Source organism: Glycine soja, chromosome 19 (genome assembly GCF_004193775.1).
Source record: "Glycine soja cultivar W05 chromosome 19, ASM419377v2, whole genome shotgun sequence".
NCBI lineage: Eukaryota > Viridiplantae > Streptophyta > Magnoliopsida > Fabales > Fabaceae > Glycine > Glycine soja.
In genome coordinates this window covers 28,061,012-28,133,100 of record NC_041020.1, presented here as the reverse complement: position 1 = coordinate 28,133,100, position 72,089 = coordinate 28,061,012, and the positions used below count along the sequence as shown (strand labels likewise).

The 72,089-nt window shown below is 32.8% G+C and overlaps 2 protein-coding genes across 5 annotated transcripts; both read left to right on the top strand.

Annotated features, from left to right (window-relative positions):
• Positions 1 to 32,123: 32,123 nt before the first annotated feature.
• On the top strand, positions 32,124 to 38,611 carry LOC114399282 (E3 ubiquitin-protein ligase RGLG2-like). 4 transcript variants are annotated; one of them, XM_028361439.1, is made up of 12 exons: positions 32,124 to 32,805; positions 33,192 to 33,442; positions 34,289 to 34,373; positions 34,467 to 34,607; positions 34,694 to 34,807; positions 34,903 to 35,000; positions 35,912 to 35,991; positions 36,080 to 36,185; positions 36,273 to 36,400; positions 36,734 to 36,890; positions 38,115 to 38,171; positions 38,295 to 38,611. In XM_028361439.1, the coding sequence occupies exons 2-12, from the start codon at positions 33,203 to 33,205 to the stop codon at positions 38,373 to 38,375; spliced, it is 1,287 nt and encodes a 428-aa protein (XP_028217240.1). In that variant the 5' UTR covers positions 32,124 to 32,805; positions 33,192 to 33,202; the 3' UTR covers positions 38,376 to 38,611. The 4 variants fall into 4 exon arrangements, with proteins under 4 accessions (XP_028217240.1, XP_028217239.1, XP_028217238.1 ...); XM_028361438.1 differs by having other exon boundaries at positions 33,056 to 33,442; XM_028361437.1 differs by having other exon boundaries at positions 33,049 to 33,442.
• A 10,091-nt stretch (positions 38,612 to 48,702) lies between these two features.
• On the top strand, positions 48,703 to 59,487 carry LOC114398277 (probable pectinesterase/pectinesterase inhibitor 36). Its single transcript, XM_028360462.1, has 3 exons — positions 48,703 to 49,131; positions 58,294 to 58,623; positions 58,715 to 59,487. Exons 1-3 carry the CDS (start codon positions 48,708 to 48,710, stop codon positions 59,404 to 59,406), a joined length of 1,446 nt encoding a protein of 481 aa, XP_028216263.1. The 5' UTR covers positions 48,703 to 48,707; the 3' UTR covers positions 59,407 to 59,487.
• Positions 59,488 to 72,089: the final 12,602 nt, after the last annotated feature.

Below are 72,089 nucleotides of genomic sequence, written 5' to 3'. Positions count from 1 at the left end.
AATTTAATTGGATTGGGCTTCTCCCAATTCAATTAAATTTATTTCCCAACACACACATCAAATATTCACTTAATGCATGTGAAAATACAAAACTACCTCTAATACAAAAACTAGTCTAGGTGCCCTAAAATACAAGGGCTGAAAAATCGTACATTTCTAGGGTACCCTACCTACATTATGGAGCCCTAAATACAAGACCCAAAAATAATTAAATCTTAATCTAATATGTACAAAGATAAGTGGGCTCATACTTAGCCCATGGGTCCGAAATCTACCCTAAGGCTCATGAGAACCCTAGGGTCTTCTCTTGCATCTCTAGCCTAATCTTCTTGGAGTCTTCTATCCAATGCCCTTGGGGAATAGGATTGCATCAATGTCTATGGACGAGGAGGATCTCCCTATGGAGCAAGAGATCATAGAGGAGGATTCCACACAGGATTCGTCTGAGGAGTCCTACTAGGAGGCCTTCCTGCATCCGACTTTGACTGATTCTTTTTGTAGATATGACTGACATTGGGGTTGGGTATAGATGACTACAGTGAGTTTTTAGGTTTTACCCTTATATGTATTTTGGGGATGGGTAGACCTAGGCTTAGACTTTTTGTAATTATCAGTCATTACTATTTACATTATTATTTTTGGTTGTATTTGTTGCTCTCTGATTCATTTAAGACATACGTATTTGGTTAACTCTTCTGGCATATGATACTTAATTATTATATTTGTTGACCATGGAGGTTCACCTATTTATCTTTATCTATTACTCCTCTAAGCATGTATGATTTATTTTCATTCCTGTTTTACTCGTCAACTCAAGTTTTAATGCGCCAACCGGTTATTACATTTTAATTTGCATGATTTAAAAATCAAATAATTTTTGAAATTGATTTGTAAAGTTTTTATTTTCGACAAAAATTTCCGCTACCTTTTCTAACAGTTGAGTTAACATTAGTAAGAACTGAGTTTATCTTTTGTTTAAGTACAATTAATGGGTTATTTGAAAGATTATATTTAAGGGTGTTACATTTATGATGGAAGTGATAATGTTGTTCACCACAACATCACTCAAGTGTTACGACTAGTCAAGAAGTATCACTTTGATGACCCTTGTGAATGTTTCACAAAGGATGTTGACAACTATTCATTCATCCAATGCCTTCTATGTCTTCCTACTATTTGATATGAAGGAACTTGTAATCCTTTCAAGATAAGTGAAAAGGGGATGGTAGATTATGTGACTAAGCTTCATGATGCTCAAAAAGAGAAGAAGGCTTGAGAAGAAGAGTTTGTCGTTGCTGCCACTGAGAAGGCCGAAGCTATTTCCTTACAAGTTGAAGCCCCTGCTAATGTTGTGGACGACATCATTGTACGTAAGGTCCCTATTTATCTTATAGACACTGGTGTCATGGACAAGACCCTAGAGGTGTCCCATGCAGCTCCAGCTGATGAGGTTGTCCCTCAAGACAAAGAACCTGCGTCCAAGCAGTTCATAACGTCACATGAAGCTACATCAAGAGAGAAAGGTGAACCTGATGCTATTATTGTCTACTCCACAAGCTTAGGACTAACCCCCTTAAACTATCCACTAGCCACTATTATGACCAGAGATCAAGTGCAAGAAAATGATCGGTCAAGCCATGGAATCTTTTGTTGAATGTCAAAGGTAAAAAAATGAGCAATTCAGGATCTCCATGCAAAATTCCATCACCACTCAATTTTCCAACCTCGGTGTTGTTCTTCTTCAGAATCTTCAACAAGCTCAGATGATCATGCTAGGAGTTGTTGCACCTACACCTGTGCCTACACAAGAACCCACAACACTTAAGCCTACACCACTGTCCATTGAAGCAACACCACCTACTCAACCATCACCACCACCTCAAGTTCAAGACTGACTATAATTGTCATCATTATTTCTCTCTTTGAACCCATCTTTTTTTTGTTCATGACAAAAGGGGGAGAACAAGAAATTTTGATTGTAAGAAGCATACTAGATAAATAAAAAAAGTGGTTTAGAGAGCATTTTTTGTGTTTGATTCCATTGTTGCCATACATATATGCTAGCATGTCTTAGTATTTTTTTCATATTTGTTGGACAAGTGGCCTCAGATATCTTAAGAAGGGGGGGTTGAATTAAGATGTCACAAACTATTACCCAATTAAAAATTATACTTTTAATTTAACCCAACAACCCAAGATTCCTTTTAAACAAGAACTCCTAGATAATAATGCAAATTAATATTACTAAATAAAAATAATAAGCAATAAACAATAAAGGAGTTTAAGGGAAGATAAAATGCAAACTCAGATTTATACTGGTTCGGCCACACCCTTGTGCCTACGTCCAGTCCCCAAGCAACCCGCTTGAGAGTTCTACTATCTTGCAAAATCCCTTTACAAGATCTGAACCACACAAGGGCAACCCTTCCTTTGTGTTCAGATTTCTTTACAACAAGAGACCCTCGGTCTCTTAATCCCTTTTTAGAAATAGAAAGAAGAGAAGAAGAAATCTCTCTTGAAAGAGATAGATTGAACAATTTGAGCACTCAATTAATTCCTTATTGAATTTCAAGTGTATTGGCCAAGGAATTCTTAAGAGGATAAAATGATTTTGCTTTTTGAGAGGATAAGACCTTTTGTTCTGAAAAACTCTAAGCAAATTCGTGTTCCAAGTCACATATAAATAGACCTTTGATGGCCATGTAAAAACCATTTGAAAAGATGTGACCCTTGGAAATAATTTTCTGAAAATGTCCTCTGGTAATCGATTACAAGACTTGTGTAATCGATTACAGGCTTTAAAATTTGAATCAAAACGTTCAGTAACTGCTGGTAATCGATTACCATCCATGTGTAATCGATTACACAGTGTAAAATTTGAATTCAAATTTCTAATAGTTGTTATAATTCATTTTGGCCACTGGTAATCGATTACATCCTTTGGTAATCGATTACCAGAGAGTAAATCTCTTGAAAAAGACATTTTTGCTTAAATTTCTTGGCCAAACCTTTTGCAGTTTCAATTTGGAATTCCCTTCCTAAAACACTAGAGATCTTCTTGATATTGTATCTTGTATTCTTGGATTTTTGTCTTGAATTAAACATGAGAAGCGCATTTTCATAAGTCATCAAAACATCACGAACATATGGCATCATCAAAACATCAAAGGCAAAGTCTTTGCTTCTACAATATCATCATCATGCAATAAAGCTACTGAACTCAGGGGGAGTTTTAATGCTTTACATATCTCATAATCATGCTTCTCTACCTTCTTATCATCTTGAGTAAGTTTTATTAGTCAAAATTTATATTGTTTGTCATAAAAAAATGATGATTATTAGGTTTGGATGATTATTCACACCTTAAATTTTGATGTTTACAAAAAGTATTAATTTTTTATGATCTAATGAGTTGATATTAAGTAAACATGACCAACTTTGTTAAAGTACCTAATCGTTATCTACATATCTAGTTCATACTTCAAGTGGAAAATGTTTTGTTAAGATATAACCAACGTCAAATGCACTACAAAACCAATAATGCTCGTTATGATAACCAGTGTTATACACTAAGTGTGTTCAACACTCTATCGAATTTGTATATGTCTATTACACACTCTTATGATGTCCAACGTAGTACGAAAAGGTTATGCTAGCCGAAAAGGGAGGTACACGTATTCTCGCTCATAAAAATTAATTTTTCCATTCTTTATTTGAATTGCTAACATTTGAATTTAAGGAAATGACAAAATAGAAGAGAAAAGAAGGTCTATATAGTATATTCCTCAAGGGTCGTTTTCGTCGAGGACAAGGAGCACATGTTGTTGTTTGTACCTTTATTCTTTTCCTCTTCAATCAAAGCTTGTCACATCGCCTCGCCTCCCAGTATAAGACAACAATCATCTCAAAGACTCAACACTAACCCCATAATGGATCATTCATTGAAGTCTATAAAAGGCAGTCTCTACCTAAAAAGCGAAGGAGGAAAATATATCAAAAGAAAATGAGAATATCTCTAAAGAAAAACTTTGCAGAAATCATTGGATGATACATTTAATGTTTCATTGTTTATTCTTTGCTAAGAAAAGTTACTTTGTACTTGAGCTTTATTGTTTATCCACTCCTTGAGTGATCTTTGAATTCATTCAAACTATTATTTGTGAAAGCAGAGAGTAGCTTAGTGTTAAAAAATACTTGAGTTTTCTTAGATTCAGGGGGAGTCTAAGTTAGTTCCAGAAGTGGTTGTAAGAATACTTGTATAGCTAGGAGTGGTAGGATAGAATACTCATTTTGTAATCAAAGTTTTTGATTAATGGAACCCTTTACTATTGTGTAAAGGAGAACTGTACATAGCTTTGTTTGAGTAAACCTCTATAAACCAAGTGTTTCTACATCTCTCCTTAATGGTTTTATTAAGCATTCTCTTAGCTTTTTCTATCATCTTTTTCATGCCAAGTGTTGACTTGAAAATTATCATAAAACTATATTTCATATATTTACTAGATGATAAAACTCAACTTTACCAAAACTCCTTTCTTATCAGTGAACGACAACAATTTACACACACACACACACACACACATATGATTCTAATACTGAGGTAAATTTTGTTATATAAATTTATTATCTTTTATTAACACAATATTGAAATCTCCCCCTTTCTAGTGTGATTATTGTTATTTCTGTAACAGTTTAAGTTTTCCTACAAAATCACTACAAAATCCATTATGTCCTAAATTTCTCTATAGAACTTTGTTTTAAGCGAATTTTAGATCAATCCCTAGGTTTTGGCATGCACATAATTCATTTTTGACATTATTTTAGCAAGAAAAATAGTGCATCATATAGATCACAACATGGCAAAAACTACGAATTTCTAGCATTCAAAAACAACTCCTATAGAAGCTAGCTTCCAATCAATACTAGGTTAGGGTTTAAGAATTGGAAAGACCCCCCTCCTTTACCTTTCAATAAGCTAACTCAAAATGTCCAAGCTTAGCCCAAGATGAACACTCTTTGTGACTCAAGTTTCAATGCTTCAAAGGCAACACAACACATGAGCAAGAAGAAAAGATGAAAAAGAAAGAACAAAAGAACACTTGTAGACTCTTGGAAGAAGAATCAAAATAAGCCCTCTTTTATCTCAATATGTCTCAAGCAAAATGGGAGGAAATGGCCAAGTTTTGGCTTTTAAAAACTATTCTAAGATAAGGTTGTGGCTTTGGACCAAAAGAAAATTGAATGTGGAGATCTTATCTCTTTGTTAAGTGTAATTTGGAATGACTAATTGACATAAAATTGACTAGAGATCAGACAATTTCCAACATAACCAGCCATACCCTTTTAGGGTAAGTTTTACTTTTGAAATTTTAGCCAGATATGGCTAAAGTAGGTTTAAACCAAAAAATGGAAATTTCTATTTTTTCTAAAATTGATAAATCCTATCCTAATCCCCTAGATGAACGTGTTGACCTTCATTGGATTATGTGTAATCAAAGCGGACCTTGCACAGAGCACACTCTCACAGAGCTAAATTATATTGTCACTCTGTGCCCAACATAATTCTTTTACAGATGGAATTTTAGCTCAGATAGTTTTCTTATCTCTACCAAGCTATGTCAAACAAAACACATACACATATTTATACATCTTTGTATATCACGAAATTCAAGGCTTAAAATTACATAATCAATAAATTAAATCCTTACATTCGCAGAGTAAATTTACAGTGTGAACTTACATTGTGTAGTCTTTCACAATGCAACTTTACAGAGTGTATGAAATAAATTAAGATGAAATTTCAAGGTGTTACGCAGGTCACAGTTAGGGTCACACTTCTTGATAACTTGATAACTTTATATGGTGTAAAATAATGATGGTTAATGTTAGATAGTAAAATTATGAAAAGTTAGTTGTGTTTGTTGTTATTATGACAATGGTTAAGGTGATAACTAGTGTAAAATTATGTAAAACTAGTTGTGTGTTTATTATTATAATAGTGGTTAAAATTATTATATGTAAAAATAGAAAATATTTTTAAGAAATTATTATTTATTAGAAGTTGGATATTTAAAAAATTATAAAGGAAGAAAACAAATTGCAACCGCCCCTCTAATAAATTTTTGGATTTGTCCCTAGTTTTATAGGTAGGTCATGGCTAAGGTTAAGTTCCTCTTGTTTTGTTTGTTTCATTTCAAGACGATCCTATAAGTCAATTTGTATCATTTGGCATCAAAGTTTTGGCTCTTGAAATCAGGTGTTATCTATCCTTTGTTTTTCATGTTCAATCTTAAAAAAAATTGATTTTGTTGTTGCTTTTCTTATTTATTCTATTGGGTCATCTATCTTTGTTCTATTTCCTTGAGTTTGTTCATATTCCTTTGATCTATTTCTTTGAGTTCGTTCATCTTCCTTTGTTTCTTTTTCTTTGAGTCATTTAATCTTCCTTTGTCATCTCTTTTTGATTCTTTAGTTTGGTCCAATTAGAAAAAAAATTGAAAAAAAGTTGCCAAAAAAATTCCTAACAAAAAAATTTATTTGAGTGAAAACACGAGTGGCTAAAACATTATTTGAGTGTAAACAAGTGAGAATGATTGTGTGGGGATTTTATTTTTCTAACCCAATTATGCAACACCTTTAATCATGAGTGGAGGAGAAGGAGTAAGAGAGTTGAGCTCAAGTTATTCATAAAGGTTGTCCAAGATCAAATGAAAAAAATTAATGATTTACAATCTAAATACAGATCTAGGACCCCTCATTGGCAAAATGATGAGGAGGAGGACAAAGAAGAGCATTAAGATTGGAGAAGAACAAATGAGCTAAGAGTTGACAATTACTTGGTTAATATTAAGACGGCAATCCCTGCTTTCCAAGGAAAGAATAATCTTGCATTGTACTTGGAGTGGGAGAGAAAGATTGGACATGTATTTGATTGTCATGACTCATAACTACTCGACCCTTGGTTGAATGAACGACATGCGATACCATGCCCAAGACTGTAACAACATTGTACATCCTCCTACTTTCTGGATGTAGGATAAATGACCCTGCACATTTCTCTGTACAAATGTGCTAAACATGTCGAACCTCAGTTGTACCAGCCAGCCCAATCAAGATCAGTTAATAATGGTAGATATATCAAGTGAACTTTGTTCCCTAACTTGTTTGGCATCAACACCCCACCAATCAGCCTTAAAATGTATGCCTTACAATGTGCAACAAATTGTTGTGGTGTGGGTTCTGCTGGGAGAGTCAACATGTTTTCTTTGAACCATTTTAGTTTAAGTGTTGATCCCATCAGTGCATTCTCTGAGGGAACAACACTTATATATTTTATGCACATTTATTCTCAACCATAATATGTTGGGTCAGTAACTGGTCTTCCATCAATGTGTAAACCCAGTTGAAGAGCAACATCTTCCAAGGTGATTGTGCATTCATTAACAAGAAGATGAAAGGTGTTTGACTCAGGTCTCCACCTTCCAACCAAAGCAATCACTAAACCATTGTCAATTTTAACTTGTCTAAGCTTTACAACATCTGAAAACCCAACTTGCACCAACAAAGGTTCAATTCTAGGATCTAGAGAAGACATAGCCTGAGCATATGACTGGATTACATCACCTATTTTATAAATTAATATATATAAATTAGTAAAATAACAAAATTCAAACAAAAAATAGTTAATTTAAAAAATGTAAGAAAAAATAGAAAACAAATTAGAAAAATTAAAAGAAAAAAAGTTCTCATTCTGAACTGAGTTTTTTTTTTATAAAAAAAATCACCTTATGAAATCGGTTCCTAGAGGGGGACTGATTTCTCATAAATAGTATTTTGTATCATTGGTGTAAATATTTTTTGGGTTGTATTATTGGTGCGAAAAAGTTGAAATGTAAATGCATTGGAACCAAAAATGAAATAAATAGGAAGATTTAATTATATATAAATATAATCAATAGTATATATAAAATTGTCTAGTCACCAAATCAAACAAAGAAAATATAAATTACATATTGTTAATTTTTAAATTACAAAAATATTCGACTTTTGGGCCGGAAAGAATGATTGCATTGGATATTCCGACTCATCTCTCTTTATATATACTAGATTATTTACCTAATGCATGGGATAAACATAGGGTTTAAGTGTTTTTATTTAGATTTTTATTATTATTTTATTTAAAAATGAACATAGATGTTTAACTAAAAAATGTAGTATTTAACCTGTGTATAAATATAAATAATAAAACTGAATTTTTTATTTAACTTGTGTTATTTAATCAAGGTGATTATCCTAAGTGCGAAAATAAGCATAAATAGTTGTCAAAGAAAGTGATAAATTTTACTTGAATTTTATTTTATTTTTCCAATTAATGTTACAATTTTATCTTAAATGTAATTGTCTTTATTTAATTAAATGAACTATTGAGTAATATTTACTAAGAATGAATTTGAAATATGCAAAATCATAACATAAATAATATATCATGCATAACATTTAACTCTGTTATTCACCCAATGTATTTAAATATACTTGTCTTATAATTACTCTTACAACTACTACTTTTATAAAAAAAAATTACTTTTACTTTTTAAAAAAAACTTTTTAGGCTTGTGAATTTTAGTCAATAAATTTTTAGGGAACTTTTTTTTTATACACATGGATATAATGGAATACTCTATTGACTTCCAAAAATTTATGATTAAAAATTGGAATGATTACCCATACCGACTAGCCCTTGTACAACTACCATGCAATGCATGGATATAAATATGGATTAACACAGTATAAATAGAATCTATAATAGTTTAAAAAAGTATTACTTTTTAATCCTATGGATGATTTTAGCTTGTAAATTTTTAGGGTACTTTTTTTTATACATGGATATAATGAAATACTCTCTTACACTTCCAGGTATTAATGATTATAAAACAAAATGATTACCCAAATTGATTAGTCCTAGTATAGTTATCGCGCAACCAACAAATATAAATATGGATTAGCACAATATAAAAAAATTTATAATAGTTAAAAAAATATAAAATTTTATACTTTTCAATTAAAAAAATAAGAATGTTTAAAGAGAAATTTAAACATGATTCATATAAATTTTCTATATATTAAATTTAAATATAAATATTTAAGAGTTTGTTGACATAAAAAGAATCCAATGATTATTAAAAAAACACCCAAATAGATTTGTCTTAGCATGGATACCCTCTCACGGATGAATATAAATATCGATTATCACAACATAGATAATATATATATATATATATATATATATATATATATATATATATATATATATATATATATATATATATAGTTTTAAAAAATAATTTTTATACTTTCAAATTGAAGAAATGATGAACATTTTGGCATAAAAAGAAATTTACACATCATTCATATAAAAGTTATATACATTAAATATAAATATAAACATCTAAGAATCCCTTGACATCGGAAAACCAATGATTATAAAAAATATCACCAAATATAAATGTCCTAGTGTGACTAACCATGCAATAGATGAATATAAATATGGATTAATATAATATAAATACAACATATAATAGTTTTAAAATTTAAATTTTTATGCTTTCAAATTTGTATATAGTAAATTTAAATATAAATATCTAAATGTCTCTTGAAATTAGAATATAAATTATTATTTAAAAAAATACCCAAATGGATTCATCCTAATATGGATATCAGTGCGCTAGATGAATAAAAATATGAATTAGCACAACATAAATAGAATATGTAGTAGTTTAAAAATATAATTTTATAATTTCAAATAAAAAATGAAGGATATTTATATATAAAAAAATTAAACATCATTCATAATAAAGTTGTATACAGTAAATTTAAATATAAATATCTAAGAGTCTTTTAATATAAAAAATTAATAATTATAAAAAAAATCTCAATTAATTGTCCTACTATAATGACCCGCATGATAGATGAATATAAATATTGATGACACAAAATATAGAAAATACAATTGTTTAAAAAAAATTACACTTTCAAAATTAAAAAAGAAATTTAATGGTGATGCACTAACAATGTAAAATAATTTTACATTGTCATTCAATCGTAAATCACTGTTAATATGACTTTTAAGATTACTTTATAAAAGTTAACAAACCTATCATATATGACAGTTTATGGTTAGTTGATGATATAAAATTATTTTACACTATCAATGCATAATTTTTTTCTCATTCAAAAATTGAAGAATATTTTGATATACAAATAAATTTAAACATCATTCATATAAAATGTGTTACCCTAAAATTAAATATAAACATCCAATGGTCTCTTAACATCAAAAAAAGAATGATCCTAAAAAAAGTCACCTAAATGAATTTGCCCTAGTATGGATACCTATGTGATTATGAAGATAAATATGAATTAGCACAACACAGATAAAATATAATATTTTAATATAAAAAATTAAACATTATTCATAAAATAGTTATATACATTAAATTTAAACTAGTTTGTTTAGCCGTGGGATGCACGGATTGCTCTTGTTAATATTTGTTTTGATATAACACTAAATTATATAAAATATTTATCATAATGAGTTTTTAAAAATTCAATATGTAAGTAGTTAGAACTATTTTTTACAACATATTAAAAGATGGTACCATAATTTGAACCTAATCTCCAAATGCACTTATATATACATGTAAAAAAATAGAGTTTTTTACCCAAAAAATATAAAAAGAATAAATATTTATTCAAATAATACAACCCGAAAAATATTTATCCCAATGATACAAAGTGTTGTAACAAGTGAGAAATGGGTTTTGTAGTTTGAGAACACTTTATATTAATTTTTTTATTTCTTTTAATTTTATTTTTAATTATTGAAATCCTTTTTAAAAGGAGAACAATTTGTAATTTGAGAACCTGCTAAGTTTGCCATAACAACATGAAAGAGAAACATTTTGCATATGGGTGGATCTTTAACCTTGTGTTTCCAAAGTAAAGTAAAACATGAATGAAATAAAATAAAATATTTAACATGACACAATGAGATGGTAAACTATAACAATTTTTTATAAATATTAGGAACACTTACACAGTTCTTTCTTTTAAAAAAAATATTTTCTATTTCTATTTCTTAGTTTAAATAGAGTTTTTTTTATTTCTTTGTGTTTTCATTTTATTTGATTGTTAAAATACATATTTGAAATTAAAAACAAAAATATGTAACCAACAAATTGAATTGAACTAAAATATTTAAATTACAAAATATATATAAAATTACCAAAGGATCATGATCATTCGAATTATGTTGTTACCCAAGCTTTTTTTTCTTCTTCAGTCATGCAAAATAGCATTGCATCCGAACAAAATTTTAGATGAAAAAAATAAAACTATTAATACTATACAATTTTTTCCATTTTTCTTTTCATTTCCATTTTTTTTAAATATTGTAATCTTTCTATAGAAAATTAAAATTTATTTGTTGTTAATAAAATTTGTATTTAATCGACAATTTATATTTAGGGACTACACTAACATTTGATCGATAAAACATCGTAAATACAAATAATTTTTTATTTATCTAAGTTACATATTCTAGATAAACTTTCTCTATTTATCTTAGTCTTTTTTTTAGGTCTACTTCAATATAGATAAACTTGGTTTCATTTAAGGATTAATTTATTTTAAAAAAAATACTATTCTAGATAAATTATATTTTTATAAATTAATATATAAAAATTAATAAAATAAAAAATTAACAAAAATTTTAAAAAAATCAAAATATTCTATAGTTTTTATGCGAATAATTTCTATGGGTTTTCAGTCACTATTGTGAGTTACTATTATGTTTTTGGTAAATTAGTAAAAAAATAAAGATATAAGGAATAAAAGCATGCTTATTTTTGTATTCTTATTTTTTTTCAAATCAGCGATATTTCATCGCTCACTTTTAAAAAGGATTCCAACTCTTCAAAAAATGATAAAACAAAAAATATGCAAAAAATTAACAACACATGCAAAATAAAATTATTTTCAATTTAAAAAATTTAAACATGAATATAGATAATTAAAATGGAAAAATAAAAAACAATTAAAAAATTAAAAATTAAAAAAAAACAATTATGAAATCGATTACTGAAAAACCTGTTTCAGAGAACAGTTTTGAAAAAAACAACAACACACTTTATGAAATCGGTTCCCGATGGAAGCTTGCTTGAGAAGCTTCTATAGAGGCTGGGTCTTTGAGTTTCAATAAGGTCTTTCAATGGTGATTTTCAGCCATGGAGCCGCAGCGAAAGATAAAGGAGAAGAGGTGAGAGGAGACACCATCCATTAGAGAATAAGCCATGGAAGGACAAGTTTCACCACCAAGAGAGTGTCTTGGATAAGAAGCTTAGAGAATAAGCTTCAATGAAGGAAGAGAATGAGAGAGAGAGGGGAGGGGGAGGGTGTGGGAATTGAAGGAGATTAGGGAGAGAAGTTGAACTTTGAAGTGTGTCACAAGTTTTTCATTTATCAAAGTTATGACAAGTGTTACCCATATTTCTATTTATAGTCTAGGTCACTAACTAAATGGAAGTTTCCTTGAGAAGCTTCCTTGAGAAGCTTCTTTGAGAAACTTCCTTGAAAAGCTTTCTTGAAAAGATAGAGTTTAGCTACACACCCCTATAATAGCTAAGCTCACTTCCTTGAGAAGCTTCCATGAGAAGCTAGAACTTAGCTACACACACCTCTCTAATATTTAAGCTCACCCCCATGCCAAAATACATAAAAATACAAAAAAGTCTCTACTACAAAGACTACTCATAATGCCCTGAAATACAAGGCTAAAATCCTATACTACTAGAATGGCCAAAATACAAGGCCAAAAAGAAGAAAAACCTATTCTAATATTTACAAAGAAGAGTGGACCCAACCTTGACCCATGGGCTCAGAAATCTACCTTGAGGTTCATGAAAACCCTAGGTCTTCTTTAGCCGCTCTAGCCCAATCCTCTTGGAGTCTTTTATCCAATATCCTTTGGGAGTAGGATTGCATCATCCCCTCCCCCTTGGAAAGGATTTGACCTCAAATCCAAAGGTTCTTGATACTCTGGGCTTCTTCCCTCGGCACCTGTAAAAAGAATAAAAATATATATATTAGTGGTGTTGGGTATGTTAGAGTAGGATAAGGTCTGAAAACCCCTTTCTTGGGCATCTTCCCATGAGGGAATATGGTTCCTCACTAACTCAATGAGTGGTGCTACAAGTATAAAAAAATATGGGACAAACCTTTTGTAGAAGTTTGTTAAGTCATGGAAGCCCCAAATTTTCTTTATACTTGGTGGAGTAGGCCACTCGGGAATAACCTTTATTCTCTTAGGGTCCGTAGGAACCGCTTAATCACTATTTAAAAAATTAAGGAAAATAATGCAATAAAACATACATTTTTCTATAATTTCATGTTGATTATTCCTACAAAAAAGTAGACAAACCTAAGGTGTCACATATGAGCACCTAGGTTTGTACTGAAACCAAAAATAAGAATAAACCTACCTAATGAGTCCCTATGTACATGAATCATGAAGATTTGGGTGCATGAGTGATTTTACAAAAGAGGGTTGCACCACTCAACACATTCATCATATCACCTATTTTAGGGATTTGATGTCTAATAATACTTATTTTGGGCACCAACAAAGCACAAGGATTTAAGCTCTTACAAATCAAACCCTCATCCAACTACTCCTTTACTTGAGGAATAACCTCAAGCCCAAGAGGTGTGGCAATGCTAACAAGTGTTTTTTTACAAAGGAGAAGATATAGAGGTTGTCTAAGAGGGGAAGTTTCTTTAATGTTTGTCTTTATTGCAAAATGACTTTCCTTCTTAGCTAACCTCTTGGAGGAGACACTTACCTCCTTAACCATTAAAGGTTGTTCTTCTTCATGGGGGAAGATTTCTTCACTAGATTCTTCCCATTTTGCTTCTTCACTTTCACTAGAGGAAGTTGAAGTAGTAGCCTCATCTTGGCTACTATAAATGTCTTGACCCCTCATAATCATGGTTTTCATGGTGGAAAATTGAGAAGTAATGTGTCCTCTTCCAAGACATTTAAAACACTTTATAGAGTTACTCTTCTCTTGCATACTAGCTTTAGGGGGTTGCTTTTCTATTGTCTTCCCCTTATCATCTTTGGGCTTAGAAGGTGTCACCCTTAAGATGCCTTGACCTTGGTCTTTCTTTGGATAAAAGTGAAAGTCATAAGATTTTGAAGTAGACTTCCTTTTAAGTTGTTGCTCTACTCTTATTTCCTAATCTAAGTAAGCATCTACATTGTCCTTCCCATGAAAGTATGGGAGGTTAATGTTAGCCTCTTGAGGTTTTCTTTCCTTTTCTCTCCTATGAGAGTAAGGTCTAAGATGTGACTTATGTCTTCCTTCATAATAGTCACGGAGTTCTTCACTTAGGCTCTTGCAAGAGCCATAACTACTATAGGAGACATGTTTTTCTTTTCTTAACTCTTTTAATATTTTCCTTCTTTCTTCTTCCCTTATTTGTTCTCTCTCATATTGATTTATTTCTACCATCTATTTTCCTTTTTCTTTTATTTCTAGTTTTTCTTTCCATAACTCGAGGGAACTCAACTCATCTAAGATTCTAGATAGAGGGTCCTTATGACTAGTACCCTCACCATTAACACTAGATGAATGATGACTCATGTTAGTTCCTAAGTTGTGGTTCTTTCTTGTTGGGGGTTTGCAAAAGGTAAAAGTTAGGGTTCCAAAAGAACTCAAGATAGGTGTGATAAGAAAGAGGAAAGTATTATGCAATAACAAGATAAACTAAGTGTGACTAGTAAAGAAAATAAGCTATGAAAGTAAACAAGAAATTAAAGTGCAAGAAATGTAAACTAGGTGGATCCTAAGAGTGTTTGGATGACCACATTTAAGGTTGTCAACAAAACACTCACTATCCTAAAGGAAAATTGCCTAAAATTATTACACACAAATGGAAGTTTGGTAACGTATTGGAGGCTCCTAATACACTTCCAATGAAAGACCTTTTTGTTACAAAATTTGAAAGCAATGAAGGTAAGTAAATTGTCAATTACAAAGTTACAAAAAAGTCCTCAATTTTGGTGGTTGTTCTTTCTTTGGTGTTTCACTCAATTTGTAGTGTTTCTTGGTCCAATAGCTCTTAAGGTGGTTGACCCCTTGCTTCTTAATTCAAATTCTTCAAGGGATGGCATCAATCCTCCTTTCCAATTCCCTATATGGCAACTCACAAACAAGGAAACAAACACGCAAACAATAACCAAAGACCAAAAAATGAAATGAAAGTTAAACCAATAGAGTTTTAACAAGACAAATTTTCAAGGATTATTCAACAATTAAAACAATGAAAAGCACATAAAAACAAGTTTGGACTCAAAGAAAAACCTAGAATGGTTGTAGAGTTAAAAAAAATAAAAATGACTCAAGAAACCTCTAGTTTTGGCACTTGTTTTCACACTATTTATCAATTGAAATTTCAGAACTAAGATTGGTATAAAATAGGTACCAATTATAGAACAAATTTTGAGCCAGAACAACAAGCACACTTCCATTTCACCTTTTTTTTTCTTGGACACTGATTTTCTTGTCAACTTGTGTAATTTTTTTATTTTTTCCTTTTATCTAAATCACTTGGTTCTTTTTTTCTAATTTTTTCCAGATGTCTAGAAAATTCAGTAAAAATTTCAGTTCAAAATTCACAGTGACCAATTCTCAGTAATTTTTACAAGTTCGTATGTTCAAGCTGTCACTACCAGCAATTTTAGACTTCAAATTTTTTAAGCATGATATATTGATTGCCTTAGGCTTAGTTTTAACCTTCCTATGTGTGTTGAACTCACTAGGCTTATTTACCACAGTTTTAGGAGTTCAATATTCACTTAGGATCAAAATTTCAGCCAGCAATTCAATCACCAAAACTCAAATTCACAATAGACACAATCATAAGGAAACCTAAAAGTTCACAATCAAAGACTCTCTAAGAATTTTGCACAAAAATGTTAAGGACTAATTAACATGCAAGATTTGACTCAAATCAACTAATAGGCTAAAAGAATTTCATACACTCATGAACAAATGAGTTAGACAAAGAAACAAGAAAAATAAAATTCAGCACAATATAGGAAATCTTATGTGACAAGTTTCATGATTAAACATGATTTCTATGACAAAACTACAATAGGTGAACAAGTCACTCTAGATTTTTGAGTTTTTCTTCTACTTTAATGTTTTTGTAAGAATTTTATGGTTTAGGTTTTAGCTATAAAAAATAGCAAAACAAAACTCAAAGGAACTTAAACTCAACATGATTCATGGTTCAAAAACAAGAATAAGAAATTTGAACCATAGAAAATCAAATCTAGCTTCTATAGCAAGTTTAATCGGTGAAAATTCTAAAGAATTATGTTAACAAAATTTAGCACAAGAAATGTGAGGAGAACATGGAGAAAAATGAAGAAGCAACAATGAAGGATAAGGTAAAGCTAAAAATTAATAGAGGTTTAAGGAGCACCTACTTGAAGCTCTTGTGCTCTGATACCACTTGATGGAAGCTTGCTTGAGAAGCTTCTATGGAGGTTGGATCTTTGAGCTTCAATAAGGTCCTTCAATAGTGATTTTCAGCCATGGAGTTACAACGGAAGATAAATGAGAAGAGGTGAGAGGAGGTGCTATCCACTAGAGAATAAGTCATGGAAGGACAAGTTTCACCACCAAGAGAGTGTCTTGGATAAGAAACTTAGAGAGAAAACGTCAATGGAGGAAGAGAATGAGAGAGAGGGGGGGGGGGGGAGGGCGTGGGAATTGAAGGAGATTAGGAAGAGAAGTTAAACTTTGAAGTGTGTCACAAGTTTCTCATTCATCAAAGTTATGGCAAGTGTTACACATGCTTCTATTTAGCCTAAATCACTAACTAAATGAAAACTTTGTTGAGAAGCTAGAGTTTAGCTACACTCCCTTCTAATAGCTAAGTTCACCTCCTTGACAAGCTTCATTGAGAAGCTAGAGTTTAACTACACACACCCCTCTAATAGCTAAGCTCACCCCATGACAAAATACATGAAAATACAAAAAAGTTCCTACTACAAAGACTACTCATAATGCCCTGAAATACAAGGCTAAAACCTTGTACTACTAGAATGACCAAAATACAAAGGCCAAAAAGAAGAAAAATATATTCTAATATTTATAAAGAAGAGTGAATCCAACCTTAACTCATGGACTCAAAAATCTACCCTGAGATTCATGAGAACCCTAGGACCTTCTTTAGCCGCTCTAGCCCAATCCTCTTAAAATCTTCTATCCAATACCTTTGAGGGGTAGGATTGTATCAGTTCCCTAAGTCTATATACAAAAAGGAACTAATTTCTTAAGTACTGTAAAATAAAATAAAAAAACAAGAGAGAAATCATTTGAGGGGAACCAATTTTTTACTTGCTATAGTGTTTTGAATCATTGGGATAAATATTTTTTGGATTATATTATTTGGGTAAATATATATCTTTTTATTTTTTATGTAAAAAAATAAAAAAAAATGCCCTACAAATTGTTTTCCATACTAATGGACTTGGGGATACTCAAGTATAACATATATTTCAAATTGGAGGATCATTTGCTTTGTTGCATTCTACAAAATCGGACAATATAAATTAACTCCAAATTTTAAAGAAACTCCTTTAAATTATTTTTACCCAATATATTTTATTTTATATATAAAATCTATATTAATAAATTTATATTTTGATATCGCTGTAAAAACATGTAAATTTACCAGGTAAGGTAAAAAAATAGTTAATAAAAATAATTATTTATGGTCAACAAACTAATTTTAGACATTCATTTTGCAAGATACGTTACTAAATCTTTTTTTGAATAGAATAAGTATAAGTAAATAAATTTCTTTGGATAAAATTATGGCCAAGAAACTAATTTTAGACATTCATTTTGCATGAAGATACGTCACTAAATCTTTTTTGAAGAGAATCTTTAATTAAGTACAAATAAATAAGTTTCTTTGGATAAAATCTTTGAAGAGAGTAACACATAAGTATTTTTTAAATGTTTTATTTTTATACAAACCCAAATGATTTAAGAAGTTATATCCAATAAATGATTATTTAAATTATAATAGGGAGCCATCTAATTTTATAAATTATTTTACCTTTTATAGTTGTATATAAGTTGTGTCCAATAATAAAATGTCTTTAGATATACATGGTGTTATACGTTAACAGAAACTGCTATAACCAAAAGCAATATATCAAAAAGAAAATTAAAATTAACGCATGTATGTCAATAGTAATTTTCTAAATACAATATTTATTTTCTACAGTAAAATAATATATATTATTTAAGAGAAAAAAAATATAACGTGATATAAATTCTCCTTAAGTTATACGTTAACAGAAACTAAACTGATAATACCAAAAGCAACATATCATTTGTGCTATCTTAATATGTTTCATAATTCGCTTTTGTTGCCTAGAATAACTTTAATTTTTTTAGAATTTATTGCCTAGAATAACATAAGAGAAGTTCAGTTAAAATGGTTGAAAGATTACATAATGCTGACTACAAATGTGCAGTGTCGTGGTCTTCTTTTTCACAAAAATTGAGGGTAACAGAGCTGCTCATGTCTTGGCTTCCTTGTCTTTAAATTTGTATATATAATAGATACTGGTTAGAAGAAGTCTCATACAAATTGAACCTTCTTATAGGCTTATAGCTAAAGATTTAACTGACTCTGCTGCTTTGATCTAATAATAACCAGAATTTGCTTTAAAAAAAAGTTCAGTTAGAAGATAGAAATCAAATATTAACAGACAATAGAGACGTTTAGTGTGCATTATATTGTATGATCACAAATCACAAGGAAGCATAAAAATGCCTACAAAGAGATCATACTTGTTTGAAATATTATCCCTAATGACCAAAATTATAAGGAGTTAGGAACCAAACAAAAGAAAAGAAATACACGAACATTAAATAAACTTTTATAATAGAATTAAGCAATTCTGTCAATAAGAGTCCAAAGATGTAGTGGCTCACCTGGGATCGTTGATTATCTTTAAAATTGATTGTGGTTTCCCAAAATTATCCAATTCACTGCATAACAACTGATTCTGGGTATCAATGTATTATAGATGGAGATTCTAAAAGAGAAATTGAAATTGAAGGATGGACTTACGCTATCAAAATTCACATTTCGACATTGACCAATCAACCAAGTTCTACCCAACCTCAATAAGCAGACAATGAACCAAAACCTGCAAATTTTAATAGGCAGAATAATGTATCTAATTATGCCATCAGTTAATAGATTTTTCCAACACTGGAGACTTGCTGATATGGAATTTCGTCACTGATAGCTATATATAACTAAAAACAGTTAAACATTTAGAATAACAATTAAGAAATTTTTAAAAATAACCTTGAAATATACTTACAGCAGCTCTCTCTCTCTCTCTCTAAATAATGGACATTGAAACAATGAGGGATATTACAGAATGATCGTCAAGAATATTTCAAAATAGAACAATTAACGTTTTAAAAGAAAAGTAGAAGAATCTGAAACGTTAGACGATGAAGAGGCTGGAAATTTAGGAGTTGAAGGGTCGCGATTAAAGACGTACCTGAGGTCCTATACCAACCAATTTACCTTCTACAATTTCTTAGCTGAGAATCCAAGAACCAACCTTGTTCCATGATTGGTAGTGGGTTCCTTCTGATGGCCTCTGCTATTCGCTCCAGTGTTGCTTTTCAACGGAGATGAGTGGCATTAGAATCTCCTTCATCCCCATGGTGTTACGCCAGATGTGTTATTATTGGGTTGTACCTAGATACCAGTTCTGAAAGAGTTGCTTCCATTTTCTTCTTGTCAAATTCACTCGTGAAGATGTAGGAATAGAAAAGAAAAATATAATGAGCATCAAATTGATTCCCAATGAACGTTACACGCATTTGAAGAGAGAGAAGAGAATATCATAGGCTAAATCGGATTCCCAATGTATAATAAAAGGATGAAGACTAGGGTTTTCACCCAACTAAAGTAAAAAAAAGAAGTGATAACCACTTGGATTTGTCTGATTTAATAATAAAAAATTAAATGGATCAGATTTGTTGATGGCGACCGGTTTAACATGTAACACGAAAGAGGTCTCCCCTTAAAAATAGGGTTGTTCTTCCCTTTGGTGTAATGTTGTCCTAGTAAAGGTCGCGACTAAACGATTGAAGCAAAGGATTCTCCAATTTAGCACGATTAAAAACAGAGGACGAAAGAAGGGTCCTCTATCTAGATTTTTTATTCCATTGTACACCAAAGTCATCCCTTACTTCCAGACGCGCAGTAGCAGCTTCTTCTTCCATTTTTATATATTGGCATGAACAATGGCGACATATGTTGCAATGAAGCCCACAAAGCCCGACTTGGAGGAGCCCTAGGAGTAGATCCACAAGTAACGTTTCAGACCTATGGTGACTCATCTAATCAGCAATCCTTCCATCATGTAGTAAGTGGAACAAGTGATAATATTATGATTACTATATTAACCTTCTTCACTTGACATGTTTGATGTGTTAAATGTTGTAATATTGTCATTAATTTACTATTGCATATGATGGCCATTTCTGTTTTAATATTAGCTCGTCTCTATAAATATCTATTTGATCAATTCAGTGTTTTGTTACCAATCATATAATCTTGTATATTGCAACCCTTTCTCCATTACATCACAAGGTTGGCATGTTTCAGAGTTTCAATCTAATTCAATTGTTCGGAGTTATATCATCACTACCTTTGTAGAATCAATACAACTAATTAATTGATATTTTCTTCAAAAATATATATAACTTGAAGAGATATATAGTAAATAATATATGAGATAAAGAAGTAATAATATGACAATGAAATTCATTTTGATGGGTGGAGAAGCAGAGCACATAAATGAGAAGACTAATCAAAGCTCTGCCTTTGTAGTTAGAATTTGAAGTGGAGTTAATGCATTTGTTTAACAATGGAGTTCCTAGTGGGTAGATACTAATTTTTATTTTTTTTTTACAGAAGATACTAAAATTTATAACACTAGAAATGGTGTTTTTCTTATTGAACATCGACATAACTTATTATTAAAAGAACATTTGAAATGAAAGGGATAGTATCCTACCAAAAAAACTTAGTTATATGATATTAACACTTAGATGCATAAATGTTTAGACAACTAAACTTATCCAAATTTTTCATACTCAGTAGTAACATATGGTCAATGAATTGACAGTGTTGACGAGAGAAAGAAGATAGATGGCCAAATTTCAATAACATTTAAGTATAATAAAGTGTTATTACCACATTATCTAACTTATTATTATTTATTAAAATTTATTAAATATTGTAAATTATGCATAAACTCATTAAATAAAATGTTAAAATCTATAAATGATCTAATTGATGCCTTTAAAACGCGGTAGTTTCTTTAACATTAAGTGGTTGCAATGCTACACAACAATGATACTAGTATGTTCCATTAACAGAAGAAGAATGGTAGAATTGATTAGTTGTATTCATTCTTCAAGGGTAGTGATGACATAACTCCAAGCAATTGAATTAGATTGGAATTGTGAAAGGTGTCAACCTTGTCATGTAATGGAGAAAGGGTAGCATCCTACTGACCATAATCAGTCCTGCCATGTTTAGAAATAAATCTTAAGACATGGTGGTTCAACTACACAAGATAATGAAATTACATTGACATTCACTGTACTAGGAACTTGGGAAACACATACACAATATGCAAACATGTTAATCTATAAATGATTATGTATATTGTTGATAAACACATTAAACTTTGCAACCACAATAAGTTGAAAAAGTGGTTTAGCTTGGGGGGGGGGGGGGGAGGAGGAGTTGTAGGGGGGTATGGTAAAACTTAACTGTAGAGGTCAATCACTCTCTTGTGCTCACAAAGTTCAAATTTGTCCCATGTGTTGGTACCTGAAAACAAGTAGTTTCATGAACACAAAGGCTTAATATCATTCATTGAATAAAATACTTCAAAAATCAAATCAACAAGCCAAGTAACACAACTATTGGTGTTCAGTAGAAAATGTATGAACAACACACAAATACACAATTAAGACACTCGGGTAAGACAAGAAAGCACAACATTTTTCAAGCTTTTAGCCCCAACAATAGTCTTATGATGTTTGAGGCTATAAGAATGATAATGCTCACAAGTAACATAAAATCAATCACATGATAACAAATGATAGAGGAGCCAATCCAGAAAACCACGTGCATAGGACAGTGATTTACATCACAATTTGTTGAAGAACATTCGGACTTTAGTACCAAATATCATTCAATAAAAATGAATTAAGAAAATTATAGACAAAACTCCTCGCACTGCCACTAAAAGAATGAAAACTGAATCAAAAACACTTTTTTATCCTAGAATTGGTACTTTTTGAGAATGATAGATCACCCAAGTTTGGGTCCATAAACAATTGCCCTATGAAGACTCGCTTTCACTACGACTTCGGTGGTTTCCCTTAACCAAGCCACTACCTATGACTTTCAGTCTCATTGTTCAACTATTCAACTGACACACAGTCAGAGTCCCAAGCCTCCAAAGAAATAGATTACCAATGAAACCTCTCGATCATCCCTTATTCGTATTTATAAACATGATATAACTAACTTAATCTTCCTTTTTCCTTCAAAAGTCTCCTTCCAAATTTTCCACTTAGTGCATTCCAGACCTTGCAAACTAAGAGATATATTGCAAAACTACTCCTTATACAAAGGGCATGCATGTTCAAAACTACAACACATAACATAGCAACATAGAAGAACATTGAGACAAACCCAATTGCAAAACAAACATCAATCAAAAGAGCAATATAAGAAGCAAAGAATAAAAGGAACAAGTGAACCAAACTACAACCATAATAATAAAAAGTGAGGAAAGAGTGAAAATACCTTCACCACAAAGGGACTTCCTAGTAGTGATGTGAAAAACCTTAGTGGGCATCCTGACAGGTCTCTTAACCTTGAGCCGCTTGTCCTTTGCACCGCGAACCAAGTCCGTACAAACTAAAATGTTCTCTAGCACGAGATTCTTTAAAGTCATACACCTAGTCATCTACTCCCACGAACACAAAGTTCGAGATTATCACAAGATCCAAACACAAACAACACACAGGAAGTGAGTTATCATATTTCTAAATAAAATACAGATAAACAAAGACATAATCAATATAAATTACAAAAGTATTTATAACATATCTCAACTTAATACAATCAACATTACTTCACCACTTTATCATTTAAAATTCATTTTTCAGTCACCAATCATGTTACACATGAATCACACACTCAAGTCAAGACGTAACAACACTCATCAATCTCATAATAAACAATTCACAAGCGTTATGCAACAATTGTACTAAGACTCAAGCCTATATACAATGTGGTACCATGTCAGTGAAAAATAACACTAGAGCGCTTAGGAGTACATAACAAGACACACCACACAATAGGTATGTCAGGTCACTCTCACTAAGTAAAATCATAAGGTGACCAATCAGGGTTACTCTATTTTATGAGAATGCTCCAACCATATGGGATCAACATAGGCTTAAAAAAGCACTCAAACCGAGTGCATTTACCCCCAAGGCCTAGACTCCGAAGAATCCATTAAGGCCTCACCTTCCTGATTCAGGTTCAATCCCTAAAACAACTTTTGCACACAAACACTGCTAATGAATTATACAATACTCATGACCTCAAACTTATTTTCAAACACATTTAACATAATGCGCTACAATTTAACACCTCAGGTTCCTAACTTAGAACCCTACACTTTCCTTTTAACACCTTGCACATTGTGCTACAATTTAACACCTCAGGTTCCTAACTTGAAACCCTACACTTTCCTTTTAACACCTCGCCCGTAAACATTTTTTCACAAGGTAAACACTAGTCCGATTATTGTATAATTCATAACTCACAACACAAGTAATATCACTTCAAGTATTAACCACACACTTATTCACAACCAAATTCCATGTCCATAATTTTAACATATCACAACATTACAATTCACCATTACATGTTTACGCGTATCTCATAAATCATCACACTATTAGAAAATATGGTTTCTACACACAATTACATGTTCAATTTATCCATTACACACTATATCAATCACAATTTTATGATCCCAATATAATAATTTATAACGCTAATCTAGTAAATCTTGTCCAAAATACAAACAAATTATACGAAAATGCTTCTCACAACATGGGGAGTAAAACCCCTCAAAAAATTTCACATAATCATATAGGAAGAATTACAATACAATAAACATCCCAAAATAAACCCCAATTTGATCATTTAAGGATCCCTACACATGTTCATTCTAACCCCAATTGCGATAAACTCATCCCTTACCTCTAAGTGGGCTAGCGTGTGTAGTCTGACAGTGATAGCAACATCTCTAGCGGTTTCCTAAGATTCCCCAAGTTTTGCCTCTGGTTGTTCGGGAAGGATTTTCAAGCGTTAGAAAGAAGGGATTGAAACTCCATTCCATTGTCCCTTACGAGGGGACTGTCCCATGCGAGGGGAATTTCTCTCACCACAAACATTATTTTGCAAATTCCAATGGTGAGGATGTGAGAAAATGTGTTTCAAACCTGGTGTCAAAATTTCATGATGATCCAACGGTTAACGAGTTCAGAATTGTAGTTTTACTAGGATAGATTTGGGTGTATTTAGGAAAAACAAAAAGCTATGTGTGATGAACATTCCCCTCACCATAGACATTATTTCAAAAATCCCAACATTGTTCGAAAATAAGTTTTGAACCTGGTGTTCCAATTTCACAATGATCCAACGGTTAACGAGTCCGGGACCATAGTTTTACTGAGACAGGTTTGGGTGTATGCGGGAAAAAGAGAGGATTTTGGGAGAGGAAGAAGAAAAAATGAAACTGAGAGGAAGATAAAGCGTAGAGACATATCGTCAATGTGAAAACTGACCTAATATGTCTCTATTTATAACTAGGGTCAGGGCCTATTATTTACTCTATTTTTCTTTATTTTATCATTTTATAAAAAGAAATTCTATTTTATTCCTTATCAAATGAATAAATAAAACATTTTTTAAGGACATATATTTATTTTATTTACCTTCAAACTATTATTTTAATTAATAAAATTATTTCTCCTTATTTATTTAATTATAAAAACCTCATTATTTTTCTAAAACTCTATTTATTTTTAAATAAAATCCTTTTTAATTTATTTTACAAAAATGGTGATGCAATCCTACCCCGCAAGGGCATTGGATAGAAAACTCCAAGTAGATTGGGCCAGAGATGCAAGAGAAGGCCCTAGGGTTCTTATGAGCCTTAGGGTAGATTTCGGGCCCATGGGCTAAGTACGAGCCCACTTATCTTTGTAAATATTAGATTAAGGTTTCATTATTTTTGGGCCTTGTATTTAGGGCTCCATAATGTAGGTAGGGTACCCTAGAAATATAGGATTTTTCAGCCCTTGTATTTTAGGGCACCTAGACTAGTTTTTGTATTAGGGGTAGTTTTGTAATTTCACATGCACTAAGTGGTTATTTGATGTGTGTGGTTGGAAATAAATTTAATTGAATTTGTAGAAGCCCAATCCAATTAAATTTTAGAGGGGGAGGTGAGCATTTGCTTACTACACCCCATTGCCACATCATATAGTCACACTTTGTGCATGTCCTTCATGCTTTTCATGCCTCATGACACCTAAACACACTTAGTGGAGAATCTTGGAATTGATCTTGGATTAGTGGGCTGAACCATAACTAAAATTCACTAATCATAATTAGTGAAATTTTGGCTCCAAAGTTTGGCTCCACAAATTCAATTTCAAATTCAAGTGAAATTTGAATTTCCCTCCAATTTTGTGTGACACTTAGGCTATAAATAGAGGTCATGTGTGTGCATTTTTTTCAACTTTGATCATTTGAATATTAACTTCAGATTTCAGAGCTCTTTTTTAGCACAAAATTCCGTGCTCTTCTCTCCCTCTCCCTTCATTCATCTCCTTCTTCCTCCAAGCTCTTATCCATGGCCTCCTGTGGTGGTGAGCTTCTTCTAGACTCATCTTCTCCTTGAAGTGGCGTCTCCTCTCTCTCTCTTCCTTCTCCATTCCGCTGCCATTTATCTTCCAAGAAGCAAAGGAATCCATTGATGAAGAAGATCCTAGGCCTACAAGCTCCAATGGAGCTTGCATCATGTGGTATCAAGAGCATCTTCATCTAGGTGATGTTCTTTTGCTTCCTCTATCTTTTTGTTCGGTGAATTCTCTTTAATTCCTTATTTTTCATCTTATTCTCCATGTATATCCTCCATTGTCTTGTGGTTTGGTGCTGTTTAGAGTAGATTAAAAAAAATAAACCGATTAAATCTTAGATCTACACTTGTTCTTGCATTTCTATGGTTCAAATTTTGTAGATCTACTCTTGAATCTTGTTTTTGTGTTGATTTTAGGTTCTATCATTTTTCATTCATAATATTCTTGTGCTGAACCTTAGATCTAAATTTTCTTCCAAAATATTGATTAGAAAAAAAAAACACAAAAATATAAGTGTAAATCACTTAATCCATGTTGTCTTAGAGTCATGTTTAGTCATAGTAATTGTCACATTATGTTCTAAGTTTGTGTTGAATTTTTATTTTGTTGATTGAATTCTAGATACATTTGTTCATGTATTCTTGTCATTCTTAGCCTATCTTTTGAATTTTGAGTCTAATTCATGCATGTTATTTAGTTCATAACATGTTCTAAATCAATTCCTAGAAGTAGTCTTGTTGTTGAACTTTTTTTTTTGTTTTCTAAGTTTCCTACATGATGCCTATGATGAAGTTGAGTTGTGGTGCTGAGTTGTGGCTGGATTTGTGAATCAAAATAAGTCTTAAGCTCTCTTGAATTGTTTTATTCAATATAATTGAGCATAAGCAAACACAAATTGTAACTATCCAAGCCTTAAGCAACATAAACACTACTCTTGATTTCTAGGTTGAAATCGCTGGTGCTGGCAGCTTGAATATACGAACTTGTATAAATTACTGGGAATTGGTCACTACGTTTTTTGAGCTGAAACTTTTACTGAATTTTCTAGACATTTGGACCAAAATTATAAAAAAAGAACCAAGCGATTTGGATTAAAGGAAAAAAATAAGAAAAATCTCACAAGTTGGCAGAAAAATCAGTGTCCAGGAAAAAAAAGAAAAGTGAAAGGAAAGTGTGCTTGTTGTTTTGGCTCAAAATTTGTTCTATAATTGGTGCCTATTTTATACCAATCCTAGTTCTGAAATTTCAATTGAAAATTATTGTGAAAACAAGTGCCAAAACTAGAGGTTTCTTGAGTCTTTTTTTTAGAGTTTTTCTACTATACTCTAGAGCCATTCTAGGTTTCTCTTTGAGTCCTAGCTTGCTTTTTGTGCTTTTCATTGCTTTAATTGTTGAATAATCCTTGGAAATTTGTCTTGCTAAAACTCTATTGGTTTAGCTTTCATTTCATTTTTTTTGGTCTTTGGTTATTGCTTGTCTCTTTGTTTCCTTGCTTGTGAGTTGCCATATAGGGATTTGGAAAGGAGGATTGGTGCCATATCTTGAAGAATTTGAGTCAAGAAGCAAGGGGCCAACCACCTTAAGAGCTATTGGACTAAGAAGCACTCCAAATTGAGTGAAACACTAAAGAGAGAATAGCCACCACAATTGAGGACTTTTTTCTTTGTAATTTTGTAATTGGCAATTTGCTTTGCTTTCAAATTTTGTAACAAAAAGGCCTTTCATTGGAAGTAAGTTGGGAGCCTTCGCTAGGTCACCCTACTTCCATTTATGTGTAATAATTTTAGGCAATTTTCCCTTAGGATAGTGAGTGCTTTGTTGGGAAACTTAAATGAGGTCATCCAAACACTCTTAGGATCCGCCTAGTTTGCTTTTCTTGCTTACTTTCATAGCTTATTTCTTTTACCCTCCATTGTCAAACCGCCTAGATAGCTTGCCTTTTACCAATTAGTTTTTACCTTATCTTTCACACCTCTTTTAGTGTTTATTTTTGCTAGTTTCAACCATAGTTTCTTTTTCCTTTTGTTTTCAAACCCCCAACAAGAAAGAACCATAACTTAGGAACCAACATGAGTCTTCATTCTTCATCTAGTGTTAATGGTGAGGGTTCCACTCCTAAGGACCCGTTGTATAAGATATTAGATGAGTTGAGATCCCTTAAGTTGTGGAAAGAAAAACAAGAGAGAAAAGAAAAAGGTAAAAAAAGAGTGGAAGAAATAAGTCAAGATGAAAGAGAGAAAATAAGAGAGGAAGAAAGAAGAAAAATAATGAAAGAAATGAAAAGAGAAAAACATGCCTCCTATAGTAGTCATAACTCTTGCAAGAGCCTAAGTGAAGAACTTCGTGACTATTATGAAGGAAGGCATAGGTCACATCTTAGACCTCACTCCCATAGGAGAGAAAATGAAAGAAAGTCTCAAGAGGTTAACATTAAACTCCCATACTTCCATAGGAAGGACAATGTAGAGGCTAATTTAGATTGGGAAGTAAGGGTAGAGCAACAACTTAAAAGGAAGTCTACTTCAAAATCTCATGGCTCTCACTCTTATCCAAAGAAAGACCAAGGTCAAGGAATCTTAGGGGTGAGACCTTCTAAGCCCAAAGATGATAAGGGGAAGACAATAGAAAAGCAACCGCTTAAGGCTAGTATGCAAGAGAAGACTAGCTCCATGAAGTGCTTTAAATGTCTTGGAAGAGGACACATTACTTCTCAATGCCCCACCAAGAAAACCATGATTATGAGGGGCCAAGCCATTTATAGTAGCCAAGATGAGGCTACTACTTCACCTTCCTCTAGTGAAAGTGAAGAAGCAAAAGGGGGGAGAATCTAGTGAAGAAATCTATATCCAAGAAGAAGGACAACCTTTAATGGTTAAGGAGGAATGTAAGGAGGTAAGTGTCTCCTCCAAGAGGTTAGCTAAGAAGGAAAGACATTTTGAAATAAAGACAAATATTAAAGAAATTTCCCTTCTTAGACAACCTCCACATTTTCTCCTTTGTAAAAATACACTTGTTAGCATTGCCACATCTCTTAGGCTTGAGTTTATTCCTCAAGTAAAGGAGTTGTTGGATGAGAGTTTAGTTCGCAAGAGATTAAATCCTTGTGCTTTGTTGGTGCCCAAAATAGGTATTATTAGGCACCAAATCCCTAAAATAGGTGGTGTGATGAATGTTTTGGGTGGTGCAACACTCTTTTGTAAAATCACTCGTCCACCCAACATCTTCATGATTTGTGTACATAGGGACTCATTAGGTAGGTTTGTTCTTATTTTTAGTTTCAATACAAACTTAGGCACTCATATGGGACACCTTAGGTTTGTCATACTTTTTGGTAGGAATTATCAACATGAAAATACAGAAAAAGGTATGTTCTATTGCTTTACTTTTCTTAATTTTTTAAATTGTGATCAAGGGGTTCCCATGAATCCTAAGAGAATAAAGGTCATTCCTGAGTGGCCCGCTCCACCAAGTGTAAGAAAAATTTGGGGCTTCCAAGACTTAACAAACTTTTACAAAAGGTTTACCCTATATTTTTCTATACTTGTAGCACCACTCATTGAGTTGGTGAGGAACCATGTTCCTTCATGGGAAGATGCCCAGGAAATGAGTTTTCAGACCTTACCTTACTTCAACATACTAAACACCACTAATACATATGTTTTTGTTCTTTTTACAGGTGTTGAGGAAAAAAGCCCAGAGTTTCAAGAACCTCGGGATTTGAGGTCAAATCCTTTTCAAGGGGGAGGGAATGATGCAATCCTACCCCGCAAGGGCATTGGATAGAAAACTCCAAGTAGATTGGGCCAGAGATGCAAGAGAAGGTCCTAGGGTTCTTATGAGCCTTAGGGTAGATTTCAGGCCCATGGGCTAAGTACGAGCCCACATATCTTTGTAAATATTAGATTAAGGTTTCATTATTTTTGGGCCTTGTATTTAGGGCTCCATAATGTAGGTAGGGTACCCTAGAAATATAGGATTTTTCAGCCCTTGTATTTTAGGGCACCTAGACTAGTTTTTGTATTAGGGGTAGTTTTGTAATTTCACATGCACTAAGTGGTTATTTGATGTGTGTGGTTGGAAATAAATTTAATTGAATTGGTAGAAGCCCAATCCAATTAAATTTTAGAGGGGGAGGTGAGCATTTGCTTACTACACCCCATTGCCACATCATATAGTCACACTTTGTGCATGTCCTTCATGCTTTTCATGCCTCATGACACCTAAGCACACTTAGTGGAGAATCTTGGAATTGATCTTGGATTAGTGGGCTGAACCATAACTAAAATTCACTAATCATAATTAGTGAAATTTTGGCTCCAAAGTTTGGCTCCACAAATTCAATTTCAAATTCAAGTGAAATTTGAATTTCCCTCCAATTTTGTGTGACACTTAGGCTATAAATAGAGGTCATGTGTGTGCATTTTTTTCAACTTTGATCATTTGAATATTAACTTCAGATTTCAGAGCTCTTTTTTAGCACAAAATTCCGTGCTCTTCTCTCCCTCTCCCTTCATTCATCTCCTTCTTCCTCCAAGCTCTTATCCATGGCCTCCTGTGGTGGTGAGCTTCTTCTAGACTCATCTTCTCCTTGAAGTGGCGTCTCCTCTCTCTCTCTTCCTTCTCCATTCCGCTGCCATTTATCTTCCAAGAAGCAAAGGAATCCATTGATGAAGAAGATCCTAGGCCTACAAGCTCCAATGGAGCTTGCATCAAATGGGGTGTTACAATTTAATACCAAATTTTATTCATATAAAAAATGTCTCACTGATTCATTAGCAATTAAATAATTCATCGGTTCACAAATTACACAAGAAGCTTTGACATCTTCATATTTTCATAATCATCCTCAACATCTTACACTTGAAGAAGAACCATTCCTTGATTGAGACATTTCAACAAACATCCTAAAAGCAACCGCAAAAAAATAAAATGAATTTTTTCAATACAAAATTTGAGGCAACAAATGCAAATCCAACACCAAACACAATGAGATAAGGCTACACAAACACTAATAATTGCATTTGAACACCAAACCCAACATCCACCTCCACCAATAACTCAAAATGCAAAAAACAGAGAATGGGGAGAAAGAGAACACAATTATATGCACAAAACCATGCTTATAACATTTCATTATGTAAATTAATTTGAATTAAAAACTAAAACGAAACTGATTTTCTTCACAAATGAAGTCTTCTGTAAGAATTTGTGCTTTCCTTTGCTCTGTCCGTTCGTGTGTCCATCTTTTCTTAAAGTTACTTGATGCAAAGTTTAAAAGAAGAAGTTGATGGTATTTTTGTCCAATAAAAATTCATTAAAGAGCATGTGCAAATCACATGACCTATTAACATTGACGTTACTAACATCTTTAACGTCTAAGGGGGCCAAGTGTAATAATGCAGTGTCAAAAATTAGGATAGGTGTAAAAGAGAGAGATATCAAGTATAATTACTTGAAACTTAAGGGGTCAATGCAATTAACTCTTTAAGAAATTATCATATAATTTATATCTATTTACGAAAAATATATTTAATTAAAGATATTTTTAGTATTTATAATTATTTGAATTAAGATGTGTAAATATTATATTATTAGTTATATAATGACACATAAATAAAATTTAAAATTTAAAATTACGTTTTATTATTTTTATTATATATTTTATATTTATTTAATATTTTCTAAAAAAATTAAAAGTAAAATCAATCCAATCTAACTTTTTAAATTGAATTTGATCTGATTAAAAATTTAAGTAAACATATTAGATGATAATTAATGAAATCAAAATGAGTGCATGCATAATTTCTCTATTCAAACCCGATCCAATCCAATTCCAAAATACTCATGCCTTCTCCTTGTGTAAGCAAATCATTAATGATTAATTAAATCGTACTATTGTATTCTTAATTCATCAAAAGTTGTGTTAACGTACACGTAAATAAAAACATAACAAAACATCCATTTTCGTGAAGACAGAGAAAAATTTTCATGTAAATTCGGTGCCAAGCCACCGCAAGTAACAGTCATCGCCGAACATGACCGTTTTAAGTTTGAGTTCCAATACAAAACGCGAAACTTCCATGCTATTGCTTCTCCAACACTCCCACAAAAGCCTTCAAAAAGGAAGAACAAAAAAGACCCTTCTCTGTTGCTCCCCTACCCTGCACACCTTTTCATAGTTTTCAAAAAAATTCCATATTCAAATCTCAATTATTGCTCTCATTTTGCGTATACACCATTCAAGATTCTCAGCCAGTGTTACTCCACGCACCATCCCTGAACACTCCAACATCATATCATATCATATCACGTTTTATTTACTCTTCATCTCAATCATCATAAGGTATCTTCAAGATTCAGATACATTTTTTTTGTTACATAAAGTTTAGGTGAGTTCGGTCTAGGGAAAGAGGAGAACATTCCTCAAGGTTATAAGAGAGCTTACAAAAATACTTAGATGTCGTCCACCAACAAAAAGGTTAGAACTCCCACAGTCGTTTCCACTTTAATTTTCTGCAAAACGCGAGCCGTTTCCACCTTTCCGCGCGTGAAACAGTAAACGCCGTTCAGTTTTAATTCCTTTTGTTGGTTATTCTGTTGACTATGAAGTACTTGAGGAATCTACGTTAGTCTCATCACGATCGTGTGTTCTTTTTTCTAGGTAGTTTTCTAAGACTCTTCTCTTTATTTTAATCTTTCACTCTCGTGGCGATTTGTCAAAAGAAACTTGGTTCCTTGTGCTTGAAGCCACAAGCAATAATAACTGGTATATTTTTGGCTTCGGGGTTATTACTTCACGACTTTTGTGTTACTTGCGTTGGTGGATTTAGTTATAATTAACGAGTCGTTTTGGTTATCGTGAAGCTTCCATTTTGTTCATTAATTACTTGTCGCATTGAACAAGTTTTCAGAAGTTGCTTGGAAAATGGAAACTGCAACCTCAAGGACGATACACTCATATCATTTTATATAGCATTTGGAAGAATTATTGGTTGTGTTCATTGCTTCATTTTTAATCGTCTTCGTATTTTTGGGTTTTCTGAGAAGTGCGTGTGTTGATGGGGGGTCAAAATTCTAAGGAGGAAAGTTGGAGGCAGAGTTCATCTGTCAGGTCTTCTTCTTCTTCTTGGAGTGCTTACTTGGATCCACTATCGAGTTATGGTTTCAATGAACCGCAACCATCATATTCTTCTTATGGCTATGAAGCTTATGGTGGCGATGGAATGGTACGCTATGATAGTACAAAGCTAGAGAGGAGGTACTCAAGAATTTCTGATCATTACAGTTCCATAGATCAGGTAACAGCTTAATTTTTTAGTGTTTTATATAGCATTTAGGTGGTGTTTGGTTTGAGAAATTATTGTATGGTCCGAAACACGTGTGTCCATGGTCCTGACTAATTTTCATGTAACTGAGATTTTCAATTTCAACTACGAGAAAGCATTAATGAAACTTACTAAATGTCATGTGGAGATTGATCGAAACCATAAATATGATTAGACCGATATAATATTTTCAATGGGTATAGAGAGCTTATTGGAACATGAGAAAAGAAACTTATAACTCTTCTATTTAGCTTATTTTAACAAGTTTCTTGTTGAAACTTAAGCTCTTTTTATTTAAGTTTTCTGGGCAAATTTATGGAATAAGATTTCGTGTGATAAAAAATTATTGAATAAATGCTTAGTCAAATGTACCCTAAGATGATTTTTCTTATTTGACTATCTTGACGTTTAGGAAGGTTGTATTTTCAAAATAAAAAGCAAAAATTACTATACTTGTGCAATGTTTGTCATATTGAATTTGTAGAAGGATGTGTATGTGTGATTACTTCTTTCTCAGATATAGATGCATTATGAACTAGGTTTCAGAGTGTAGATGGCAGCGTGTTCATCTTGCTTTGATATGTGCTTGCTGAACTATGCTAAATTCAATTCAATGAAGACAAAGATTAGACCTCCGTGTCTTTAGTTAGTTGCAATGAGTTTAGAACTATACAATATGCATATAGCCATTATGATTCAATATCAGAATGCATTTTCAAATTCCTTTCTCATTGACGGTGCTCTTGCCTATCTTTGTGTTACTGGAAAAAAATCAACACTTTGGAATTGTTTTATTTCTAAACTTTTGGTTGATTACAGGTTAGTGAGGCTCTTGCACTTGCAGGCCTTGAGTCTTCTAATCTTATTGTTGGTGTTGATTTCACCAAGAGTAATGAGTGGACAGGTAAGGCTTTATTTATATATCTTTACTAATGCTGTAATTTATGAAGAGTGCTCTAGCGTAATTAATATGTTGAACTTGGTGTTCATATTTTAGGCAAGAATTCATTCAATAGGCGAAGCTTGCATCACATTGGGAGAGGTCTGAACCCTTATGAGCAAGCAATATCAATTATTGGGAAAAGCTTGGCAGCATTCGATGAGGATAACTTGATCCCCTGCTTTGGATTTGGAGATGGTATCTCTTTAAACAATTTAACTTAAGGAATGCGTTATTTTGAAAGTTAAGATATGGCTAAAAGGATTTCTATGATATCATGGCAGCATCAACACACGATCAAGATGTCTTCAGTTTCTATCCGAGTGAAAGATTTTGCGATGGATTTGAAGATGTGTTGAGTCGGTATAGGGAAATTGTTCCTCATCTTCGACTTGCAGGTTATGATTTAACTATTTTTCTTGCTACTAGGGATACTCTATTTACTCCAGTTATAATATTCCAATGTTGAGTTAATGACACATTTTAATTTCAGGTCCTACTTCATTTGCGCCAATAATTGAAATGGCCATGAGCATTGTTGAACAGAGTGGAGGCCAGTACCATGTGTTGGTGATAATCGCAGATGGCCAGGTATTCGCTTTCATATGAGGCTCTCTTTGAGTAAAGAATTGGCTACTTTATCAATGTGATTGATTTTCCATTTTCCACCGGGCTTATCAAATATCAGTTTTATTGTTTTTATTTGCTGGATTTAGATCGGGAAATAACATGGTGTGCAAAACTCAGTTTGTGCTTTTGGTTCATAGTTTTTTCTCTTCTTTCTTTAGGCATAAAACTTTGGACAAGAATCCATCTTCTTAATTTGTGTTGCTGCATTTTCCCCTTAATGCATGATTTGTTATTAAACTGCATAAGGTTTGAAAAAAACTAGCACTGCTTCTGGAGTACTGAACTCTAAAGGGTATCAATTTGCCTCACAATAGGGTTGTTTTTGTGCAATTTTCTATTTTTGGTTGCATATGCATGGCTCAACCCAAGGCTTCTTCGTTGGGTCCATTTCACTTACTAGTGTTATGTAAATAAATATATTTTTTTCTATAACCATGTCAGAACCTTTTATTTGGTGAGCTCAGGGTTCTAATATCCGTCGTTTGCTACTTTGACAACTTGTGTGTTTTTCATATCCAGCATTTTATCCAACATAGGATAGGCATACAGATAAATATATCTTTAACTGGAGATCTTTTCAATAAAATTGTGTGCAACACATTGAAGAATAGGATTATTTTGGAATTTGGGGGGCGTGTGTATGTCTTATTTACATTCATGGGTGACTTATTTGTGCTCCGTTCATGGGTTTTGACATAGGCTGAGAATATAGATATGTTACATGACTTGTTTGGGAACAAGTAAAACTCTTCTCAGGTGTAATTTCATATATGGTCACAATTTCCATGCGAAAGAATTGGTCTTCTTGCGGTTGCTATTATGTTCAGGTATGAAGAACAGACAATGAACTCATGCACTAATTTTTTACACAGGTAACAAAAAATGTTGACACTAAACATGGGAGACCAAGTCCACAAGAACAGAAGACTGTGGATGCCATAGTTGCAGCTAGGTAGGTGATTCTGATGTAGTCTTTATTTGATAATGTTTCCTTTACTTGAAACTTCTTGTTCCTTAATTATATGCCTGAGTTGTCGCAGTAAATTTCCTCTTTCAATCATATTGGTTGGCGTTGGAGATGGACCGTGGGACATGATGAAGGAATTTGATGACAATATCCCAGCTCGGGCCTTTGATAATTTTCAGGTAACTGATGACATAAAACTTTCATTATATTTACCAGTAGAAGTTGATCCAGTGAATCACAGTGGATTTCTCCTTCTTCTTCCGTAGTTTGTGAATTTCACAGAGATTATGTCAAAAAGCATCCCTCCTTCACGAAAAGAGGCAGCATTTGCACTTGCTGCATTGATGGAAATTCCTTCTCAGTACAAGGCAGCAATAGAGCTTAAGCTACTGGGGTAAATATTTTGGTTCGTTACTGTTTGTATTTGTTTTAAGATTCAATTACTTTGTGAGTCCCTGAACTTTTTTTTGTTTCAATTGGGTCAAAGAACTTGTATTTATCTTTTAATTAAGTCTCTGAACTTGTATTCATTAGGGATCAAATTAAAAAAAACAAATGCAAATGCAAGTTCAGGAACCTAATTGAACAAAAAAAGTTTAGTAACCTAATTAAAAATTGGTCTAATAATTCATAGACCTGCAGATTAATTTAACCCTGTTTTAAGTTCTGTGTTCATTTTTCTGGGTAAGGCTTTGTGATCATTTATGCTTATATTACTCTTGAGCAGTAGTCGGCAAGCCAATGCTCCTCAAAGACATGCTCTTCCACCTCCCAGATATAGTTCTCATGCTGCAAGGTTTGAGCCAAGTATCCCTCCTCAACATGGCAACAGCCACCCATTTGCCACAGCTCCTTCTGCCCCAAGTTCCACTTCTGACAATCAAGTACGAACTTTTCTAATAGAATGATATGTTATTTTCATAAGTATATCTTTTTGGGAGCAAAATATTCTTGAGGAATTTACTTAGGAATTGCAAGAAATTGTGTGGATATATATTTGTTTCTTATTTCATTTATTGAGATTTTAGAAATTAGATTACTCATGTATCATTCCTACATTTTTTTACTCTAAGTTCCTTTTATTGATTTATTTATAATAAAAGAAAGGACAAGATCCAAGGCTAGGTTAACCAATAGGTTAGCATTTAATAATATCATATGTTGATCTTGCCAAAAAATATAGGCTAAAATATGTCAGTGATTTCTACTAAATATCTGAATCTTGTGTTGTCGTAATAAATTTTTTGTTCATTTTTACTCAATACAAAAAAAGTTTAGATATTTATTAAAAATTACAAACATATTTTTTAGCCAAAAATATATATCATATGTTGATTATGGTAGCAGTAGGTGTACCATCATTAATAGGTATTGTAAAGTAGCTGTAAAATTTAAAATATTTGGTATGCTGCATTCTGGTTCTCTTTTTTGTCTATTAAAATGGTAAAAAGGATAAGTTAATCCAACACCACCTGTAAAGGCATTTGTAAATAAATTTTTGTATACTATTTCATGATTTGTAAATTCTATTTTTTGATAGGATTTGTGGTTACTTTTATTTCAAATGAATTCGTTTTAATTGTGAACTCACATGGTTGCAAACATTGGTCCGATGCACTTTTGAAAGCTAGTGTATGTACAGGGCCTAAGTTAAAATGACTGTTTTTCTTCCTTCCTTTATGGAAAAGAAATATAAAGTTGTTTAAATGTATTGGATCATTTTGCGGAGCTTTTTGAATTTTGGTTTAGTATACTGGAGAGAGATATTCATGGCACCAGTTGCCTGAAAAATCTACTATCAAATGAAGTAAGCATGCTTGTTGATGTGAGTGATAAAACAGAATGTGTTAATCTAGTGTCATTTGTTGCATAATTTTGGTGTCTCTTCCGTGCGTCATAAGGTAACGTCAGAATCTAAAATGGTGATTATCAAGAATCCAAAATGTAGTTTAGTTGCATAATTTCATTGTTTGGTTCCCCTTATTGTACCGTTCATTTTATCTATAATGACTGAATATGAAATGGTTATTGTTGGATTTATGTTTTCAAGGGTTATTGTAAATTTGTAATCTACAACAATTTGACAAATTAAAATTGGCCTTATGCAGCTTTGTCCCATTTGTCTAAGCAATGCGAAAGATATGGCCTTCGGATGCGGGCATCAGGTAAATACTAATTTTCTTCCTATATTTGTTCAGAAAACATTAAACAAAGTAAGTTTGCTTATCAAAAAAATAAATAAATAAAGTAAGTTTATTTAACATATTTTGTTTCATTTTATGTTGAAGACATGCTGTGAATGTGGACAAGATCTTCAGTCATGCCCCATGTGCAGGAGCCCCATAAATACAAGAATTAAGCTTTACTAATCGTATGTGGCTTGGGAATTGGTATTATTTTTTTTCTTATTTTTGTGTTGTGCCAGTCACAATTCTTTGGTTTTTTCTTGATTCGTTAAATTCATCAAAGGTTAGAAGTAGGTGTGGTTGGGTGCAACACTTGATCAGATGTATGTTTCCAGATATGAAACGGGGAATTCTCCATCAATTATTGTAGATATATTCATTTGATGAATTATATTTTTTCTTTTTTTTTCTTCCTATCATTGATTTTTTTCTTTTTTATTTAATGTAAAAGTTGCAGTATGACAAGCTTCAAAACTAGGATAGGGACATCACTACTATATTGGCACCCCCTGCCTAATTATCATTAGCAAACATAGCATGATATTATTAAAGAAAAGAAAAAAGGAAACCAACAAGAAAGCATGGGGAGACTATACCAGAGATCCATGATAAACAATTAACAAAAAATGACAGCAATCCACAACGATTGCGAGAAAGGCAATTACAAATAAATTGAGGGATAGGCTCTCACCAAGTAACATCCAATTGATGGTCAATCTCATAATTAGCTAGCTTATCGGCACATTGGTTACCCACTCTGTAGATGTGGGAACAGTAAAAGAGCATAACTGAAGACAATGTTTCTACTTGCTTCGATACACCTAAGGAACCAAGTTCATATTCTCAAAAGCTAAAACAAGAAGCTTCGAGCCACATTCCAACCACATCCTATTCCACCCTACCGAATGTGCTGTTCTACAACAACCATGACTATTGACTGCATACAATTCCGAATGTAAAGCAGTTGTCATCCCAATGTAAATTGAGAAACAACCATGAAAAGCACCGCAGCTATCCCTGAAAATGCCCCCCACTAGTTGCATGACCAGGAAAGCTTCTACAGGCTCCATCTGTATTGCACTTAATATATCCCAAAGTTGGCGAACTCCAATCAGTGGCGGACCTACAGCCAGCGAGGGTATTCACTTGCACCCCCTCATTTTTTAAAATTCATTAAATTTATAAATAAAATCTTATATTTTTATATTTTATTTTATTTATATTTATATAATTGAACCCACTGATTTTATTTTTTATAATTTACACCCACTGACTTAGGGTTTTAGATCCGCCACTGACTCCAATCCTCTTGTTTGACTACAAATGGCTTTGGAGGCTTAGCTGGAACCATAAATCCCTGCAAAATGAAGAATTTTGTGATATAGTTCGATGTGGTACCTTTGGAACAAAAACCAGTAAAAGAAACGCAAAATAGGACAATAGAAATAGCTTGATGCAAATGTCTATTAGCACTCCGAAAGCTCAACTTATTCCTACAAAGCCAAATAACCCATATAACATGAATCATTGTTGACAAAACAACAATTATTGGTATCTTATGAGTTTGACCTTGGAATTTTGTTTTGATCTAAAGCTTATGGTGTACTTACAAGAGAGATAATGTCTTGACCTAGTTTGTTTGGTAGTTAAGTCATAATAGGATAGAATATAAGAAAAAAGATAAGAACATGATATTAAAAAAAAGGATAATTGATCAATGCACACAAGAACATTATCATGTTATTCAATCTTGTATTTGATATAAACTAGATAATCATAGATGGTGATAGTGGTGGCGATGACGACGATAGTGATAATGGTTGCGTTAGCAATAAAGTGGTGATAGTTACTATGCCAATGGTGATGGTGATAGTAGTGAAAGGGTGGTAGTAGCAATGGTGGGTGATAGTGGCGTCCTAGCTAAATGCAAGCCCAGGGTGGTTATCCTAGTCCAAAATTCGTTACACTCAAAAGACTTTTACTTCCAGTACCACCTTTTTGCTTCTTGTACTGCCTAAAAGACTTCAATGGATAAAAATATCCGTCACCAAGCACCCATATTCTAGAATGGTCATTTCGAAAGAGTGTCCTATTTCGGAATAACTATTTTTGGAATATGATTTTCATATTCCAAAATGCTTATTCCATAATAAGATAAGTAATTTGAAAACCTATTCCAAAATACCTATTTTAGAATATGAAAATCATATTACAGAATAGGATACTCTTAAAAAATGACCTTTCGGGAATAAGGTTGGAGAATGTTGGACCCCCATCAGACCCCCCCCCCCCCCAACATCGACATAACCGAAACACCACATTGATTCCTTTGTGTGTGTTATTGGAAGAAGTGCACAACATGAAACACACACCTCGAAGGGGAGTTCCAGTAGATCTAGCATCATCAACTCACCAAATATTTGTAAGTCTGATGCACCAAAACCCTTTTGCAGTTCAAAAACATGGCTTTTGAAACCACCAAACCTACTCATTCAAAATAGAGAAATCATCAACGATGAAGTAGACCTTGGTGAGAATGATGACATGGCACTTTTTGATGATAAAGCTAATAACGTAGTTGGTGATGGCAGACTTGGTGTCAAGGATCAAGTGGCAGTGGTACAGAGAACGACGATGATAAGGATGACTCTATTGAGGGTTTTTCACCAGTCATCGATGGTGACGACATTTTCTTGAAATGATGGATTGATTTCAGTGGGTCAATGGAGGGGGGCATGGTGATGGTGGTTATGTGGAAGTGATGGTTAGGATTTTCTTGGGTATTTAGCCTAGTGAGGGGTATTTAGGTATGTATGGGTTTTTTTTTGGGGGGGGGGGGGGGGGGGATGCAGGAAGTAATTCCCGACTCAAAAGTGGCTTAATAAGCCTAGACTTACACCCTAATATTGATGCACATTGTTAGTCCCTTCTATTTCCCATGGATACATCACAATCCAGCTCCATCATGCAAGCAGACTTTGCTTTCACATCCCTCTCGTCATCGCATTTTTGATGCATGAGTTCACTCATACCCGAAATCATTACCTAATACAAATTCTAACCATGCTTCATACTAATAGAGTAAGAGAAGAAGATAAATACAATTTAGAATGATGGATTTCTCTTCCTCGTCCTTTTATAAGCTTGGTTTTGAGAAGAAAAAATGAAGTATTACAAAGAGGCACTTTTGCTAACACCAAGACTTTAAATGGAACCAAACACACCCAAAAGTAGAGCAAAAATCTTGCCTTCAACTTTAGGCCTTGAGAGAAAATTATGGGAACAAGTAGGAGAAGTCCAAATCCCTAAATAATGAAGGAACTCTAGCCTATAACTCTTTATCTCTTGGAATGGATGAATTGTAGCTTAGAACATTCAACCATCAAGTTAAAGAGAAAAAGGATGATTTGTGAGGAGAGAAAAAAAGTGAGGCAAAATGATGAATAAAGGCCTTATTGTCAATTTTATACCTTGGGTTAAAATGATTTTTAATAACACTTAAAAATTAATTATGCAATTGTGTAATATTTAAAAAATGCATTTTGGCATCCTTTTTGTCATGTTGAGTGTGTCATCATATTCTTGGAGAAGGGTTATGATCCTCTTCAAAAATAATTAGCTAAATGTAGTTGCATTGAAGAAGGCACCAAATAGTTGCTAAATTGGTGAAAGTTTTCTTTTAAGCATGTGAAAGAATAAAATTGTCATTTTTTGCATGTCTTATATTGAATGGTATTTTGGTCTTTTCTATTATGTTTTGTCTTGGTATAAATTCAGGTTTTATCTAAGTCTTACTTCATGTAAAACGTGCATTCAAGATTGAATAAAACACTATTATTTTATCCAAAAGTACCAAACTTGTACCAGATATTCTCTTAAATCTAAGTGTGATTACTGCAATTAATCACACTTAGTTGACACAAACATCAAAACTATTCACTTACCGAAGTCAGTGTAGGCCCAAAAGCCCTAAGGCTTGAAAATTTCATAAGACCTTGTGGGCTAGAGTTGATGCCTAAGCCTTAAATTCTAATAATTTGATCTACTTCTTTAGTACTCTAACCAAGATTGAGTTGAAAATACTCTAAATGAGATTGAGTTCAAAATACAATGACTAAGACAAAGTTGAAAATAATTTGACTAAAATCATGTTGAAGATACTTTGGCAAATATTGATTTGAAGATACTATAGTCAAGGTCAAGTTAAAGATACTATGGCTAAAACCAAGTTTAAGATGCCCTAGCGAGGTTAGTCGAAAGATACCCTAATCGAAGTCAAGCCGAAGGTACTCTAGCTTAGGTCAAGCCAAAGTTGCCTAATTTAGGACATGGCAAAGATTCCCCGACTAAAAGATGAAATGGTCAAAGTTGAGCTAAAAATGTCATGGCCAAGACTAAGCCGATGATGCATTTGTTGAGGTTGAGCTAAGATGCCCTAGTAAAGGCCAAAGTGAAAATACTTTAGCTAAGGCCAGAGTACAAATATGTTGGTCAAGGTCAAGTTAAAGATACCCTAGCCAAGGCTAAGTTGAAGATGCTTTGGCTAAGGCATAGGCAAATTTACTCTAGTCGAGGCCAAGTTAAAGTTATTCTAGACAAGGTTAAATTTAAAATATTTTGCAGACAATTGAAAAAAAAATAGTTTTGAAATAGTCATGACTTGTTGGCTTACCCTCTTTAGGCCATGGCCCCGACTAAGTGAAGTTGTATGGGTCAAGGGCTTTTAGGCCCTCACATTAGGTAGGTTAAAAAGCCTTATGACCATTGTAGAGGGCTATGTAATTGAAACCTCTAACTCTAATACTTAAGTCAATACTAATTTTTCAAGAGTGACCAAATGTAATAAATGTTTACCTAACCTTGAAACAACGATTGTATTATAAGAGTCTAAGAGCATCTTTAGTGGAGGATCTTGGAGATGGATCTTGCACTCAAGATTGATTCTTGCCAAGATCCAACACTAGAGATGTAGCTAGGATCTCCACGGTATAAGAATGGGTCTCACAAAAGAATCTTGTTACTTGCAAAAAAAATAATTTTTAATGGCCATCGTGTAATGACTTTGAGAAGGAAGGCAACGAGCTGAAGAAACAAAGGAAGAACAAATGAAAACCAAATCTAGTTCAAAAACAACAACAATTCATCCAATAAAAGAATCAAAATGATAAATGAAAAATTTTAAAAAAATACATGAAAAAATCCAAATAGTTCCCTCAAAACGTCAATCCTTAGGTTTCTGGTGGCTTCAAGGTAGTCATGGCGAACATTGTCAACAATCTTCAAACACTAGACACACTGTTGCCTTGTTTTCTCCACTGTTGTTTTCTCTCCTCTCTAAGAGTGTGACACTACCATGAATAAGGCATTTTGCTTGTTGGGACAAAGAAAATCTAAAAAGGCACTGTCGTTGCAAGAAGCCAACACCAACGAAGAGGCACTGATAACATAAGCCCTTCAACATATCATAGAAGATTGCAAGTGGAGAGAAGGGTCGAGACAGAAAAAAGGGTGTAGAGGGAAACTTGCATGGTGAAGCAAATCTCAAATCTATAAAGTAGAAAGAAGGTTGAAAATGGAGAAGGGTGGGGTGGCAGATTAAAGGGGCAGTAGAGGACCAGATGGTGTGGGCGGTCGTGTGGGAGGAAGAGGCAGGGGAAGGTTTGTATGGGAGGAAGATAAAGGCAAGAAAGGGTTTGAGTGGGAGATTTAGGGGGGGGGGGATATTTAAAGGAATGCTTGTGTGGGAGATTTAAGAGACCTGGGATGCCTCGTGTAGTGCATGTCAAAAGAAACAAAGTTATTACCATTGTGACAATTGGAAATGTTGTCGTTGTTTGTAATAGGTGATCAGAGTAGTTGAATAATTGAACGTTATCTACAAAATTTTACGATTTACAAATAAAAAAATTGACTGTTTGCTACTAGTTGCAACTCATAAATGTTATGTTCACTATTTTTCATACTAAAAAATTCTAAATATTGGCCATAAAGAATCCTATAAATTGTATCATTGATCTTCACAATTCCCACACAATTCCTCATTCTCATTCTCAATCTTAATTTCTCCATCTCTTCTTGTCAATTTTAATTGTAGTTTTATTTCTTTTTTGCCAAATGGATCCAAATCAATTTAATCGACAAGCTTATTAGAATTTGTTGCACAATTACTAAATGCCTCCTTCGAAAGAAAATTCCCAAAATCCTCCTGCTATTTTTTTTTCCTTTTTGCCACCACCAATGACTCTAATGTCAAATAATCAATCTACTTATATAAAAAATTCTCAAAATTCTCAAACTTTTCCTTCAATTCCACCAAACAACTCTGCCATGTTTCGTAGGCCTCCCAATAATTTTAGTGGTGCACAATCTTCCAATGATGAAGTTGAAATGCAATTTCCACAATTTTCTATCCAAGTTGGGATATTAAATATCACATTCAAGGAAGGAGAGAATTCTACAAAAATAAACAAGAAAAAAGAAAACATGAGTGATGTGTACAATTGAAGAGGATACATATCTCATTGTTTCATGGCTCAATGTCTCAACTGATCCAATTTTCAGTCAATCAAGAGATATATTTTGGTTGAGAATCATATAAAATTACCTTCTGAGGCAATCTAGGAGAAAGAAGTTTGAATCAACTTAAATCTCAATGGCCAAAAATCAATCTTGGCATGCAAAAGTTCAAGGGTCATTACAAGCAAGTAGTTGAATTGAAGAAAAATGGTTGTTCGTTGTTATGCTTCATCTATATGCAATTTGCAAGGAAGACGAAGAAAGTAATTTTGCTGTAGAGCATGCATGATGCCTGCTAAACAACAAACCTAAATTATTAGAATAATACACATAAAATTATTCATAAAGAACAAAGCTTTTTGGTTCTAGGGCATACACATCATCATCTAATTCAGAGACATCGATTGAAGAATCATAAACTGACATGCCATCATGAATCGCCCACCCAATGGGACAAAAGGCAACAGAAAAGAAGATCAAGGGGAAAGGAGTTGCAATGTCTTCTCAAATTGTGGACTTGACTAGCATGAAAAATGCTATCAGGGAAAAAAATATTGTCAACGCAGATAGCAAAGGTGAAGAATGGGTGATGCGTAAAATATGTTAGGCTTGCACAAGGACAAGTGTACCCTACACAATAGTAATAGTGAACTCAAAAGTTCAGATCAAACTCAAAGGACCAGTTGTATTTCCAATTAGTCAAATTTATTAAAATAATAGTAGAGATGATTAAGAAAAGGATTTAAATGTTTTTAGGATGTTGATTTTTATAAGGAATCAAATAAATGAATATAGAGAGAGGTTTTGAGTTGTAACAAGAGTGACCAGGGGTTATGATTCACTAGTATATATTGTCCCTCAACCCTAGTCCTAATGGAATTTCTTTCCTAGTTAATTCCTATTCCAAAAATCAACTAAAGTTTATGATCAAGGTCAAAAGATATTCTTTGCCATAAATCAATATTCTAATGATCATGGATCTATCAATTTAAGTCAAAGGATAAAATCAATTCTAGGGATGATTAATTAAATATTAACTAATCTATCAGAAATTACCCAAACAATTTAATCATGCACTTTGGTGCAAAATATTTTCTACCTAGATCTGTCAATTATATGCAAATGATCACTACTGTGCAATTGATTGAGTATTAGAATGATCAATTTCAAATAAACATTAAAATAAGAAAGATAATTAACTAACATAAAATAATGAGAAAATAATGAGAAATGTTATTTTTTCATTAAATCTATGAATGAATTTGATTTTAAAAATTATTTTAAATCTGTGCAAAATTTGTATGATAAATATGAACTTGAGCAATTTATTTTTTCATTAAATCTATGCATGAATCTCATTTTAAAATATATCTTAATTATGTGCATAAATTGTATAATAAGGATTATTAATGTGAGTTATTTAATTCTCCATTAATTAGACATGACATGCAAACAGAACGGAAACGTACCCAACCGCCCCGTACCTATACGATTATTTATGTCATGTATATTACTCGATTACTTTTATTAGACTTTTATAATTACTATTCCTTGTTTATACTTTCTATTATTTTGAAAACTAAAATTAAAACTTTAAAGGTAAACATAAGTTATAAGGAATGTAAATTCCATAGAAATTTTTGTATACATGAGAAGAAGAAAAAAAAAATATTGATAAAATATTCAGTTAATATTTGTTTAATTTTCTTCTAGTATATTTTACCTTTAGTTTTACACATGTTTATTAAAAAATATTTTTGTGTAACTTTTCATTTATGAAAAAAATTATTTATTAAAAGTTAGATAATTAAATAATTGTATAAAAAAAATTGAACCCCCACTTTCATGTATTTTTGGATCCGTCCCTATGCCTCAGCCCGTTGCCTTGTCCACCATTAATGTTAAATCTTATAGAATAAAATAATTGGTTATTATTAAGTTAAAAATTCAATCAATGGCTATCTAACTCTTAAAGATTAACGATTGTGAAGTTTAAGTTTGGATAGAAGACTTTCAACGGTTCCGTGAAGTTTTTATATATATAAGAGTGTGTGTGTGTGTAAAACCCGTATTAGAAAATGCCAATTTGAATGACCTCAACCTCTGTTTGATGCATACGTGTAAAACCCGTATTAGAAAATGCCAATTTGAATGACCTCAACCTCTGTTTGATGCATACGATCATTACGCTTTCTTTATCTTTAGTATGTATAAAGGATATAAGCACCGCACCGCGTCCGCGTATTGATGAGAAAAACTGACGTAGACACACAAAGTGTACGTAAGGGTTCAGGGACAAACGGTAGGTTAAGATTAGGTGAATTTATAGATGTTTGTGACTTAATTTTATGTACTTGTAAACAAAATATAGAAAACTAAAAGAATATAATAGATGATGAAATGAGAAAATATTTAACTGTATTTTTTTAAAACACATTAATTGTTATGTGTATCATTTTCTCTCTTTATTATTTTTCTCCTTATCACTGTTTTTTCCGCTTTTACATAAAAAAGATATACAATTATCAATTCTCTAATGAAACGTAAATAAAAATTATGTTTTTGATGCATAATACAATATAATACAAGACAACAAGAACAATGTAGGATAAATACATAAGTTATAAAACAAGTGTTTGACTTGTACATTATTTGAACCACAATAGATATTATAAGTAAAATAATATTAAATTTATTGTAGTTACCTTTTTATTATTAATTTTCTTAATATAATTCATATTATTATATATTATAAACATTATATATGTAATAACATATTTTATAATATATATAATATTATTATCATATTGTAATATTATGTATTATTATTACATTAAACTGGAGGCTATACGATCAACACAAATAAAATTATGAAAACCACTGTCATTATAAATGAGAGTAGCGGTTACAAACAAATTGAGTGAGATATAAGGAGCCGATAGGCACCTCTAATGGTAAGGACTCGATTCGTATCTAAGGAAGCAGGTTCAAATTCCATTATCGATCTAAAAAATTTATTGGTGAACCATCTGTAAGTACCTTTATAAGTAGTTAGTAGCCTTGAGTTGGGATTCAACTCCTCAAAACTTTTTTCCGAAAAAAAAAGAGCCAATAGAATGGGGAAACATGGGAAGAGAGAAAAAGTTGTAACAAATTTAAATATACATTTTTGTCTTTTAATAAATTTTACGTAAGATAAAAAGTAGTCTCATAATTTGTTGAGTAACAGAAAAATGATCTTTTGTGTTTTCATTCTTTTCTCATTTGTGTTTTGAAGTGGTATTTTTCTAAATCAAACATGAAACAATTACATCTATCATATCCAATACCATATTTTTTTAGTGAATAAAATGAAACGTAAAAGAAATCAAGATGGAAATAAGAAAATATTTAATATATACTCACTTTTTCTTTTATCCTACTTTCACCCCCATTTTTCATCCAATCTCTCTCTTCATTCTCTATAACATTATTTTGTCATATTTATAATTTTCTCCTTTTATTTTTCTCTATCTCTCTTTTCTTTTTACCAATGCTCCCCAAAATGTCAGGTGTATATTTATTATTACTCTAAAAATAATGCGTAAAAATATAAATAGAGTTTTATTTTAATACTTTGTTAGTGTAAAATTCACTAATTTAAAAATACCTTAAATATAACATTTAAAGCAATTATTAAAGAAATTTAAAAATTACAATACATAATAATTCATGAATAAAATAATAATGTAAAAAATGTAAAAATTACAATATATAATAATCATTATCTATAATAAGTTTATTTCCTTCTACAAAACTACTTAAATAAATTCATAAAAATCAAACTTCTATATTTTAATTAATTTCATATAATTATGATTCTAGTTAAAAATATTATCACATCACCGAGACAATGTACATGGTGTTGGGATCATACAGTGTACACGTGGAGTGTCCAACTATCTATAAATTAAAACCACAATAATAAGTCGTGTAATTTACAATATCCCTATAGCCAAAATGTTCTCATGCGCCACCGCTTTGCTTCTCCTCCTAGCCATGGCCACTACCGCCTACTGTAGCTCCAAAGAAATGAAGGCTTTAAAGATGGTCCAAATCCAGGTCTCACAAGCTAGGAGTTGGGTTGATGGCTACGTGAGATTGCATGGCCTTTTGGATAAAAAATATGTGGCCCTAGAAGACTGTGTCAAGCTCTATGGGGAGAGTGAGTCTAGGCTTTCTCACATGTTGACTGACATGAACGTTTATACCACACATGATGCACTTACATGGATTAGTTCTGTGATGACAAGCCACAAAACTTGTTTAGATGAGTTGAAGGCAAAAGGGTTTCCAGAACCACCTCAGGAATTGGATAAAAACATGACCATGATGCTTAGGGAAGCACTTGTTTCGTATGCAAAGAACAGAGGCAAAACCAAAGGTAAGTTGAGCGAAAAACATAGTTCAATTGTTCTTAGTTTTGATTTTCACTTTCATAAATAGGAAATTAATTATGTGTGCATTCTGCAAGACCAGTGCATTGAATCTTCATGAATGTGGTGAAAATCATTGGGTAATGGTATCAGCAACGTAGCTTAACATTTTAAATAATATAACATTTGGAATTTATTACAAATTTATAAGCTGCATCTCGGTTGATAGTGTATTAAATGAAAATAGAAAGGAAAATTGACAATTTAACTCCTTTCAACATTATCAATCTGTATTTGAAATCTTACGTGATAGTTATGTGTATGAATTCTATTAACTACTATGAAAGAAACTATGAAGTATTTTTAGGTAGAAATTATGTACTCATAAAAAAGTTAGAAATTCTATATATAGGGTGGAAGAAATAAATTATACATAAACAATGGATTCCCATAGGGTGGAAGAAATAAAGGAATACTATGAATGCTATAACTAATGAAAGAGCACCCTAAAGTTTTCTAGGGAGACATTTACTTCAAGATTATAAAGATAATCACGTATAAAACTGAATGATGTGAGGTAAAAAGTCAACAAGAAAATAAACTCAGGATTTATAGTAGAGATGAGAAAGTTACATTCGACGGGCATTATTAAAAGGAAATGCATTAGTAAAAGAACTTAAAATAGCCCTTACATTTAAAAAGATGAAAGATTTTCAAGTTTTGGAATTTTGATGACATGTCTGAAGATGCCAGGTAGAAGTACCATTAAGGAGAATAAATCCAATGGAGGACAATCTTTTTACTAGATGTTAAGGGAGGTTGAGAAACTATTTTAATTATTATTGTTGTACTAACGAGTCAATGATTGACATCTTGATTTTGGGGAAAGAAAGTGTAATTTTGTCATATTTACTTGTCATTTAGTCAATATATACGTTATACATTTGACAATCTTGCTTGACATTTGACTTAACAAAAGATGATTGTTAAAATAATAATTTAATTAGAATATATATATATATATATATATATATATATATATATATATATATATATATATATATATATTAATTATTTTATGTATTCAAGATAAGTAAGGATTTAGAAAGGACAAAAACATACAAAACTATTAGGAAAGATCTACTGGAGAATAATGATATTTTTATAGACATGATTTAACAAAGGTCGAATAAACTACATAAAAAAATTAGAAAGGATTTAGAGGATAATTATGTCTGATGTAATTTATAATAATAATTGGTTTTAAAGACCGATGATGATCAATTCAACCCGTCAAATCAGAAATCAACCCGATGACATAGTAACACAAAAATAACCCCTTCTTGGAATCAGTCAAATCGGTTTTTTATACGTATTTTAAATGTTAAGAACCTATAAAATAATGTTCTATTTTAGTGTTTAGCAGTGGAAAATTATGATATTATATTTATTGAATAATATTATATTTATTTGTTTATTTATTTATTATTATTATTATTATTATTATTATTATTATTATTATTATTATTATTATTATTATTATTATTATACCAATTCAATCATTATTGAATAATTAAATCTTGAACTAGTATTTTTTATCAGGTTTAATGACCAGTTCAGTTTTAAAAATGTTTATTAATTTGTGCATTTAACTTTACCTAAAGAGAAATTTTTTAATTATTCTTGTTGTCAACTAACGAATCATTGATACTAAGATTTTGAGATGGAATGAAAAAAAATCCCTTTTTACTTTTGATGAATACATAATTAGACATTTGACAACCTCAATTGCTAGTGATAGTTGGATTAATGAGATTGTTAGAATAATCTATATCTAGAACTATAATGCATACATTATTGAATCAAATAATGAACATATAAATATGATTAATGAAGCACAAATAATATATTAAGATGAATATGATTGTTAATTATTAACTACACAATGAAAAACTAAAAGTTGATTTTCAAAAGATAGGTGTTAACAATTGAAAAGAGTACACACAAAAAATACCATTGAAAAGATGAGAGAAATCTAAATTAATAAAAAAAAAACTAAGAAAAAAAATGTAAACCGTACTTTTGATTTTATTAATTTTTCAAAATAAATTAATTACAATATAAAACAATCTTTTTTTTATAGTTTCTTAACAAGAAAATATATTAACATTTAAATGTTTATTTAACTATCAATCCTGTTTCAAATAGTACATACAAGCTTGATTTTTTTAAAGGAAAAATATCATTTAAATTTTGTGTATGAAAAAATAATCCGAAAATCTTTGAAATATTTACAGTTCAAATAAAATTACATTCCATAAAATGATATTTTATGTAACTAAAACATATAAGTAATATATTTAGATATAAATATACAAGTACTCATTCAAGTGAGTGAGAACAATTTGTTATCCCATTAAGATTAGATCTAATATGTTTTATGACTGTACAATTATGGATACAATACCTCATCCATTGTCAATCTAATTATGATTATTTCTCTTTGTATTGTTCAAAATTTGTATCTTTGCGAATGTGTTATGTCCTTCAAAATTATTGATATATTCCCTTCCATTTTAACTAATCTCTAACAATAGCACACCCAATTGAAACTTTATGTTTTGAAAAATTATTTGAAAACAAAGAATGATAAATTGTTAAACAAAAAATATGATGACATATTAATAACAACGACAGTCTTATAATTTACTAGGTGATGTAAGCTATATATATATATCGTATGATATTATTAGGTTTAGTTGAAAATTAAGTTTCAAAATTATATTCACTATGAGATATTTTTAATAGTTTTCTCCAATATCTTTCTTTACTCCTTGAATAACTAAAAGTTAGGCAATCTATTTTTTTTTTTTTTACTTGTGTCTCCAATGTCTTTCTTTGCACATTTTCAAAGCTTTATAACCATTTTTCTTTATCTTTTCCGTGATAGCTAGGTGTTGCATTATCAATATATCTTCTAAGCAGTAAATGCGTTATGGAAAAGAATAATATACTAGGTTTTAAGGACTCAATTTGTAAATGTGTTAACAAATCTCTAGATTTCCCAAATGTGCTTTTCTCGAAGCATTGCGGAACGGTGCTTTATTAAAAATAAAAATAAAAGCATTCAATTTCTTGCAAATACAAAAGTTGTCTCAAAGCTAAGAGGATAACATGTACTAATAAAGAAATGAGAATAAAGGGTTTATTGTGATGATAATAAATCTCCATCTTCTCACAATCCTATTGCCATTTTATATCCTTTTATTTCTATTTCAAATTCATATATATATATATATATATATATATATATATATATATATATATATATATATATATATATATATATATATATATGCAATTAGAAGATATTGACCAAGATGAGAGAAAAAGTGAGTTAAAAAATATGGGAGTTGCGTAAAGAGTTTGGTATCGTGAAGGGATAATAAAAATTAATAGTCAACAAGCTTTAAAAAATGGAAGAAATAGATCAAGTTACCATGACATTATAAGATAACCAAAGAAGTTAAATAATGCAAGTTTTGTTTTTTTTTTTTTTAATGCGAGGGGTCATGGTAGAATGCCAAAGAAAGATAAAATTTGTTCTATAATTGTCTATGAAAAGGAGGATTCATGACTGTTATAAGAAACTAAGACAACCCACTTTGATCAGAAACTAAATGATTTATTATGGGGACATCAGCCTTGCTCTTCGGTCTTTAAGCCTATTGATGGTTCTTTTGAATGTCTAATTCTTTCTTGGAATGTTAAGAGTAAGATATATTTCTCATTCTTTAGTGATGAATTTCTCGATGCATGTTTGAGTTGAGAGCATATCCCATTACCCTGTTTTATCGTAAATGTATATTCATTCATCTTCTTTATTGTTGGAAACTGAAAATTGTCGAAGGATCTAATGTTGTCTTAGAGAGGATTTAGTGGACACTAATGATGTGTTAGAAGGGAATTTAATACATTAATATTTAGTGATGAGACAAAAGATGTAAGTAATGTTATCAAATTCAAAACAATCATTGATTTAGATGGAATATTGGATCATTAGTTAAATCAGTAGATTACTAGTTAACTTACGATCATTGATATATATAAAAAAATTATAAAAATATATAACTTACAAATTTATACTATAAAAATTATAAAAAAATCAATATATATATATATATATATATATATATATATATATATAATGGTATGCTTAGAACATTTTATTTTAGAATAATTATCACGTATGAAATTAGTAAAATATTTTATTTTAATAAAAAACTATCTGATATTTAATTAAGTTTGTTTTGTAAATAATATTTAGAGTTTATTATTTTTTTATTCCTTGAACTTTTTAAAATTTTAATTTTTATGCCCTGAAACTTTTTTCATCCTTCCTTTTAGTCTCTTAGAAGGATTAAAAGAAAAGAAGGGAAAAAAATTAAAAGATTAAATGTAAGGATGGAAAAAAAAAGTTAAGCAGTTAAAAACAAAAAAAAACATTTCATGAACTTAAAACAAAAATTCAAAAAAGTTCAGGCAAATTTTGTGGGCTTGGAAGTTTAGAGATGGGTGATACTAGGGGCACTCAACATTATTACTGGTACACCCAGCACTTAAGCAGAAAATACCTAAATACCTCTGGCAATTTTTAAAAAAATTTATACACCCAGCAGTACAAATTTCTTCCATTCCTGTTAGTCTTCTTCTTCCTTCCGTGACCTCAGTTCTTCTTCTTCTTCCTTCTGCGCGTGGTTCTTGCTTCTGCGACCTCGACTGGGCTTTGCACGTTCTTGCTTCTGACGGCGTGGTTGTTGCTTCTTCACCATTGTTGGTGGCGTGGTGGTGGTGCTCTTCATCTTGCGCGTTCTTCTTCTGGTTATGTTGCTCCATCGATGTCGAGGTAAGCGCCTTCTCCCTTTTGCGTTCGTGCTTCCATTTCTGGTTTTGTAGTGTACTTCGTAGGATAGTATTGATCCGCATAGGGATTTAGGTCTTCTGTAGTTGGTATAGGTTAGGACTAAGATGATTCACTGTAAGAAATAGTTGATCCGCAAGAATCAATTTTAATTTTAAAAAGTGGGAATTAGGTTTTAATGTATGAAAAATGATTTTAATTAGGGTTTAGGGTTACTTTTCAGGCTTTTAGGCTGAAGTATGATATTATATAATGCTTGTTTAAGATATTGGTTTGAAATTTGGTTTTGAGGCTTTTTGGTTTGTATTGTATAATGTATGATATTGTATAATGCTTGCTTAATATATTTTGATTGGTGTGAATTTATATTTTGAAGGTTTCTGTGGTTTATTACTTTATTTATATCTTGTATGCTAGTGAATAACAAATTGAAAATAGAAACACAAACTATTAATTTGTAGCACTACTTTGAACACAAACTATTCTGTGTTTGAAGCCCTTAAATTTAGTCACTCATTAGAATCCCAAAAGCATGCTAAAAAAGATTAGAACCTTATAAACTCTCATGAGTTATGCAGTTAGAGCATGTTGCCTTTATGCTGTAATCATTCAACTGTTTTATTTTCAAAAGCTTAGATATCTCCATCCAGATCACTTCCCAAACACTCATTTGGATGAGGTTTGATATAAAAAATTAGTTACTGGTGTTAGTAGATAACAACAAAAGTCTTATCTAGGTGAGTTTAAGTAACAACCAATTTCAAAACTCTATTTAGATAAGATGTAATTGTATGTGTGATTTCATACTCATAGTTGCTTAAGTAACATACTCAATGTTTTGCTACCGTAAATGTTTGCGACATCATTGAAAGGCAGATGGAGTGCAATCATGACCACATTTTTTAGTCACTTAAGAACTATATCATAACCCCACCATGTTTTTCATTCATTCTCCTTGCATTTTACACGTTCAATCAAATACCTTAATTATGAGTGGATTGTGTTCTCTTCTGCTTTTTATAAGGACATACATGGTTGTCTGTAGAAGTTTTTTGTTGATTCATTGGTCCCTAGCCACGAGTTTTTGGACTTATTTATCGTTTTAATGATGTTGTACATGGCCAGTGTTTGTGGTTTGCGACACATGGTCAACCCAAATTAATCTTCTTCACCCTCAAACCAATCACACTTAAACATCAGAAACTTGAAGACATGTATAAGGTTTTTTTGAAGACATGTCCAACAACATGTATAAGAAGCCTCTTGTATAAATCAAAAACACCAAATTACATGCATTGACTAACTTCACTGCATCAGGGTGACACCAAAAGATATCACAAACCACGTATTCATCCTTTAATCTGTGCCAATGAATATATTGATCCCGTTCAAGAAGCTTCATTAGATGTTGCATTTCAGTATCACTTCCTCTTATGGAAGAACGATATGTACTTCTTGCATTGTATATTTGTTTGATGGTCGTACAACTATTGATATTGTGTTCCTTCAGAGTTAGCATAATGCTTATAGGAATCAAGTTGATCCGTATAAGCCTTGCAGATCAAGTTGATCCGTAAGGCTTATACGGATCAACTTGATCCGTATGCTTAATATCAACATACAGATCAACTTGATCCATACCAGCCTTACGGATCAACTTGATTCGTATGCTCTACGGATCAGCCCACTTATAAACACCCAGCAGAGATGCAAAAATGCGTACCTCGTACCTCGTTTGCCATTGACGTCGAACAAACCACCGCAACAATGAACACCGACACCTTCACCTTCACCGAAAGCTCACCTAGCGCAAGAAAATATCTCACGGAAGAGAGAAATGCAAGAAAAAAAAGCTCTGCAGCGAAAATCACTGTGCACCCAACTTTTTAAAGAAGAAGATATAGGAATGGGCATTTCTGACATTTTCAAAAAGTGTTGGGTGCACCTAACATCTCCCTTCAGAGATGTGTTGTGCTGCATGTTGTCTTATCTAAAAAAAAAAACTGGCAACACAACCCATAAGATTCAAACCTATGCCCTCAAACTCTAGTAGTTGAGCACTAACCACTAATCTACAAGGTTCTATTAGTAACTACAAGAAGATTATATATATAAATATAAAATATGTATATATATATATATATATATATATATATATATATATCAATAAATATAAATATAAAAATTTATTACATTCTTATTATAATTTTATTGTTTAATACTTGTTAGCACTACATGCTAATGAGTAATTTTATCTATTTTTTTTAGAACTTCTTGGATGAATGTTAATGAATTTGAACTTAAAAAATGGACTTGTGGAATTATATTAATTTGTGATGTGCTTTTTGCTTTTATTAAGGTAGGGTATAATTTTATTTATATATAGACTGAGTCATACAAGTCAATTAGTGATTAGGGGTGGCAAAGTGGACGGACCAATCCAGTCCATTGGGCCAAAAAAGAAAAATAGGTTAGTCAGGTAACTCATATTCTATATGGACCTCTTTTTTTGAATTCCAACCGTGGTCCATTTGGGTGACCTATATTAGCTCATTTTACTCTTTTTTGTTTAAATTTATACAAATTCAAAAGGAGAGAAAATATTGGGCCAAAAAAGGCCAGTTGAATATGAGCTTATATTTCTTGAGTCCATCCTAGCCCGTTGGGTGCATCGGGCTTGCCCAAGTAGACCTACTATATTTTAGTCAACATTTTCTCAATCCAACTCAGCTTGACTGGGCATGCCAATGGGTCGGCATGGCTAGCTAGGTTCATTTTGCAAGTTCTATTAGTGACCCACTGGTTCGACTAATGATCCAGTGCCTTGGTCGTATCAATCACTCGTTCGATTTTTAGAACACTAAGTTTAAGTATTAAAAAGATAATTTATCCTAATATTTATTTAAGTAGTCCAATATATTATAAATAAATGATAAATAAATTATAAAGATTTGGGCCAATATAAAATAACTTGTGACAATAACTCTAAACAAAAATACAAAATAAATTTCTTGGGCTTGGTGATACATCAACCCATTTAACATATGAAAACCTCAATAGAAAAGGTTACAATTGAAAAGGTAAAAAAATTATGCAGCCGTCACACAGGAAGAAGCTTGATCATGAAAACCAAGTGACGCACTCTCTCCTTGATACATCTCCGATCTAACACGTTGCTTGAATTGGCCCTATGTATGGGTTCTGGTCTGACTGGCCTTATTGGCTAGTTTGAGCCGATTTTAATAACTCTGGCTGTGAGGTTTATTAAAGAATTTTAAGAATTTCATGAGTTCAAACAGTTCATTTTTTACATGAAGCTTATAGATGATCCATTGATTGGTAAAAAATAATCATGATTCTTTGTAAATAGATATACAATGTATATTATATAGCTAGATTTCTTATGGCTGAAGAAATTATGTTTGAATCGAAAATAATAACCGAATGGATAGAGAATAGAGACATCTCATATCATTGTCCAGTATTTCTTAAATACAATAATTAAATTGGGACCTAAGTCACATAGGATCAATAACGGTTAATTGTCTCATCCATATTTCAAAACCTTTGGATCTACATGTTTGAGAGGATAAGAGGTAGAAAGTTGGAAATTATTCACTTTTTAAGAGAAACTCAAACAAATATGTATATATAGGAAAAAAAAGTTTACACACACTAGGTAGAATTTACTAATAAAAGATAACAAAGATCTCATTTCAAAACAAACTTGTTGAACAACTTTCTTTCGGTTTTTTGATTTTACACGTCTAAGAAGGTACCTTTAGAAAAATTTATACTGAAGTTTTCTTTTGGTTTTGTAATTTTACAAGTCATAGATTAAGCACAACTTGTAGAAGGCCAATTTGAAACTTTATTTATCAAAGAATAAAATGAATGATCTTCAATGTATGTATATAAATTTGGAAGAAAACTAGATATGTAGAAAGCCAGGGTTAAAATATGATACACCAGGATTGCTTATCTGTGTGTAACTTAACAAAATCTTAACATCAATGATATATGGACACCTCAACAATATAACTATAAAAACTCATTTGACACTTTTCATTTTTCTCCATCTTCATTTTTTTGTTACATCATATTACCTATTACATTATCATTTCTCCCTATTCTGTCTTTCTCACTCATGGTGGTGACTAGCTTTTGGTATACATATATCGGTTGAAGATAGGAGCACAAGATGTTTACAATTTTTGACAAGATTTGATTTTTTTTTTCCCGTGTGTAGAACCACTTCAGGAAACATTGTTAGAATCTAATGGTGGTCTTTTAGCATCATGGAGTAGTGGAACTTCTAATGCAGACTTCACAGTGGCACAAGATGGTTCAGGCACCCACAAAACAATCATTGAAGCAATAGATGCACTAGCTGCAATGGATAGTAGTCGTCCTTCAAGACCAGTTATATACGTAAAATCAGGGGTCTACAATGAGAAAGTGGATATTGGAATCAATTTGAAGAATGTGATGTTTGTAGGAGATGGCATAGATCAAACTATTGTCACTGGCAACAAAAATGTCATTCAGGGTTATTCAACTATTAGCTCAGCCACATTTGGTAGGACTCATTTATTTCTTTCCAATTCGTAAACTAAGTCCCAAATGTCATTGAAATCTTTTATTTTCTAATTCATATTTGTTTAAAATAGATGTATCAGGGGATGGGTTTTGGGCGAGAGATATGACATTTGAGAACACAGCAGGGCCAAGTGGGCACCAAGCAGTGGCATTAAGAGTCAGTTCAGATCTATCAGTCTTCTATAAATGTAGCTTCAAAGGTTACCAAGACACTCTTCTTGTGCATTCAAATAGACAATTTTATCGTGATTGCCACATATATGGCACCATTGATTTTATATTTGGTGATGCTTCAGTGGTGTTCCAAAATTGTGACATCTTTTTAAGAAGACCAATGGACCACCAAACCAACTTCATCACAGCACAAGGAAGAGATGATCCTAACAAACCCACTGGGATTTCAATCCAAAGTTGTCAGGTTAAGCCTGCTTATGATTTTGACTCTTATAAGGACTCAATCAGGAGCTACTTAGGCAGGCCTTGGAAACAATACTCAAGGACTCTATTTCTAAAGACAGATTTAGATGGATTGATTGACCCAAAAGGATGGGGTGAATGGAATGGAGACTTTGCACTTTCAACTTTGTACTATGGAGAGTACATGAACACCGGGAGTGGTGCCTCTACCCAAAACAGGGTGACATGGCCTGGTTTCCGTGTGCTGAATAATGATGATGAGGCCACACCCTTCAGTGTGAGTCAATTCTTGCAAGGAGAACAATGGATTCCAGCTACAGGTGTGCCATTCTGGTCTGGAATTTAAGAAGGGAAGTTTCTTCCAACATATGAAAGTATCAGAATAATGGGTTTTAAACATTATAAATGGCCTGAGATGGTGCTACTATGTATTGTATGTTTGAGTATCTTTACTAGCTAGCTAGGTCAATGCACCGCGTGCATCTTTCATAAATACATGATAATATAAAAAATATATAAAATGTTAAGTTAACATAAACTGGGATAAATAAGTAGCAACTTAATCCCACTCACTATTGAAAATTAGTTCTAAAATTTAGTTTGTATAAAAATTCATTCTAAAATTTTACAACCTTTTATGATCTCAATCCTTCACCAAATTGAACAGTAATTATCATATTTCCTTTTCCAGATTTTTATTTGGGATAAAGGTTGATATATTGAAAAATAAACATTTAGACCTTTAAAATGATATATAGGTTTTTTTTGTAAAAAAAACATCATACGAAGGAGGGATGAATTGTGATTTTAGAAGTTTAAATCTTTTTTCTTTGAACAACATTATTATATGATGATAAAGCGCATAAACACAAATATTAGTTTTCCGCAAATGGGCTCAGACGATAGACCCAAATTTTGTAAAAACAAACAGAGTTTCTCAAAAGATAAAATCAAATTTGAACATTGAGTCAATTTAAAGAACATAAGAGAAAACAAATACAGACAAGGCACAAAAAGTTATTATTGTTCCTCTCTACCATTGAGACTACGTTTAGTTTTTGACAAACTACCAAGTTTCACTAACTTTTAAAAGGTTACAAGTATTAATCACTGTCACCTTTGACTCTACAACCAATGTTCTTTGTCTTACCAACCCACAACTAGCTCTAATACAAATCAAAATATTTTTTTTTCTTGCACACTAACTAGCACTCCATCATCTTGAAGATGAATATACAATCTCAATACTTAGTCTTTTCTCTCAAGGTGTTCTCAGAGATTTACAAGATTTTACAGGAATATATAGAGAGCTTTTTACATAAAGAATTTGAATATGAGCACATAGGTTCTTGATTGATGTCTTCAAAGCTTCTGCCATATATAAGCCTTCTTCAATAAGTGTTGGTTGTCTCTAAACAGGCAATTCTCTTAACTTAATCTCGTGTTTGAAGATTATGGCCATTGAAGCATTTAATGCTTGCATTAATGCACATACTTCTTCATGTTGGAAAACCATTATCTTTAACTATCGTGTTGAATACTCCATCAGGAACCACTTCCTTTTGCGTTAGAGTAGGTTTGCACAGTAGAGCGCTCCTTTTGATGATGATTAGCAATTTTTAGAACTTGATCTTCATTTAATCTTTATAGGATTCAAAAGATCCTAGGAGAATGTATTTACAAAAAAACTCAAAAACAGAGAATTAAATAAAGTCTTTAAATGTCATCCTTTAATGTTGTATCATATAATGACTTTAGCTTTCTATCGTTTGAAACAGTAGATCCAGACTTGCGAAGCATGTTCTAATATCGCCTAAGACATCTTTTAACCTTTGTATTTTTTTACATGAATAAATATAATTAAGGGTCCTGATTCATCTCAAGACACAAATGTCTTTTGACTCAACAATCTCCCCCTTTTAAATGATATCAAAAAACACAAATTTAAAAGTTGAAGGCATAGTTGTAAGATTTTACATTAAATCTTTAGTAAGTCTTATTAGATGCAAATAATATATATCATAATCAAAGCATAAAGCACCATAAGACTTTAAGATAAAGTTTGAACAAATAACAAAAAGACATCTCATTTTATTCATTGAAGTATTGTCACATTAGGAAGATGTGTTTTGAATACAAAAAATGCTTCAGGGAAAAAATAAGTAAAACGTTAAAATTTTAAACATAAAGCTCCCCTTGAATCAATGCTTTCTTCAAATTTAGGCTCCCCCTCAGATGATGTCATTTGCTCTTCAATTTTTAATTTTTCTCCCTTTTTTGTCTGACAACTTCTTCATCAATCTTCCTTAAAAACTTATCACCAGAATCGTTAGAATCTGAGGATAAGTGAATAAGACTTCTAGGAGGAGAGTGAGATGAAGGAGATTCAAACCCAACAACTTTCTTGTAAAAGAAATCACCAACTAGGTGCCACTTAATAACTTTCTTCTCAGCATTACATCAATCTTCAAGAGCTTTTGTAAGGGCTTCCTGTGTCCTTGGAAGCTCAGCCTTGATCAACTTGACATATGCCCTTGAAGGTGAAGAATCATAGATGGAAACAACCATTGCATTAGGATTAGCTGCAACTTCATCAGCATAATCCATTTTCTCAATGATAGGCTGCATGTGGTGAGCAAAAGCAAATATGGAGTCTGGCAGATTCACAACGAATGAGAAAGTGTGATCCGACACAACATATAAATCCCTTGTTCATGGACAGACCATGTTGAAAGGGGTCTTCTGAGAGAAGCAAGTGTGATTCAAAGTCTAATAGCATCGTCCAATCTCATGGTGCACTCTGTCTGCTAGGGGCTTCCCATATGGTTCTAGACCTGAGCAATGAGCTTTGAGTCTATAGTACCTCTTCATTTAATACTTGTCCAAACTTGAAAGCTCGGTCTTTTATTTAGGATCCTCAAGATCATGTTTGAATAGTCTTCCAGGACGAGCCTTCATATACTTAGTTAGAGGAGCTTCATTATCATTTTCAATTAGCAACTCTTTCCCTTTGTAGCAGTTAACCTTCTAGTGAAACACAAGCTTATCTACTGCTATTTGAAAGTGAGTGTTGGGGTTGGCCACACATGAAAACTGAGTTCCAAGTCCATAGTCATTTTTCTCCATTCTTAAAGAAGACTATCTTCCTCGAATATCTTCTTTATAAGCTGACAACTTCATTCTCAGTTCAAGTCCATAGTCATTTTTCTCCATTCTAAAAACCTTGGACTATATTCAGGATCCTCTAAAGTGATGTCTTGCAAATGAAAATTTTTTTCAATCTCGGTTCTGCCCCAAGGAAGAACTATATTTATCAAGTACATCAAACAAAAAATTTGTTAGAGGTCCATTGGAGTGGAGAAAAGCATCTCAAAAGGTTCTGCTTCCCTGTTTTTCTAGATGGTGGCACCAGAGGGATAGACCTTCCTTTCAGTTGGCCTATGATCAAAGATCAAACTGTTTGGGTTGGGAGCAACAATGTGTCTGATGAGATAGTCTGTGAACACTGGTTCCCTTTCCCTATACACTCCAAATGCATATGCTTCCTCTTTAGGAAAAGTATCCTAAAATGCATAGTTGAAGGGATCAATACCTTGAAAAATTTCCTTCCATAGCTTTGTAAGATTAAGCTTGTCAAGCTTTACTTGATGCATCTTTGGATGAAGAATGTGAGACCCAATATCATCTTTCTTCTTGCAGACTATTCGAACCCGGCAAGTGCACTGGATCGCACAAGTAGTATAAAATGGTAAGAACCGAGTATCGAACTCTCGAGGAACTTGTGTTACTTGGTAAAGCTATATTCAATGAATAGGTGTCTAGTATGAAAAGATGTGTGTGGACTATGAACAGGTATGTAAACTAACTATTAAAAGGAAAATCACGTGAGTAATGATGTGTAAAGACAAGTAGACAACATGTTGGTCTTCCTATTAGGTGCCTGATGTTATAAGGATATTCTCTACTTAACAATGCTCATGTGTTCTATGGTGTCTCTTGAAATGCTAAACTCCGATTCCTCATGATAGTCTAGCCTAATCCTGATCAAGCATCATCCTCAGATTCCTCTTGTTGGACTAAACTCGACCAGAACAGCATTAAGACAAACATACAAACAACTAGGTTACTGTACCCCAATCCCTCGTGATAATACGATAAACTAGCCCTGTCCTATCAAGTTCTAAGAATCAGACCAGTTTCCACTGTTGAATGATCCTAACAAAGCATGCATCTACGTGATCAAGGCAAAAGCACACTGAAATGATGTACTAATAGCACAGAGAACACATAAAACATCATTAAATAGATATACATGTATTTACATCAAGTACCTACAAGGAAGAACCAACAGAGGATTTAGCTCTCCATATCTGGGAAGCTTCCTTTACAACAAAGAGAAAAGAAAAATGAAGGATTGAAGAAATACAAGTAGTGGGGATGTCTCCTCCACCTCTAGAACCTCACAATCACTCACAGACTCATCTCATGCTCTCAGGATGGCTTCCTCTTCATGCTCAGTTCTCTGTCAGTTTTCGCACAGCAAAAGCTCTCAAAACTCTTTGAAACTTGGACCTTTCTCTCTCTAGAAATCTCTAAACATGCAAAAGCTTTGAGAATTGCCCAAACTCCTTCTCCATTTTTGATTTCAGGCTTAAATGGGTGGCCTTGTTGGTGCTTGCGCGCTTAGCGCGAATCTGGGCCGCTAAGCGCAGATAAGTGAATTTCGGCTTAGCGCTCGTATTCTTGCTTAGCAGATGCATCCAAGCGGTGCGCTTAGCGGGATGAGCCCTTGCTTAGCGCGTGTGTCCAGCTCATCCTTCTTCCAGATTCTTTCTTGCGCTCAGCCTCAAGAGTGGTGCACTCAGCGGATGGCTCACTAAGCCAGTAGATTGGCTTATTGAGCAGATGGAAATCAACGCTTCACAAACTTGCCTAATTAACCTGAAATTGAGAGGAAATGATTATTAAATACACAAAATGGGAGTACTAAGTATTTATTACCTACCTTTAACAAAAAGTAATTAAAACACTACAAAATGACCATAAATTGGAGGAGTTTGATACAATTTACACAGGTTTCATACATAAAAGTTAGTCGTATTCATCGACTAACACAGACTCTGTTGCAAGTCTACCACTCCAAGAATCTATGACCTTTGAATGAAGATAGGATAAAATCTAACATTAACACCAAGCTCAATAGGTGTAATCTATGGAGGTGGAGGTAAGGGTGTTGGAGGAAAAAGCCATTCAGTGGCTTGCTACTAATCTCTTCTCATCAAATATTTGTCAATATGAACAAAGAGATCAGTCAGACTAATAGGCTCTTCAGAGGCCATCATGAACTTCCTTTGCTCCAGACGATCCACCATATCTTCCATTGATAAAGACTCAGTAGCACCATATAATTCTTCCAATCATTTAAATCTGTTTGCATCCATTTCTTCAAACTGTGCAAATTCAATTAGTTGATCATCATCAACAAACACTAGTTTTGGATACACACGATTTGCACTAGGATTTGTCACAACTATGTCATCCTTGTGATCTTTGAGAGATGCTTTAGTGATAAACTATAGCATAGCCTCTTCATATCTTGTAATCTCTTTAGGCTCCATATCTTTAGTATCAATGTCGATCTACAGCTTTGCTTATTTTTCAATAGCATATAGAGATATGAGTGCAACTCCATGCTCTATTGTAGACTAGATCCTATGCAATAGTAACAATGGACTTGAAAGTTTAGATTTCAAACCCAAAGGACTAGCTGTATTCCTAATTATTTAAACTAACAATAGAATTGATTAAAAAGAGAGTTTAAATATTTTTGTAATTTTGGTTTTTATGATAAAGCAATTAAATGAAAATAAAGAAAGGTTTGAGTTATGATAAGAGTGACCAGGGGTTATGACTCACTAGTACCAATTGATGGAAGCTTGCTTGTGGAGCTTCTATGGAGGCTGGATCTTTGAGCTTCAATGAGGTCCTTTAATGGTGGTTTTCCACCATGGAGATGCAGCGGAAGACAAAGGAGAAGAGGGGAGAGGAGGCGCCATCCACTAGGGAATAAGCCATGGAAGAAGGAGCTTCACCACCAAGATGAGCCTTGGATAAGAAGCTTGAAAGGGTGCTTCAATGGAGGAAAAGAAAGAGGGAGAGAAAGAGAGAGGGGGGAGCACGAAATTGAAGGAATAAAGGAGGGAGAGAAGTGGAACTTTGAAAGATGTCTCACAAGACTCTCATTCATCAAAGTTACAACAAGTGTTACACATGCTTCTATTTATAGACTAGGTAGCTTCCTTGAGAAGCTTTCTTGAGAAAACTTCCTTGAAAAGCTTCTTTGAGAAAACTTCCTTGAGAAGCTAGAGCTTAGCTACACACACCCCTCTCATAACTAAGCTCACCTCCTTGAGAAGCTTCCTTAAGAAGATTCGTAAAGAAGCTAGAGCTTAGCTACACATACCTCTCTAATAGCTAAGCTCACCTCCTTGAGATGAGAAGCTAGAGCTTAGCTACACACCCCCTATAATAGCTAAGCTCACCCCCATGACAAAAAAAAAACATGAAAATAAAAAAAAGTCCTTATTACAAAGACAACTCAAAATGCCCCGAAATACAAGGCTAAAACCCTATACTACTAGAATGGCCAAAATACAAGGCCTTGACGAAGGAAAAACCTATTCTAATATTTACAAAGATAAGCGGGCTCATACTTAGCCCATGGGCTCGAAATCTACCCTAAGGCTCATGAGAACCCTAGGGCCTTTCCTTGGATCTCTAGCCCAATCTACTTGGAGTCTTCTAACCAATGCCCTTGCGGGGTAGGATTGCATCACCAATTTCCCCAATCCTAGTCTTAATGAAATTCCTTCCCCAGTTAATTACCAATTCCTACAATCAACTAAAGCCTATGATCAAGGTTAGAAGATGCTCTTTGCCTCAAATCAATACCCCAATGATCATGGATCTTTCAATTTAAGTCAAAGGATAAAATCAATTTTAGGAATGATCAATTAAATTTTAACTAATCTATCAGAGATTACCCAAACAGTTTGATCATGCAATTTGGTGCAAACATTATCTACCTATATCTACCAATTACATGCAGATGGTTACTACTATGCAATTGATTGAATATTAGAATGATCGATTCCAAATAAACATTAAAATAAGGAAGATAACTAATTAACATAAAAACAATGGGGAATTCCATTAAGAACAAGGAGAGTAGTACATTTAGATAGTTACATCATAACCCTTGAACTAGGGGGACTAGCCACTCATGATAAGAGAAAAACTAGCAATCCTATAAAGAGTAAACATAGACATACCAATAGTCAAGAACAATGATCACGATCCATCCTAACAGTGTTGTCCATGCTCTTTAGATCTCAAAAGCCCTCAAGGTTCTCTCAAAATCATAAAAGACAAGAATAAAACTGAATAGAATGTATTTATAAAGTCTAGAGACCTATATATAGTTTCTAAAAAATATCTCACGAAAAGGCGCACTACGACTAAGGTGAATCCACCACGACCGTGATCGAAAGTGACGCTAAATCCTTAGGCCATTATGGATTGACTATGGTCCTCTTCATTGACCATGACCCTCATGAATTTACCATGGCCCTCATTAATTGACCCCTCTTGGTTGACCATGGCCCTTATCAGTTGACCATGACCTTTATTAGTTGACCAAGGCAGTTGTCAGATTTTGGCAGTGTTCTGGAGGACTGTTATCACTTTATTGTGGTCGCACTAATTACCATGTCCGCGGTAAATTTACCACGACTGTGATCAAGTGTAGAGTCTTCAAATATTCATAAATTTGTGCAATTTCCAACTTTTTCACTCAATTTAGGGGTTGTGCTTTTGCAATACAAAGGATGAAATACCTAAGTGAAACTAATGACAATGGTGAAGGGCTTGTACAAAATGTTGTTCAAAAGATAAGGGTCACGACCCAAGCTGCACCTATCCCAAAAAGAGCAAAAATTGTCCAACCAGCTCCTACAGTCAAAGAATCTGTCATTCCATCCACCATCCCAAGACGCATCAAGACTAGGGCTACCAAAGCCAATCCCAAGTTTGGTGAGAAGGAATGGATGATCTCCTTCACTAGCTACAAGTAGAACTCTGCTTCATCATCTTCAGACAATGAGTCCACTAATGTAACTCATGTATCCCTTCTTTGAAAGTGTCTAGTTTTGACACCAAAACAACATCCATCTTCATCTCCTATTCACCACGAGAAGTTTAGAAAATTCACTCAACAGAAGGAACCCTTAATGGATGCTCAAAGATTTCCTCTAGCATTTATTGAAGGTAATCCATAATATGCATCTTTCTTCTATGAGATCTTCCATGCTGAACCCATTCCAAGATAATACACCACTGAAATAGCACTATAATGGACAAGGCATGACCTTGTGCGCACATCATCTGAGGCCTTCACGACTCTTCCATCATATGCCATAGTTCATATACAGCCTCCCTAGTGGACACATCCTGTGCAGTCAAAAGTTTCAAAGATGCAACCACACTGGCTCGCACCTGGCACCCAGCAACGAGTTCGTCCATCTACTGAGGTTGCACCAATTGTCTCTTGGAGAAACCTTCAGAAGTGTAAGGACAAGAAGAGCACCCAAAATAGTATCCCTAGGGATTTGTTTGAAAAACACAAGAGGGACCCTTCATAGGAAATGGAACCACCTAAGAGTGAGTTTCAAAAGAAAGTCAATCTTTGGACACCCTTTACAAACATTTTACTCGTACATTCAATAGATTTTGACTTGTCTCCAGAAGATTACTCCTCACTTGGAAACCTTCACGCACAAGTGTATGTGACAAATCAAGAGATTGCCTATCCATCGGATCTGGACTTTTCAAAGGCCATCGATATCAAGATAATTGTTGATAAGGTGTGTCCTTGTCTACCCATTTGGGATGCTACTAAAAAGGAGGGTTTCAAACTATATTAAAATGAAGAAATGCCCTCAGGCAGATCAAGGTTGAAGTTGTCAACTATCCAAGGAATTGTAGTTCCTTGTTTAGTAGGAAGAAACTTGCTCATGCTCCAAATGCATACAACGCTAGAACCTTCTGGAATCAAATTGTGTGGGTTGATACCTTGAAGGCCTCCACATATGGTTATGCTAGAAGTGAAAATTTGGTTCACCATGACATCATTCAAGTGTTACGTCAGGTTAAGAAGTATCACTTTAATGATACTTGTGTGTGTTTCACAAAGGATGTCGACGGCTACTTATTCATCCAACGCCTACTACATCTTCCAACTATTTAATTTGAAGGAACCTATAATCTCTTCAAGATAAGTGAAACAAAGATGGTAAATCATGGTGAACCTGAAATGAAGCTACATCAAGAGAAAATGGTGAACCTGATGTTGTCGTCATCTACTTCACAAGTTTGGATGCTTCTGGTGGGAGTAACCTCATGTTAAAACCCCTTGTTGATCCCATTAAGATCATTGAAGATATGTGTTTTAACCCCTATATCAACTCAAGGGATATAAGTATTGTGAAGAGAGGTGTTAACCAGGTGGAGAAAGATGATTCCAAAACTAAATAGGGAAAACAGATGTCAGCTCTAACACTAAAGATTGAGACACTCATGAGAGCTCAAGTCCAAGTCTCATTCACTGCACCTTCACTCTCAACCTATGATAGATGTGAGATTATGCTTGGTCCAAGAGAATGCAATGTTGATGACAAGCTAGTTGTTGCCATGGATGAGATCAACTTTGTTAGGGAGAAAACAATTCTTACAATCAATACAACAACAATTTCAATCAAGGACAAGGCTTCAGGTAGAGTCAAGGGATGTATAGGCCTAGACAAGAGGAGAGACAACTTACTCTTTAAGAGACCATGCTTTAATATATGGCTCGAAATGATCAGATAATGAAGCTGGTGGAGTCTCAACGCACCAACATACAATCCCTCTTGTCATAAAGACAACTAAGCAACCTCCTTTCACAACATGAACCAAATTTTAAGAGGGAGGATGTCAATGCTATGATGATTAGAAACAAGAGGATTCTAGAGGACCTCGAGGAGAGGGAAGACTTTTTCCCAAAAGCTGCAGATGACATCCTTACTAAAAAGGACCAAGCACCTAAGCACATTGAGGTTTCTACCGATGGGAATCCAGTGCTAAATAAGGAGGGTGAGAAAAAGGTATTGACACCTCCTCAGGTAAGTGTTCCTTTCCCTCAAAGATTGAAAAACAAGAGTGAATATGGACAGTTTGCTAGATATGTTGAGATGCTTTAAAAGGGTGCATATAAATATGCTATTCGCTAAGGCAATTTCTCAAATGCCAAAATATGCCAAATATTTAAAAGAAATTCTTTCAAATAAAGGAAAGTTCGCAGACTTTACTACAATTGTTCTTAATGAAGAATGATCTACTATAGTTTTAAGGAAGTTGCCATCTAACCTTAGTGATCCAGGGAGATTTTCAGTCCCTTGTACTATTGGCAACTTACAAATTGATAGAGCTTTATGTGATCTGAGTGCTATCATTAATCTGATGTCTTATTTTGTCTATTAGATGTTGGGGTTATAAGAACCCAACCCACAAACATTTCTTTTATGCTAGGAGGTAGGATTTTTACTTATCTTTGAGAAATAGTGGAAAATTTGCTGGTTAAAGTAAGAAAAATCATTTTTTCTAGCTGGTTTTGTGATTCTGGACATGAAGGTGGATGAAGAAATCATAATTATTTTGGAACGACCTTCCTTAACACGGAATGGGTTTTTACTAATCTTTGACAAGGGAAAATAATTTGGAGGTTGGCTGATGAGGAGGAAGTGTTTAGAGTGTTTGATCTGGTAATTAATGTCTCCTCCTCCCTTACATGTAATTTTGTGCAAGCCACCAACAAGATGAAGACTGTTGTGGCTAAACCTCACCCAAGTGTGGGGAAGGAAGACCTTTCAAGGAAGAAAGTCATTCCAAAAGACCCTGTATGGAGTAAGAAAAGAGGGAGATAACATCACCATGTTCGAGTAAGGTTGATTTTCAACTCCATCATCACACGTCAAGCTTGTGACGTTAAACAAGTGCTTTCTAAGAGGCAACCTATGACTGGTATCCATTTAATTATGCTTTGTTGAATGTTTTATTTTTCATTAATAAGACAATTTGCCTGCTAGTACTATTATCGTGGTCAACTGACCACGACCCATGCATTCATCGTCAAACTCGAGTATGGCTGTGGTCAATTGACCACAACCCAGGTAGTTTTCGTCAGTGTCAATAATAGTCATAGTCACGCCACCACAGCCATGGTCATTTAAGAAAAATATTTTCAATTTATTTTTATTTTAGTTTCAGCCTTTATTTTCAGTTGTATTTTAGTTCTTAGTTTATTTTAATTCAATCTTTCATTATGTCTTTATTTTGTTCTTATTAATTGAGGGCACTACATGTTTTAAGTGTGGGAAGGGGTATCATTGCTCCCCTATCTTTGAGCTCTTTGTGATATATGTGAATTCTTGCACTATTCTAGCTTCATCAATGTGGTAAATAAAAAAAATTGTTTTTAGAATTTTGAGTTTTCACTTATTCCCTTAATAAAAAAAAAATTGTGTATGTATTAAGGTTATTGGAGTTTTCTTTAGGATGGAACATTAGCATGAATGATTATGAATTGTTCTAAGAGCTACCCTTAGAAATGTGAGTATTAAGCTTTGATTCTTTTAGTGTGGGTGAATTAATCATTTCATTAGCATTGTTCTGATCTTTGTTTTCACATGCATATCCTTGAATGAATTTTGAATTTTCTTAAAAGTTGAGACTCTGATAGGCTTTCTTGAGACTTGTGAATTATTTAGATCAATTTTTCCCTTAGTTGACCACTTTGAGCCTAAATGATTATTTTTTGTTGGTCCTTGAACTATATTGTGTGAATATTATTTATGTGAGGAAAAAGGGGGAACTAATAAATTTACAGTTTGTGCCAGTTAATAAATCCTAAGTCCTTCTCTCAAGTAAAATCAAAGACAAAATGGGTTTATGTTAAAAAAAGAGAAAAGAGAAAACAAAAAAAAAATGAGAAAAGAAAGAGAATATATATATATATATATATATATATATATATATATATATATATATATATATATATATATATATATATATATATATGAATTATTGTACCCCAAAACAAATAAAAAGAGAAGGAAAAAAGGGATTAAAAGTTAAATGAAAAGAAAGGTGCAAAAACAGGTAAAAGTTTCATTGTTTTTGAGTGTTTTCAAATAATTGAGTGGAGCTTTTTGATTAGCCTATTTTTTTCAGTACCTACCTTACATTACATGTTTGGCCCTATTATAACCTAACATGTCTCACTTATTTGGAATTTTTAGATTTATTTGAGTTGAATTGATTGATTTACAAAATTGTGAACTTGCTCATTAAATTGTGATCTTGAGTTGATTTTTTGTCTATATAACACTATAAACAATGAGAGATGGTGAGCAGAGTGAACTTGAAGCTCTTTAAGATTGTTTGCAAGTTAATTATAAGCCTAATTGATTCCTAAGTAAATTTTTTAGGCCCCATTGTGTGAGTTTTTACTTGAGCATTGCTTATTCTCAACCAATTATTCTAGTTCCCAATCAAAACAAATTTTTACAACAAGACAAGTTGGGAAGACTTTAATGTCTGCAAGAAAAGGAAATGGAAAATCTAAGATACAAATTTTGCAACATACAGAGAAATTAAAAAATAGAAAATAAATAAACCAAATGAATTAACATTAGAATTATCAACATAGCTATATAAATAGTGTAGCATTGAATCTGTATCTCTTGAATTAGAAAGTAGACTAAAATAGTGACTTCTCAATTAAGAAAATATCAACCAGGCACACCATAAGTACACAAACAGGGACCATGTGAATTGAATCCAAAGAAATATTAGCCTAAATCAATTATAACTGTAGGAATTAATAGAAGATATTGTAGTTTCCTATATTAGATGAATTAGAGATTTGATTTACTT

Excerpts from the sequence above, each read along its gene's own strand:
- LOC114399282 (XM_028361439.1), top strand. The coding sequence starts at position 33,203 with ATGGGGGGTCAAAATTCTAAGGAGGAAAGTTGGAGGCAGAGTTCATCT. Across the intron at positions 36,891-38,114 it reads GTTCCACTTCTGACAATCAA|CTTTGTCCCATTTGTCTAAG; the intron begins GTACGAACTTTT and ends GGCCTTATGCAG. Across the intron at positions 38,172-38,294 it reads CCTTCGGATGCGGGCATCAG|ACATGCTGTGAATGTGGACA; the intron begins GTAAATACTAAT and ends TTTATGTTGAAG.
- LOC114398277 (XM_028360462.1), top strand. The coding sequence starts at position 48,708 with ATGTTCTCATGCGCCACCGCTTTGCTTCTCCTCCTAGCCATGGCCACT. Across the intron at positions 49,132-58,293 it reads GAACAGAGGCAAAACCAAAG|AACCACTTCAGGAAACATTG; the intron begins GTAAGTTGAGCG and ends TCCCGTGTGTAG. Across the intron at positions 58,624-58,714 it reads TATTAGCTCAGCCACATTTG|ATGTATCAGGGGATGGGTTT; the intron begins GTAGGACTCATT and ends TGTTTAAAATAG.